At 38.4% G+C, this 72089-nt stretch overlaps 3 protein-coding genes across 3 annotated transcripts; all 3 read right to left on the bottom strand.

Annotated features, from left to right (window-relative positions):
• Positions 1–28122: 28122 nt before the first annotated feature.
• LOC107801441 (high affinity nitrate transporter 2.7) lies at positions 28123–31519 on the bottom strand. Its single transcript, XM_016624766.2, has 2 exons — positions 30001–31519; positions 28123–28384 (listed from the first exon to the last, which is right to left on the bottom strand). The coding sequence occupies exons 1-2, from the start codon at positions 31158–31160 to the stop codon at positions 28144–28146; spliced, it is 1401 nt and encodes a 466-aa protein (XP_016480252.2). The 5' UTR covers positions 31161–31519; the 3' UTR covers positions 28123–28143.
• Positions 31520–34632: 3113 nt separating this feature from the next.
• On the bottom strand, positions 34633–36928 carry LOC142171910 (uncharacterized). Its single transcript, XM_075235630.1, has 5 exons — positions 36758–36928; positions 36407–36622; positions 36026–36239; positions 35077–35576; positions 34633–34977 (listed from the first exon to the last, which is right to left on the bottom strand). The coding sequence occupies exons 1-5, from the start codon at positions 36926–36928 to the stop codon at positions 34633–34635; spliced, it is 1446 nt and encodes a 481-aa protein (XP_075091731.1).
• A 3690-nt stretch (positions 36929–40618) lies between these two features.
• On the bottom strand, positions 40619–45240 carry LOC107781695 (cysteine-rich receptor-like protein kinase 46). Its single transcript, XM_016602432.2, has 9 exons — positions 44804–45240; positions 43810–44134; positions 43339–43467; positions 43129–43256; positions 42813–43023; positions 42483–42666; positions 42189–42239; positions 41951–42101; positions 40619–41701 (listed from the first exon to the last, which is right to left on the bottom strand). Exons 1-9 carry the CDS (start codon positions 45218–45220, stop codon positions 41312–41314), a joined length of 1986 nt encoding a protein of 661 aa, XP_016457918.1. The 5' UTR covers positions 45221–45240; the 3' UTR covers positions 40619–41311.
• Positions 45241–72089: the final 26849 nt, after the last annotated feature.

Here is a 72089-nt window from a genome sequence, read left to right as displayed (position 1 = left end):
TAAGCTCTATAGAGTACAACTAGAGTAACTACTACATCACTATCCGAAAGAAAATGCAACAGAAAGTAAAGTAGGGAAGGTGACTCCGAGGCCTGCGGACGTGGAGCAAGTATACCTTGAAATATCCCAAGAAGCAACTACAACAATCTCTAACGACCGGCATGAGCAGACGTACTTGGATCTGCATAAAAAAAGATGTGCAGAAGCGTAGTATGAGTACACCACAACAGTAACCAGTAAGTACCAAGCCTAACCCCAGTAGAGTAGTGACGAGGCCAGGTCAAGACACCTACTAGGATATAAAATAGATAGTATGAAATTGTAACACAAATATGTAATGGGAAGTGAAGAAACAACTAATAAGAAAGATAATAGCAAGAACTAGTACCTTAAATCAACAATAGAAATAACATAAAAGAAGCAACTAAAGTGCTACAATGCTCATGTACGGACAACAACTACAAGAATAAACAAGGAATGACACAATAAGATATATTTTCCACCAAAAACATGAAACGAATAGCAAGAATCACAATGAGGTACCGCTTCGTATAATGAAGAATCACAACCGAGGTACTGCCTCGTAATCACTTTATCTCAATTTCAATCACAATCTTTGTTTATACCGCCCCGTGAGCCTTACATTTTAAAATAAATTTTGAGAACAGTTTTTCCAAAATAGCTACACGCACTTTAGCCCAACTTATGACTCCGCGTGGCTTCACGTAGTTCCCCTACAAGCAACACGCACATAAGTCCCACCTTATACCGCTGCATGCACATCAACCCAGGCCTTATACCGCCGCATGCGCGTCAATATCATATCACAATAACAATTTACACCAGAAGTGCCCATATACCATAACTTGCCAACAACAACAATATCAATGTTTTCACAACAATAGCCCATGGCTCCACCACAACTTATACAAGAATATCAACAACATCAAGGGATGCAAAATGCTAAATAAAATGCATGTTTCAACAATAGCCAACATCGCCTTAACGTATTAATGACTTTCACAACTTCAACTCCAAATAACTTGAACAATGAGAGAAATAATGTATAACTACAATATTAGATAAGACTAACTCACAATAAGAGAGATAATATTCAACAATGAGCCTCAAATAATGGAAATCAACAAAGTAAAGGAATAACATGAACAATTACTTCAAGTAACGAAAACCAATAAGGAAAGAGATAACACGAACAATAAATTCAAACAATGATAATTAACAATGAAGATATAGCATGTAACAAATAAATGAGGCAACAAGTTCAACTAAAGCATGGGAGCAATTTAGCAAGTAGGATGTAGAACAAGTACTAACAAGTCAACTAAGGCATGTAAGGATAGTCTAACACAATTAAGGATAAATTGACTATGAGAATTTAGAACATGATATGACATTTCAATTAAATCATGGAAATAGGCACCCCTAGTACTTCTAAGAATAGAGTCATTGGTGAATGTTCCGCATTTGCTCATTTTGTTTGTATCATATGGATCATGCCAAAAGGAAAGAAGGGATAGCCTTAACATACCTTAACTCCGTTGAGTCCTTAATACCTTCCAAGCAATTCTTGAAACAACTCAACCCAATCTACCATAGCATAAGGAGATTGAAAATTAGTGCTGAGTAAAGGCTAAATCCGCAACTTAAACTAGTAGCTCATTTATGTAAATTTGGGCAGCATCTCCCATGTAACAAGGGCCTCCTCCAATACCATATACCAACAACAACAACTAGAGCAATACAATAAGAGCAACATTAATAATAGGGTACAAAATATTTCATTAACAAGTCATCAACATAACACGATGAGTGGGAAGCTCAGATTGAATCCCTTTAGCACCCTTCAACCCCATTATCATTCATTCTTGAACTTAGTAATCTATCCAATATAATAACCAATACCTTTTAAAGGATTTTCAACCTTGTACTCAATTTTCAAGTTACCCGAAATAGCCTAACACAAGAGAATATCAATGTGGACAACTTCCAAGTGCTTTATAGCCATATATTTTCTAGTTACCAATTTCCTCAACAAGATTGACATGTAAACCAACATAATCATACTAACAATATGATAGAAAAATTATTTTTCATAATTTCCAGCCACTTAAAGTCCATAAGAGCAACTTTCAAATCAATCCATCAAGAACAACTTTCAAGCTAATCCAAGTATTATCTTGCAGTTTATCATCCGAACAACTTAACCAACATATAAGAAATCTTAAGCACAATTAGTAGGCTATTATACTCACCTTAGTCAGTATCAAAAACTTGAAATTTCAGCCAAACACAGCCTACAATTATCCTCAATGACAACACAACCTCAGAGAGGTATTGTTCTTCACTAGAACTAACTTTTGAAGTTGAAATATGGTGTAATCACTTTGGAATCACTTCACACCCTTATGGTATTTGTTTAGGAGGGTTAGGAGGAGTGTAGGGATGAGATTGGGTCAAAAAATGAGAAATAAAGGCCGTCCCAATCATTTTTAAAGTGAAGTAGGTTTACCACCGCCTAAGTGGGTCCCATTGGGAGCTGTTTGTGCAGTCTCGCAAAAATATGAATATCTCTCTACTCAGATTCCATATCGATGAACGGTTTAATAAGTTAGAAACTAGACTCATATATATTCAATTTGGTAGGTGGATCATCCCGTAATTCCAAGTATATTGGGAGAAACGCTCATCTACATTTGACCTAATGTTCAGCACAATTTATGACTGTAACTGTGACGACCTTTGCCAACTTATGACTTCAAAACGTAATACACGACTATCATACGACTAAAATAACTCATAACATAACTTCCTTATTATTTTAAGCACCCTAGTATGACCCCATAAGTATATATTATAATATTTCCAACTTGTCGACATTTGGCGAAACCTATTTTCTTCCATTTATTTAGCTTCTAAGCCTTTCAACCCTCTTGGTACTTGTTATCCATGATCTTAAAAATTTGTAACCTCCAAGGTAACATGATTAACTTACTTTATGTACTTTCAAAAATGATCTCATTTATGAGCTTATATTGATTGTCTTACGACGTACTCTTACGTATGAAAACATGAGGTGTAACAAAGTAGCCTAAACCGGTCAATACTACATACAATCTGTGTACCCACTTGTCACCGTGCGTACATGGATTTCACTTAGCATAATTGAATCAAACAATACCAATCCCAAGGGGTAGTTCCCCCAAATAAAGTTAAGCAAGAAACTTACCTCAACTAGGCCAATACAACACTCGGAAATAGTTTTTCCCTTAAAATCCGCCTCTCACGGTCAAAACCCGGGTCCAACGGTAGATTCCGTCTACCCATGACCACACGAGTTCATATATGACTACTAGAAATTTGACCTATAGCAACGGTATTTTCCGCAACGGTTATATAATCATTACTATAGACTGTCTATAGCAACGGTTATAACCGTTCCAATAGGATATCAAATCAACGGTTATATCCTGATCGACCCTGCCTTCGATCGTGGCCCTCGACCCTAAGATCGATCGTGGCCCTCGACCCTGGGCTCGATCGTGGCTTCGATCCTGGGCTCGATTTTCTGGCAGAAGAAATTTCCAACAAAAGAAAATTGCAGCAGCTGTTGTAGTTCAATTTTTGATCTGTTCACCATCCGAAACTCACTCGAGGCCCTCGGGACATCAACCAAATATAATAACAAGTCCTAAAACATCATAGGAACTTAGTCGAATCGTCAAATCACCTCAAAAAATGCTAAAACCATGAATTACGCCCCAATTCAAGCCTATTGAACTTTGAAACTTTCCATTTCTACAAACAACGCCGAAACCTATCAAATCACGTCCGATTGACCTCAAATTTAGCACACAAGTCATAAATGACATAACAGACCTATTAAAATTTTCAGTATCAGATTTCGACCCCGATATCAAAAAGTCAACCCCCGGTCAAACTTCCCAAAAATTAAACTTTCGGCATTTCAAGCCTAATTCCTCTACGAACCTCTAAATAATATTCCGGACACGCTCCTAAGTCGAAAATCACCATACGGATCTATTGGAATAATAAAAATTCAGATCTGAGGTCGTTTACATATAGGTCCATATCCGGTCTACTTTTCTAACTTAAATTTTCAGTTATGGCACTAAGTGTCTCATTTCACTCAGACTCCCTGCCGGACCCGAACCAACTAACTTGGTAAGTCATAAAACAACTATAGAGAATAAATTGAGTGGTAAATGGGAGAACAGGGTTATAATACTCAAAATGACCGGCCGGGTCGTTACAGTTTGTGACTTTCTGAGTTCCACCCTTAAAAGTAGTGGTCAATGTCAAATTAATATGCTTTTGGTTTATTTGATTAGTTTTGTTAATTTACTTTTATCGTATAGGATGTCTATGAATAATGGTGATAAAAGTTGGATGAATCTCCTGAGATGGACAGATGAGTATATCCGTGGAGTGAATGATTTTCTTGATAAGGCATTTGAACGAGCCGCCCAAGGAAATGAAATATTATACCCTTACAAAAAGTGCATGAATCGCTATTGGTATTATAAAAATGTGATGGACGATAATTTGGTTGTTCATGAATTTGTTGATGGTTATACCAAATGGGTTTTTCACGTGGAAGGATTTTTCTCGAGAGTTAACTCTTACTCTGCTATGCAATGAGTAAGAGTTAACACTGTTTTAATTAATTCTCATCTTGTAAGGTTCTCTTATCAACAGTTCTGTTCTTGCTTTCTTTTGAAGCTTGAGAGCTAGATTTGGTGCAAATAAACTAAGCTAAACAACAATTACCAACTGTGTTTCTCCTCTTTTTTTTTGAGCTTATACTCTTTAAACAAAAGTTGTACACTTGTTTATACTCTTTGCAAAAGTTAACTGGAGTTAATTGTTGCTAATATTATGCACTGTTACCGTCAGTTCTGCCTTGTTTGAGCTACCATGTTTGTGCTGTATAAGCTGATTGTCTGCATTGTTTTGAACTTCAGAGTTGTGATCATTGTTTGAGCTGCAACTTAACAGCAGAATTGCAGCAACTAAAAGTTGAAATTTAGGTTGCTTCTGATCAGTTTTATGCAGCAATTTTGGCAGCAAATCTGCACAGGTGAGCTCTCAAGTTAGCTGTTGTTTGGTTTAAGTGTTCTGCACAACTGAGCCACAAAGTTTCTGTGCTGTTTGTTCCTCTGTTATCTGCTAAGAATCTACAGAATTTTGGACTGATGAGGGTAAGATTAAATTTAACTAATATAGAGAAGAGAACAAATGGATATGGACTTTTATTTCTTTTCAACTAAAGAATCCTCTTCTCTTTTAATTTCCATATGAGACATCTTGGGAATTTGAAAGGGAAAATGTCTTGACGATTAGTTCATTACCTATTTTTTTGTTGTTGCTTTTGCTAACCTATATTGTGTTTGCTTTTCAGAATCTGAAAAATATTTGAATAGTCATGAATCAAGAAGGGTGCTCAAGCAAAAATAAGAAAATATCCAACCGCATTCCAGTTGGATCACTTGCATCTTTGCGAAATCAAAGGGTTTCGTCGTTGACAACAAAAAGAACCTTCCAAGCTACAAGGTCAAATGAAAATGAAGAACGACAATCAGAAGGTGGATTACCTTCATCTTTGCGAAACCAAAAGGTTTCATCGTTGTCAACAAAAACAGTCTTGAAAGCTATAAGGTCAAATGCAAATGGAGAACGGCAATCTAAAGGTGGATCTCAATTGCAAGAACAAGTGCAACAAGTTCCACAAAATTCCACCTCTTTAGCAACACAAGGAGTACATGAACAAGTGCAACAAGAGAATATGGATTCCATCACTCCTGCATCACAGAGATTACATGAACGATCTGATGATTCTACCAATCATGAAGCAATTGAACAATTTGAGAAACAAGGCAAATATATATAAATTTTAATCATAAGATTAACTAAAAATAGAGATTGATGGTTATCCTTGCTTGTACTATTGCAGGCCCCTCCTCGCCAAAAAGAAAAAGAGGTTGTACTCAAATGCCAAATGTTCATAGTAGAAAGGAGCGTAAAATAATCATTCTTAATGAGTATAATCAACCCGTTGGTCCTACTAAAGAAGTAGTAAAAGAGTTGGGTAGCTTCCTCGGCAAATTGGCAATGAGTGGGACTTTTTGTCCTCTTAATGTATTTAATTGGAGGAAACTAGACACAAAAGATGATGTGTGAAAATATATCAAGGTATGAAGTTCCCAATGTCAAATAAATGTGGAAGATATTTCTTATTTCTTACATAACCCAATTGCACTAAATTTTTAGGAAACATATGACATTCCTGACGAGGTGAAATAATGTATTTTTGAATCAGTTTGTACTTCTTGGAGAAAGTATAATAATCAATTGAAGATAAACCACTTTAAAGCCTATGAGAATGATGCGTTTCGAATGGAGAATATGCCAATAGATGTTCCGGAATCTCACTTTAAGGATCTTCTTAAATATTGAAACTCTGCTCCTTACAAGGTAATTACATCCATTTTTTCTGTGACCTATTCTCTATTTGTTTCTTGTTTTACCTTATGTGAAGGAATGTAGGTTGTCACCCAACTTCTCCCTTAGCTAGGTAGTCTCTATATCAATTTAGAAGATCACTATATGAAGTTTACTCCATCTATAAGTCGCCTTTTCTTTCTCTGTGGCATTAAATTTATAAGTTGACTATTTGCAGAAAATGTCTGAAACCAATACAGATAATCAAAATAAGTTGAAGTGTCCGCACAGTGCTGGCAGAACAAGCTTTGCTCTAATTCGCGAGGTTTGATGTTTTCTCTTCTTCTGTTTTTTTTAAATTATTAACTTGCTAACTTTACATGAAAAGATTCTTATACCTGTTTTCATGTAACTAGGAAAAAAAGAAGGAAATCTCTGATACTTCAGATACTCTATCAAGTAAGGACATCTTTGTGGCTACAAGAAAAAGAAAACTTGGCTGAGTATACAAAAGCTCATATGACAATACAATTAGTAAAATTGTACGAAATTTCTAATTTAAAGTTTGTCGTGATTATTTATTTGTTCTTAATTATTGATTCAATTTTATTTACTTAAACTCTTTTCTCTCGCATTTGGGTTGTACACTGAAATGGAGAGAATATAATCAACTCAAGAATGTGAAGATGCCAGTCATTTAGTTGACGCTTTTGCATCAGTCATGGGACCTGAACATCCAGGTCGCGTGATATTGTATGGACGAGGGGTTACCAAGACTGTATTAAAAGGGTAAAAAGGGAATCTTGGATCTTCTTTAGATGCTACTGATGAGAGGATGCAGCAGAAAATGGAGAAAATGAAAGAGAGGATGCAACAAAGAATGCAGGAAAAGTTGAACGAATAAAAGGATACTATGGAACAAAATATTATAATGAACGTCGTCGCACGACTTCAGCATCTGAACCCAGATTTGTGACTTGATCCTAACATGCTAAGGTTCAGTGCACGTTCACCTATAGAAGCTTCCTCCGCACAACAAGCTGATGTTCAACTAAACAATCGACCATCTGCTGGTAGTAACAATCAAGGTCAGTACGTACCAAATGTTATAAATCTTCTTCTATTTTTTGCTTCTTCTCCTCCTTCCTTGTGCTGCTTATTCTACCACTTCTCTCTTTCTCTCTCTCGCAAAGTCTGAATAGTCTAGTAATTTTTTACTTTGCCTATGGCACTTAGTCGCTGCATAATTCTGTGGTTGCCTAACTAGTGTCATTACTATGATGCATATTTTTTTTATGTTACCTTGCTGGCTCTTTGTTGTTGTATAGTCGCTGTGTAATTCTGTGCTAATTGGTAAAGTTGTTGCATGAGGGAGAAGATATTCTGGGTAAAAAGTCTGATTTATATTCAGTTATTACTATAAAGTTAATTGATTTTAGAATATCCAATTTACTATGGTGGAAAGTTCGATTGGGGGAGTGGTATGCATCAACATAGTTGCTTCGGATTCCTTGAACATTTTAGCTAATTCTGGACTCGAGAATTGCAGTGTTGGTGTGGCTTCAGTAGCTACCACTGTCTTGGTAACTGGAACATGACTTTTGAAACATCTACTGGAACACCAGAATTGTTCACGATTTGCTAGGTATTTGCACTGCCTGGAAAGCTCTCTTGCCTATTTTTTGAACTTGCACTTACCTCCTTCTGCTGCAAAATCCCCACAACATCTTCCTGCTAATTGTTCAATGTTTAAAAAGAGCATCTGATTTATTCGAATCATCATATTGTGTAGCTGTTGAACTTGCTGCACCAATCTGATTTCTATTCCCTAGGGTCTTTGCTGTGCTAGGTGGTGTATGAGAATGATTAACCACTGTCCAATCTCGACCTTTGAGTTGTTGTACCTGTTGGGACATTGATGCTACTGTATCAGTGGCCCCTTATCAACCACATTTATAGTAGAAATTTTCAAAACCTTGTCGCCACTAGCAGAATTTAGTGTTGCATTAGTCTTTTTGCAAGCTAATGTGGTCCAGCCTTCCTCCATATTATTCTCCTTATTGTTGCCCAATTTATAGGCATTCAATCTAGGTACAGATGCATCAAGATTCCCAACAGAATTGCTACTAGAATTTGCAGCAATTTGAACACTTTCATGTCCAGCGTTTTTAAAAAATCAATTGCTTCAGCTGTAATTGCACCAGATTGCAAGAATTAGAAACATCAATTAGTTGAATGCTTGAAAGAATTAGGAAGTAAAGTAAAGGACTCAGCAAGAAAGACTGCATTTTTAAGTTCCTCATAAAAAAGACTACATTTTTAAGTTAACACCTCCCACCTCACTTATTATTTTAACATGAAGTTATTGTTTCATTGGTTTTGTCTTAATATACAATTTTTGTGGTGGTTGCCGATTGGTATAACAACTGCTTATGCAGAGTTTCTGGAATCATCTGTAATGAGATTATCTGCATTAGTGTAACTTTGTCATAAATTTGGATTTTATATTTCAATAGCGATCAATATCTGAATGTGATTTTGGGAACCATCCTATTACTTGGTGAGGCTTCACTGCTGGTAGTGGGTTGGTTTTAATCAAAGAGATTTTGGAACTCTCAGATGTTATTCACGCGTGTTTTTAACATTTGATTTCTCTTATGGGTTGGTCATGTGATAACAAATCATATAGGAGGTTGATTCTTATACTTCTCCAAGCATTCTGAATTTTTTATGTTACCTTTTCATGTTTTTTTCTTTTTTCATGGTAATTTGTGCTATGAGTATTCTTAGACCGGATTCTCTTGAAGGGTAATGACTTTATTTATCCTCTTTTGTAGGTGGAGTAGATCAAGAAATGGATGATGAAGGCAGTGAAGAACTAGACCTTACTTGAGATGAATTTTGAATTGTTATAGATGAATGTTCTAGGAATCTTTTGTTATTAATATTTTTGAAACTTACTATCTTGAAATGTACTAAACTTATGCACTTGGGGTAGAACATTTGCTTTATGGATATTATTTGCTTGATGGATAGTTTTATATTATTAATAGTTTTATTTTATGATGTATTTAAATTTTAGTGTTATTATAATTTATTATATATATAAATATTTATTTATAACAGGTGCTATATTTTGATTTTAACTGAACTGATACAATAGCCTACCAGAACCGTTGCAATAGGACACAAATGATGTTCCATTAGACAATGTAAACCGTTGCAATAGGTCCTATAAATTGTTCCAAAATGATCTATAAATCGTTCTAAATACAAATATAACCGTTACAATAGCTTAAAGAAACCGTTGTTATATCCATACATAAACGTAACAATAGCTTACATAAGTGTTGCATTAAATAATAACGATTAAGAACTGTTGTATAAACAATATAATAACGGTATTAAACCGTTCCAATTGGAAATAATAATGATTCCAACAGAGAAAGGGAAAACAGCTGCGATAGACGTATCTATAGTCACGACGATGCAAACCGTTGCAAGAATCGTTCCTATAGACCTATGGGCACGCGGGTTGATGGAACGAGATGTAAAGAGTTCCAATATCGCTATGGCAATGGTTTAACAGTCTGTGGGAACGGTTTTTCACACGTTACCGTAGACCAATTTTTCAGTAGTGTATGTGAATAGTTTCAAAATTCGAGTCCAAATCCACTTTCAAAACTCAATTTTTTATTTTGCAAAAACTTAGCAAAGTTTCACAAATTTGTACTTTGATTCACATGATTTTGATGTAAAAATATAAGATAAATTGATAGAATATGATTAGAAATATATTAGAATTACTTACCCAAGGTTGGTAGGTAAATATTTCCTCTCCAAATCGCCTCATATCAAGTCTAGCATTCAAAAATGTGAGAATGAGTTCAAAAATCCCGTCTCCCAACACTTTAACCAGCTGCATATGTCACATTTGCGACACAGGGTTCGCATTTGTGAACCAGGGCACGCATTTGCGAACCCTGACAGGCTCAACATACATCGCAATTGCAATAAAGCCTTCCCAGTTGCGAACTGGAGAAACATCGCAAAAGCGGACAATTGTTCGCAATTGCGAACTCTGTACAGTTCCTACTGGCTTCTCAAATGCGAAGGTGAGGTCGCATTTATGACAACTGCCCATCACCTGTCGCCTTCGCAAATGCGAGCCTAGTGTTCGCATTTGCTACACCAAAGCACCGGACATCAGATTTTTCCATTTTTCAATCCAATCCACTCTGGAACATGTCTGAAACTCATCCGAGCCCTCGGGGCTCTATCCAAACGTCTACACAAGTCTAAAACATCATATGAACTTACTCGTGCAATCAAAACATAAAAATAACATCTAAAACTACGAATCGAACACTAAAACACATGATTTTCAAAGAAATTTTTGAGAACTTCTAGAATTATAACTAAGCGTCTGAAACCTACCAAATAAACTCCAAACGACACTAAATTTTATAGACAAGTTCTAAATGCCATAACACACCTATTCCAAGTCCCAAACTGAAATTTCAAATTCGATAGCGAAAAGTCAACCTACAGTCAAACTTTTCAACTTTAAATTGTCAAATTTCAGCAAATCAACACAAATCAACCTACGGACTTCCAAAATCAATTCAGGGTATACGCCCAAGTCCAAAATTATGATACGAAGCTATCGGAGTCATAAAAATACCATTCTAGGGTCGTTTTCACAAAAGTCAAAATTTGAACAATATTTTCAAATAAAAATTTCTAAGTCAAGAATCAAGGGTCCAAATTAACCCGAAAGCTTCTCAGGATGAAACTAATCAACCCCACAAGTCATAAAAGCATAAACACATAAGTGTGAAGGAATAAAAGGGGTAATGGGCGCAATTACACAAAATGACCAATCGGATCGTTACATACAAGCACATGTTACTTGTTAGAAATATTGGCAGAATAATTCATCTCACACGTATTATATTTCTCATTATAATGATTAATCCACAATTCGGCACTATATGTGGAAACTGATATTTCATACACCTACAAATTGCGAGAACCAGACAAAGACACAATATTTACTCGTAAATTCAGTAGCTTTTTCTCAAGAGATTTATTGTATATCTATTAAGAGATTTGTTGTACAGTAAAATCTCTCTATAACAGCATTATTTGTTCTAATATTTTTGACTTTTATAGTGAATAGTTATTATACATGAATAACAACAATTGACACTTAAATGTATTTTGGCTATTATAAAAACATTATTCAAAAACAACTTTTTCTATTGTGATTATTTTGGCGAGTTCGGTAAGGAGGGACAAAAGAGAGATGATTTCTATCAGTCAAAAGCAGATATCTCCCCCCATGCTCCCATGGTCCGCATACCGAGGAATAGAAAGGAAGGACCCGAGGCCAGAGCAAGTTAGGTTAGGGTGTAGAGCCGTAAGCGTGGTGGGGGGTGACAGAGGATGTGCTCGTACGGTTCATAAAAGGATATGAAAAATTACTTATTTGTTGGGAATTTTCACTCTATATTCGAAATATGCCTCTCTAGGAGCATTACGATCTGCAACACAAATGGTCCCTTATGAACGAATCGACATCTCGATGTGATACAACCCTTTCGATTAGAACAGCCACTCTTGGTATTGGCTAACATGATGGAGCCCCTGATTAGAGACTTGGCGAGGTTGTAATTGGATAGAATCGCCTTTCCTTTTGCTATAAGCCTCGGTCTGTGGAAGCCTTAACGACTTGTTCGCTTGATGAGTTCAGTCTTTAGTGGATTAGCGTCAAGCTTTTCTTTGTTCCGTTTCTACATTCCTACATGACCTAAATTTCAGGTATGCCCATTGACCTCAAGGAACTCACGTCCTTCTCTCGTGACTTCAGGCGCTCAAGTTTGCGTCATTCATCCGGTGCTAACGGGTCACGTCGTCCACAACCTCTTGCCCTACCCATGCTTTCCACTTTCCTAGTATTACAGCCCTTCATGTAGGAAGGTGTAAGAGCGAAGCCACTCTTGCCCTTTCTTCCACTAGTCTTAGAGTTATTGAAAGGTCTGAATGATCAACTCTGCAATCAGTTGTTAGAATCAATGGGTCTTCAAATTGTTCATTTGAAAAAATTGAAACTCTTCTTATTAGACGATCATGATACTTCCCAAAAATTGAAATTCTTGATCAATGGAGGAACAATGTCATCATTTTTGTTTAATAAGATACCAAAGTAGATGATTGACTCATTCCATACTAGAAATAATCGCAAGAAATCCTTTGATAACTCGGATTCCTATTTCTCAATGATATTTCACGATCAAGACAATTGACTGAATCCCGTGAAACCAGTTCATAAAAGTTCATTGATATCTTCTTTTTATTAAGCAAATCGACTTCAATTCTTGAATAATCCACATCACTTCTGCTTCTATTGGAACACAAGATTCCCGTTTTCTGTGGAAAAGGCCCGTATCAATAATTCTGGTTTTACGTATGGATAATTCCTCAATATCTTGTTCATTCGTAAAAAAATATTTTCTTTGTGCGTCGGTAAAAAAAAACATGATTTTTGAGGGAGAGATACTATTTCACCAATCGAGTTACAGGTATCTAACATATTTATACCTAACGATTTTTCACAAAGTGGTGACGAAATGTATAATTTATACAAATCTTTCTATTCTCCAAGTTGATCCGATCCATTCGTTCGTAGAGCTATTTACTCGATCGCAGACATTTCTGGAACACCTTTAACAGAGAGGCAAATAGTCAATTTTGAAAGAACTTATTGTCAACCTCTTTCAGATATGAATCTATCTTATTTAGAAGGGAAGAACTTGCATCAGCATCTCAATTTCAATTCAAACATGGGTTTGATTAACACTCCATGTACTGAGAAAGATTTATCATCCGAAAAAAGGAAAAAACAGAGTCTTTGTCTAAAGAAATGCGTTGAGAAAGGGCAGATGTATAGAACATTTCAGCGAGATAGTGCTTTTTTAACTCTCTCAAAATGAAATCTATTCCAAACATATATTCCATGGTTCCTTACTTCGACAGGGTACAAATATCTAAATTTGATATTTTTAGATACTTTTTCAGACCTATTGCCAATACTAAGTAGTAGTCAAAAATTTGTATCAATTCTTCATGATATTATGCATGGATCAGGTATATCAAAGCGAATTCTTCAGATAAGTGAGATCTCGAGTAAGTGTTTACATAATCTTCTTATGTCCGAAGAAATGATTCATCGAAATAATGAGTCACCATTGATATCGACACATCTGAGATCGCCAAATGCTTGGGAGTTCCTCTATCCAATCCTTTTCCTTCTTCTTGTTGCTGGATATCTCGTTCGTACACATCTTCTCTTTGTTTCCCGGGCCTTTAGTGAGTTACAGACAGAGTTTGAAAAGGTCAAATCTTTGATGATTCCATCATCTATGATTGAGTTGCGAAAACTTCTGGATAGGTATCCTACATCTGAACCGAATTTTTTCTGGTTAAAGAATCTCTTTATAGTTGCTCTAGAACAATTAGGAGATTCTCTAGAAGAAATACGGGGTTCTGCTTCTGGCGGCAACATTCTTGGTCCCGCTTATGGGGTCAAATCAATACGTTCTAAGAAGAAAAATTAGAATATCAATCTCATCGAGATCATCGATCTCATACCAAATCCCATCAATCGAATCACTTTTTTGAGAAATACGAAACATTTAAGTCATACAATTAAAGAGATTTATTCATTGATAAGAAAAAGAAAAAACGTGAACGGGGATTGGATAGATGATAAAATAGAATTCCGGGTCGCGAACAGTGATTCGATTGATGATGAAGAAAGAGAATTCTTGGTTCAGTTCTCCACCTTAACGACATGTTTTTACTTTTTTAATTATTACATATTAAAGATAAAAAGTAATTCAAATTTGAGTATCAAAATATATGCATATTTTACTAATTAATTATTTAAAAAGCGAATATTTTTTAAAAAAAATCATAACTAAACGTGCAAAGATTTAAACTATAAGGCTTGAGGAGTTGTTAGCAAAGGGGTTTGCCAGGCCAAGTGTATCGCCTTGGGGTGCACCAGCGTTATTTGTGAAGAAGAAAGATGGGACTATGTGGACGTGTATTGATTACCGCCAGTTGAAAAAATTCACCATTAAGAACAAGTACCCACTGCCGCGTATTGATCATTTGTTTGACCAGTTCCAGGGTGCCAAAGTGTTCTCAAAAATCGACTTGAGATCGGGTTACCATCAATTGAAGATTCAGGATTCGGATGTTCCGAAGACTGCTTTTCAGACTAGATATGGCCATTATGAGTTTCTAGTGATGTCCATTGGTTTGACTAACACCCCACCAGCGACTATGGATTTGATGAACAGGGTGTCCAGGCCACATATTGATTCATTCGTCATTGTGTTCATTGATGACATTTTGATCTACTCGCGTAGCCTGGAGGAGCACGAGCATCATTTGAGAGTGGTACTTCGGACCTTGCGGGAACAAAAACTATATGCTAAGTTCTCAAAGTGCAAGTTTTGGCTAGAATCTGTGGCCTTCTTGGGACATATTGTATCGAGGGAGGGTATTAAAGTTAATCCCAAAAAGATCGAGGCAGTTCAGAATTGGTATCGTCCCACTACGTCGACTGAGATCAGGAGCTTCTTGGGGTAAGCAGGTTATTATCGCCGATTTGTGGAGGGTTCTCATCTATCGCGACACCATTGACTAGATTAACCCAGAAGGGTGCTCCATTCCATTGGTCCGAAGATTGTGCGGTGAGCTTTCAGAAGATGAAGACCGCATTGACTTCAGCACTGGTATTAGTGTTGCCTTCCGGTTAAGGGATGTATGTAGTGTATTGAGCGTTGGCCTAGGCTGTGCATTGATGCAGGATGGGAGAGTTATTGCATATGTTTCACGTCAGCTGAAGCTCCACGAGAAAATTACCCGATACATGATTTAGAATTGGCCGCGATAGTTCATGGTCTTAAGATCTGGAGGCATTATCTTTATGGGGTGTCCTGTGAGGTTTACACTGATCATCGCAGCTTGCAGCATTTGTTCAAGCAGAGAGATCTAAATTTGAGGCAGCGCAGACGGCTTGAGTTACTGAAAGATTATCATATTACCATCCTTTATCATCCGGGCATAGCGAATGTAGTTGCAGATGCCTTGAGCAGAAAGGCGGAGAGTATGGGTAGTTTGGCCTTCTTCTCAGCAGAGGAGAGGCCTTTGGACATTCAGCCCTTGGCTAACAGACTTGTGAGGCTAGATATTTCAGAGTCCAACCAAGTTCTTGCATGTGTCGTTGCCCAGTCTTCACTATTTGAGCAGATCATGGCTCGCCAGTTTGATGATCCACACTTGTTGGTTCTCCGAGAGACGGTACTGCGGGGTAGTGCCAAGGAGGTTACTATCGGCGAAGATGGTGTTCTACGACTCCAGGGTCGTCTATGTGTTCCTAATGTGGATGTGCTGAGGGAAACGATCCTAGATGTGGCACACAATTCTCGATATTCTATTCATCCAGGTGCTACGAAGATTTATCGCGACTTAAGGCAGGATTATTGGTGGCGGCGGATGAAGAAGGACATAGTTGAGTATGTATCTAGGTGCCTAAATTGCCAGCATGTTAAGTATGAACACCAGAGGACAGGTGGCCTACTTCAGCAGATGACTATACCAGAGTGGAAATGGGAGCGCATTACTATGGACTTTGTAGTTGGGTTGCCACAGACCTTGCGAATGTTTGATGCAGTTTGGGTCATTGTCGACAGGTTGACCAAATCGACACACTTCATTCCGGTTGTGACCATGTATACTTCAGAGAGGTTAACCCAGATTTATATCCAAGAGATAGTTCGGTTGCACGGTGTGCCCGTTTCCATCATATCAGATAGAGGCAATCAGTTTACTTCACATTTCTGGAGAGCAATACAGAGTGAATTGGCGACCCGTGTAGAGCTCAGCACAACCTTTCATCCGCAGACCGACGGGTAGTCGGAGCGGACATTTCAAATCTTGGAGGATATTCTCAGAGCATGTGTGATTGACTTTAGAGGGCAGTGGGGTTGTTTCTTGCATTTGGCCGAGTTTGTTTATAACAACAGTTACCAACCCAACATCGAGATGGCTCCATTTGAGGCTTTATATGGTCGGCGATGTCGTTCTCCCATCGGATGGTTTGAGCCCGGCGAGGCTGAGTTATATGGTACTGATTTGGTGAAGGATGCCTTGAATAAGGTATAGCACAGTCTAGACAGAAGAGTTACGCAGATCAGAAAGAACATGATTTATCATTTATGGTGGGTGAGAAAGTTCTCTTAAAGGTTTTGCCAATGAAGGAAATCATGAGGTTCGGGAAGAAGGGAAAGTCGAGCCCAAGGTTTATAGGCCCATTTGAGGTGTTGGGAGGAGTTGGGGAGGTTGCTTACGAACTTGCTTTGCCTCCCAGTCTATCGGGAGTTCATCCGACTTTCCATGTATCTATACTCCGGAGGTATAATGCCGACCTGTCGCATGTGTTAGACTTTAGCACGATTCAGCTGGATGAGAGCTTGGGTTATGAAGAAGAGCCAGTTGCCATTGTAGATAGGCAGGTTCGCCAATTGAGGTCCAAGAAGATTTCCGCGGTAAAAGTTCAGTGACGGTGCCAACCAGTCGAGGAGGCGACTTGGGAGGCTGAGGAGGACATGCAGAGCAGATATCAACACTTATTTGACACTCTAGGTATGATTCTAAACTCGTTCGAGGATGAACGTTTGTTTAATAGGTGGATAATGTAACGAACCAACATGTCATTTTTCCTTTTAGAACCCTGTTCCCCTAAATAAGACTCCCCGTATGTGCTTTTACTATTTTGTGACCTGCAGGGATGGTTAGTTCGGGATTTGGAAGAGTTCGAGTTGAAATCGGAACACTTGGCCGCTAAGTTTGACTTAGGTCAAAATTCTGAGTAAACGACCTCGGAATCAAAATTTGACGGTTCCAATGGGTTCGTATGATGATTTTGGACTTGGGCGTATGTTCGGATTGGGTTTTGGATGACCCGGGAGCGTTTCAGCGCCTAATAGTGAAAGTTGGTTGTTTGAAGGTTTTAAAGTTCTTTAAATTTGGTTTGAAGTAGGATTTGTTGTTATCGAGGTCCAATTGGGATTTCGAGCTTAGGAGTAATTCCGCATGGTTATTTAAGACTTGCCCGCAAACTTTTGTGTCATTCCGAGTAGTCTAAGTATGCTTCAGCGCGTTTGGAGCAATTTGGAAACTTGAAGTTCATATTTTGATTCGATTCAGTTTTGGGGTGCGATTCTTAGTTTTGTTGTTGATTTATGCGTTTCGAGAGTCTGAGAAGGTCCATATTATGTTTATATACTTGTTGGTGCGTTTGGACGGGGTCCCGAGTAGCTCGGGTGAGTTTCGGACCGCTCGTAGCAATGTTGGAAAAACCAGAAATTCTAGTTCTAGTTTCCTTCTTCGTTAACGCGGAAGGACTCTTGCGTTCGCGATGTAGGAATTGGGGCTAGGGGATTTTGTGCTATACGTTCGCGATAGCCAGCCCGCGTTTGCGAGGGTCTGAGACTTGTGACCTTCACGTTCGCGTGAGGTGACTCGCGTACGCGTAGAGGAGCCTGGGCTAGGCTTTGGGCCGCTATTATTCTTCACGTTCGTGAAGGGTAGGCCAAGCTAGCCACCGCATTCGCGAGGCCCCTGTCGCGTTCGCGATGAGTCATTTCTAGGGGGGCCTGGGCCGTTTGCCTTCGCGAAAGCGAGGCCTCTTCCGCGTTCGTGAAGAAGGGGTCAGAAGTGCTGGGCAGAACGTTTTAAAAACGGGGCTCAACCATTTCTTAGCCCATTTTCTTCATTCTTGGGCGATTTTGGAGCTTCTTGAGAAGGGTATTCACCTAGTAACTTGTAGGTAAGTTAATTCTGCCTATTGCGAGTTAAATACATAGATTGTGGGTAGATTTTAACATGTAAATTAGTGAAAATTGTGGGTTTAGATGAAAAACCTAGGTTTTGATAAAAATGATATTTTAACCACGAAAATGGTTATGGAATGAGATAAAAATTATATACTTGAGTTCTTAGGTTATGGGTGACCATTTCCTCCAAACATTTCCAGAATCCGGGCACGTGGGCCCGACGTGAATTTTAGGAATTTTACTAATTTGGGGTGGGTAATTAATCTAATAATTTAATTTCGAATTTTTGAGCATGTATTGACTAAATTACATAACATTTGGCTAGTTTCGGATTTTTCGGTACCAAATTGAGGCTTTAATACGAAATTGTGATCGGAAAGTGAACTTTGAGACGAGGTAACTCTCTTGTCTAACCTTGTAAGAGGAAAATTGCCCCATAAGTGTTTTAAATAAATATTTGCTTCTAATTGTTGGGGCTACGTATGTACGAGGTGACGAGAGTCCGTGCGTAGCTACTAATTATGCTTATGTCCGAGTAGTTTAGGACCCATAGTATGAACTACTTGAAATATTTATACCCTACTTGTTAATTAAAGTGCCAGAAATTATGCATAACGTGCTAAAGGAAATTGTATTACTTTGTATATAAATCATTAAAAACGTTTAAGGCAAATACCTATAAAGTATCATTCTCTTCTTGTGGAGCGGGTCGAATGCCTCGGCAGTAGATAGATGCAGCTATGGTTCATGCCGCTCGACCCTCGCTAGTGTACACATTATTCTGGATCGGGCCGTACGATCTCGGCATAAATCGTGCTTAATAATAATAATTACTCGGTGCTTTGATATTTTTTTTATTGCAGCTTATGAAGGAAAATGACTTATTGGAAATTATTAAATTGTGAAATAATTATTTGTTCCTGCTTGTTAAGGTAACTTGTCATTATTCATATAACCCGTGTTTATTTAAATATTTCTATCTTAATATCATTGGCCCATAGTAAGTGTCGAAGTCGACCCCTCGTCACTACTTCTTCGAGATTGGACTTGATACTTACTGGGTACACATTGTTTACGTACTCATGCTACGCTTGCTGCACTTTTTGTGCAGGATCTGAGACAGGTGCATCAGGCGGTCCTACCGGTGCGCATCCCCGTTACCCCGAGGCCTAGTGGTAAGCTGCATTTCCTGAGACGTTCTGCAGCACCTCTAGAGTACTCTTTTTTATTTGTATTTTGTCTATTTTTATGTTCATACGGTAGTTAAAATTTTGTATAATCTACTAGATACTCATACACTTGTGACACCAGGTCTTGGCACACACACTAGTAGAATTATGGTTTTGAACTATTACTTTGGTTTTACTTATTTAAACCTTTTATTTTCTTAAATCTTGCAAATAAGGAAAGTTTAATTACTCGGAAACTTATTAAAAGAGGAATAATATGTCTAATTCACTAGTTGGCTTGCCTAGTGGTAATGTTGGGCGCCATCACGACCTATAGGTGAAATTGGGTCGTGACAGTTGGAAGTTTGACTCCCATGATAAAATCCGACTAAACTAGGAGTGTTCCGACTCACAAGGCAAGAAGGGGCACAGAACTTAAGAAGTGCGGTCCGCAGAAGGATTTCTGTGGCCGTAGAAGAAAGTGTGGACCGCAGAATTCCGTCTGCGGCCGCAGATCAAGTAAAAGAGCCCAGCAGAGTTTTAGCCAATGTATGGACCATATATGAATTATGCGGCCACAGAACAATGTATGCACTGACAAATAATTCAAAGTTCAAAGAGTGCGCAAAAGACCAAGACCTGAAGCCTTGCTGAAGTGCGGACCGCACATTTGCAGCCGTAGTCCAGAATTGTGCTTTGCAGAATCCAAGATCTTGCCAGCTGAAGCAATCTGCGGACCGTACATGAAATTGTGAGGCCACAGAACCTCCCTATGGGTATTTTTGTTAGTGAATTTTGGGCCACTATAAATAGACGAGTTTCACATTTTCAGGTCAATTTTCGAAGTTTGAGCTGCTGTAACCGTTATATTTTGCCATTTTAGGAAGTTTGTGATTATTTTAGGTCTTAAAATTTATATTTTATCATTTTGATCTTAGATTATGAGTTTAATAAAAATTTCTTCTTTTTTTTTTCTTCATTTCTCACTATGAGTAGCTAGATTTTTACTAGGGTTGTGACCCAACCCCAGTGTGTAAACCTTATGGGTATTTAATTTAATGCTTGTTTATGATTGGATGTTGATTATTTAGCTTAGTTTATGCTTTAATTTTAGAATTAATGGTAGCAAACATTAATTCATGCCTTTTTGGCTTGGTCTCTACTTGAGAAAGGGACCTAGTCTAGGATAACTTGGCTAACAAGAAATTAGGTTAATTGAGGGTTTGATATGCCTAATTAAAGGGTTCAAACTAGAGATAGTGAAAACCTGACTTGAGCTCATATCAACTATTTAGTTTGATACCCATTTGGGCTTGAGAAAGCCAAATTGGAAAAATCACTCTTTGACCGAGAGGTATTGAGTGGGTAATGTAGAGTTGAGAGCTATAATATATCCAATTGACAAAACAAGTATTAACGCATTTAACCCATTAGGCGAACACCTAGGTTACGGTCACATCCCTAGAGTTTTTAACTATTTGAAAAAAATACCAAAAACAATCATTCGCTTCTAGTTTCTTTTCTTAGCTTATAATTGCTAGAGTAAAATTAGAATTAGAAATCAAAACTTTTTGTGGAAGTGCAATTTAGTTATTCCATTCGCTTTCGTCAAGTGTATACTCCTAACACCCCTAGTAACTCCCTGCGGAAATCGACCCTGACTCTTGTTAGGTACTATTCTTCCAATGATCGTTTTCACTCACTATTGAGTGTGGATTGGACATGGATCAATTTTTGGCGTCGTTGCCAAGGAGTTAAAACGGTATTAGCTATATATTTGGGTTTGTTTTTTGGAATATCTTCTTTTCCTTTTGTGTTACTAACTAGTGTGAGAAATCTTAGGTACAACCATGGCGAAATCTGGTAACAACAATGAGATGATCCCTTTAAAACCTAACTCATGCGGTTTATGAGGGAAATAAACACCCGAATGGATCAAATTCCGGGTGCACCGCCAGTATTGAAAGGACCAGATTCAAAGAAATACACCCAGATGCCGTTCAAACCAAGCACGGCACCAGATTTAATCCCGAAGCAGCTCAAGATGCTAGATGCGCCAAAATATGATAGGACTTCAGATCCTCAAGAGTATATCACCACTTATACAACAGCGGTGAAGGGGAATGAGTTAGATCCGCACGAGATTGAGTCAGTCTTATTGAAGAAATTCGGGGAGACCCTTACGAAAGGGGTATTCACTTTTACTCGAGTACTCAATAGATTCCTTTAAGATGCACGCAGATTCGTTTATCAAGGCCCATACCGGGGCCAATCATATATTGGCCCGAAAGGCCAACATATTCAGGATTGCACAAGGAGAACCCGAATTGCTGCAGAAGTTCATGACCAGATTCTAGAAAGAAAGGATGTTGCTACCGGTAGTACCAGACGAATGGGGAGCTGAAGCATTTACTAAATGGTTGAATCCGAGAAGTTCCGACGCTTCCCAGAAATTGAAAGAAAGTCTTCTCAAGTTTCAGGCAATAACATGGGCGGATGTTCACAACCAATAAGAGTCAAAAGATAAGAATTGAGGATGACCAACTCGGTTTTCCGACATTAACCAAGGGTCGGCACCGGGAGAAGAATAAGGAGAAATCGAAGGATGATTTTGACACAGATCGACAGTCTTCAAGAGGTCGGTTTTCGCCCTATGAAAGGGCCGAAGGACACGGCAGAGGTTTTCGGTCGACAGATAGATTCTCTACCGATAGGAGAGCTGATCACGGCCGGAAAAACAAATCAATTCAGGACAAGGAGATATCGGGTTCCCGAGACTCTTCCTACCACAGGCTATCCAAATACAACTTCAATGTCAGCATAATGAAACTAGTTTCGATTATAAGGAACATTAAGGAAGCACGGTTCCCGAAGCCAATGAGATTCGATCCTAGTCAGATAGATCCTTATGGTGCGAGTACCATAGGATCAATGGTCACCGGACTGGGGATTGTCGGTATTTGCGCGAGGAGGTGGTGACATTGTTATAAAACGGCCATCTCAGAGAATTCTTAAGCGACCAGGCTAAGAACAACTACGGTCATAACCGGGATAACGCAAAACCCTCGAAAGCAGGAGAGGATCCTCCTCGTCTGACGATCAACATGATTTTCGGGCAGAACGAGATTAATGGTGTGATTTTTTTAGCAGCAAAAAAGGCGAAGGTATCAGTAACCCACAGTAAGAGACTCTGAGAAGTCGCTGAGAACGACATTACTTTCAGAGAGGAAGACGCAGATGAACTACTGCTACCGCACAACGATGCCCTGGTAATTTCCCTTAATGTTTTGGATTTTAAAATTAAACGTATTTTGGTGGACCCAAGGAGTTCAACCAATATTATCCAATGGAGAGTGCTAGAACAAGCCAAGCTAACCGGAAGCATTATTCCGGCCACAAAGCTCCTCATCGGGTTCAATTTGTAAGAGTAACAACACAAGGGCAAATACTGCTGCCCACGAATGCCGAGTGGGTAAGAAGATGACACTTTTTGAAGTAGTAGATGGCGATATGGGTTACAATATCATTCTTGGAAGACCATGGCTGCACGAGATAAAGGTTGTGCCGTCAACATTTCAGCAACTTATGAAATTCCCAACTCCGAAAGGAATTAAGCAGATAAAGGGAGATCTACCGGCAACAAGAGAGATGAACGCGAACTTAGTTTCCAGTAGCAAAGGGAAGGAGCATGCATCTTAGCAATTACAGGGACCGACACCTGCTCCCGAGCCGAACGAAGTCAACCAAGGGGAGGGGTCGTCGGAATCCTATCAGGTACCAAGATATTTCCATGTTCTAGAAGAAACGGACGGAACAAAGTCCACAATACAAGAACTTGAGCAAGTCGCGCCGTTTGAAATGTTCTTGGAGAGAAAGTTCCACTTGGGGACAGGACTAAACCCTGATCTCAGGTCAAGATTCATAGAATTTCTTAAATTTAACGTTGATGTTTTTGCATGGTCGCATGCGGATATGACATGTATCCCACCAGAAGTTGTCGTACACAAGTTAAGTCTAGATCCTAACATCCATCTAGTGAGGCAGAAAAAATGCCCTATTGCCGAGGTTAAAAACAAATTCGTCGAAGAAGAGGTAACTCATTTGCTTGATATCGGTTCAATCTGGGAGGTAAAGTATCCTGACTGGTTAGCTAGCGTAGTAGTATTTCTCAAGAAGAATAATAAATTTCGCATGTGCGTAGACTATAAGGTTCTAAATAAGGCATGCCCCAAAGACTCGTTCCCACTGCCAAGCATTGATCAAATGATTGATGCGACGGTCGTGCACGAGTTAATGAGTTTCATCGATGCTTAATCCGGGTACAATCAAACTAAGATGAACCCAGAGGATCGGGAAAAAACTTCGTTCATAACGAACTTCAGCACATATTGCTATAATGTGATGCCTTTCGGGCTAAAGAACGCCGGAGCCACTTATCAGAGACTTGTAAACAAAATGTTTGAGAAACAAATAGGAAAGACCATTGAAGTTTACATAGATGATATGCTGGTTAAGTCTTTGAACACATGTTATCATCTTAAACACCTATAAGAAACCCTTGACATCCTAAGGAAGCACAACATGAAGCCTAACCCCGAAAAGTGTGCATTCGAAGTCAGCTCCGGTAAGTTCTTGGGGTTTCTTGTGTCGTTAAGGGAGATTGAAGTCAACCCCGATAAGATTAAAGCCGTCGAAGACATCCCTGACCAGCTATCAAACGTAAAAGAGGTTCAAAGGTTGACAGGAAGACCGACCGCTTTAAGAAGATTCATTTCCCGATCTTCAAAAAAATGTCATCACTTCTTTTCACTTCTCAAAAAGAAGAACAACTTCGAATGGACTCCGGAATGCCAACAGGCTCTGAAGGATTTAAAAAGGTATTTGTCGAGCCCTCTATTATCATCGAAACCGGAGGAAGGCGAACAATTACTCATTTACTTAGCAGTCTCGGAGGTAGCGATAAGTGCCATTTTAGTCCGTGAAGATGAAGGTACACAATCTCCTATTTATTATGTTTGTAAAATTTTAACAGGAGCGTAAACTCGCTACCCACATCTGAAAAAATTAGCCTTAGCTCTCGTGGTTGTAGCTCGGATGTTTAGGCCTTATTTTCAATGTCATCCGATAGTCGTAGTGACAACCTTTCCCCTGCAGAATATCCTTCATAAACCTGAACTTTCAGGTCGGCTATCCAAGTGGTTTATTGAAATGAGTGAATTTGATATAGAGTATAAACCTAGAAATGCGATTAAGTCACATGTTTTGGCCGATTTTGTGGCCGATTTCAGTCCAGGACTGCTGCCTTTGGCTACCAAAGAAGCAGTGATGGTGACAGAATCGACAAAGGGAGTTTGGACCTTGTTCACGGACGGAGCTTCTAATGTGAAAGGGTCTGGGCTCGGTGTAGTATTAATCACGACTTCGGGAGAAACCCTAATGCAGGCCATAAGAACTGTTCCTCTGACTAACAATGAAGCCAAGTATGAGGCTTTGATTGCAGGACTCGAGTTGGCCCGGGGACTGGACTCCGAGGTCATAAAAATCAAATGTGATTCCCAATTGATAGTAAATCGGGTCTACGGGATCTTCGAAGCCAAAGAGGAACGCATGCAACAATATGTAATGAAAGTCCATGCTCTGCTCGCACGGTTCAGGGAATGGTCAATTACCCACATCTCGAGGAAAGCAGAAGCAAACACATTAGCCAATCTGGGATCGTCCACGGAAATGAAGGGATCGGACTCTAGTACAGTCGTGCAGCTAATGAATTCGGTATTGGACATAGACGACTATTATGAAATAAACGCGACCAATTTGGTCAGGGACTGGAGAAATGAGATCATTGACTATCTCGAGCACGGAAAGCTACCTGAAGATCCCAAGGCATCTCGGGCGCTGTACACGAAAGCAGCTCGATACTGCTTTAGGGAGTTCAATTGTTTAGAAAAGCTTATCAAGGCCCGTTGGCTCGAGGCTTAGGAGCCTCCAAAGCTAATTACGTCATGAGAGAAGTTCACGAAGGGATTCGTGGAAATCACTTGGGTGCAGACTCATTGGTAATAAAGCTGGTTAGAGCAGGATACTACTGGCCCCGGATGGAACAAGACGCTAAAGAATATGTTCAGAAATGCGATACGTGTCAAAGCCATGCACCATTGTTACACCAACCGGCAAAGTTATTGCAATCGGTTCTATCACCTTGGCTATTTATGAAGTGAGGAATGGACATAGTCGGCCCGCTGCTGCCGAACCCCAAAAAGGTAAGATTTCTCTTGATTTTAACTGACTACTTTTCTAAGTGTGTTGAATCAGGTCCTTACCAGAAAATTGGCGAGCGTGAAGTGGTAGACGTCCTGTGGGAGAACATAATTTGCAGGTTCGGGATACCAAAAGAGATAGTCTGCGACAACGTGCCACAATTTATAGGCGCAAAGGTCACAAAATTCCTTGAAGACCTGGAAATCAGAAGAATCAAATCATCACCGTACCACCCGAGCACAAACGGTCAAGCAAAATCAACAAACAAGGTGATTATCCAAAATTTCAAAAAGAGATTGGAAGCAGCCAAAGGCAAATGACTCGAAGAGCTGCCGAGTGTACTATAGGCGTATCGAACAACGGCCAAAGTCAAGCACGGGGGAGACTCCTTTCTCTCTTGTGTACAGAGCAGAAACCTTGATCCCAGTGGAAGTAGGAGAACCTACCCTGAGATATTTCCGGGCGGATGAAGAAACAGACAATGAAGAAATGATGGTCAAATTAGAGCTGCTCGGCCAACGCTGGGACTTGGCACATATAAGGATAGCAGCCCAAAACAGAGAATTGAAAAAATATTATAATCGAAGAGCCATCCTCCGTTATTTCAAATTAGGAGACTTGATTTTAAGGAAAGTATCTCAAAACACTCAGGAGCTCAACGTGGGAAAGCTAGGTATGACGTGGGAAGGCCCCTACCGAGTTTCAACTGTCACCGGGAAATGATCATACAAATTGGAAAGTCAATACTGAGTAAAGTTGCTAAGCAACTGGAATGTGACACCTGAAAAGATTGTATTGCTGATGAGCAACGCCTATACTGAAAGTATGTGCTGCACTCTTTTTCCCTTCGTCCAGATTTTGTCCCAATTGATTTTTACTGGCAAGGTTTTTAACGAGGCAACAACGGAAAGCATACTACGAAGGAAACATCGTCAGCAGAAGTAAGAACTTTAAACAACAATGCATGGAAGCGGAGAATTGCTACGGGATGATTAGATAATCTATTGATCGGTAGCAAAGTTCCTACCGGGAAGTAAAGTTTGCTATCAGGTCAAAGGTTACCCGACCGTTCACGAGCGCAAGCCACTGGGGGTGGTTAGATAGTATTTGGCTCTATAGCAAAGTTCCTAATGGAAGTGAAGTTTGCTATCGAACCAAAGATTATCCAACCATTCACTGGTGGAATCTTCAAAGGAGCGAGACTTCCGGCGTTCAAATTGATGTCACAATTTAGTGTCAATATAACATGGTCTAATTCAAAATGTGGAAACTTGACATATTTGGCTCATGTATTACCTAAAATATTTCTCATTAGCCGAAAACTATTCAACCAAAAGTTCAAGGTTTAATTCCGTGATCTTCGTGCTATAGCGTATTTGAAGTGCACATCATAAACAGGATCCTTCTGTAAGAAAACACACTGTTTCTGACTGATTAAGATACACTGATACTCTGTAGTTTTTTCTGTTTAATGTTAACCGCATATAAAGTTGCGGAATATCCGTGGCAAAGGCATCATCTTTGCTCAAGTGCAAGAATTCGAAGAATTTAAGCTGCTGTTAGTTGCTAATCATATTCGTTTGAGCTAGTTTTAGAAATGGGAAAATTTCAATTTTGGTCCCTTAATTATTGCTCGTTCTGTCCCATTTATGTGATGCGCAGCTATCTTATGACTTGTTTTAGATTACAAACTTAATTTTTTTTTCCGCTTAAATTTCATGTCCAATTAAACCGCATCAATTAAATGGGAGGAAAAAGTAATAAATATTAGTTTGAGTATAGGTATATCCTACTAAACATATTTAATCTTCATGCTGGTAGTCCCTTTGCGCGCTGTCAAAGATTTTGTTAACAGAAAGACCAAAATCGTCTAATTGTATTAATTAAAGGTAAATAGTTTTTAGTCGGATATTACAAGGACTAAAATCGAAATTTGCTAAGGATAAGTAGCACTATTATCCCTTCTTTTTGTGTGTGTGTTGAGTAATATGGCAATATATTTGCTGTGTAAATCTCATAATAAAGGCAAACAAGTATTTGACCATATAAATCCATCAGAATTGATGACCTCTTCATGGTTTTTGCTCTTGAAAGCCACTTTAATTGTATTACTATAAACACTCCAATACACCAGTATCATACCAAAACTACACATAATAATAATAATAATAATAATAATAATAATAATAAGAAGAAGAAGAAGAAGAAGATTGCTATTTAAACTCCTAGCTAACTTAATTTCCATATATATATATATATATAGCACTCAATTTACTTTTTGGATCCTACGTGAGTCCTGAACATTCAAAAGCAGTCGCAAAATCTTAATCTATTTGGTGAAAGTTTTCATCGTCTTCATATATTGAAAATCCACAAAACATCCCGCCCCACCTGGGGAAATAGATAAGGGTAATCGGCAGAGTAAAGACAAGCATCATTAGTCCCATAATAGATATGCTCGTTTGGGTTGAGAATTTGGAGGAACCTGAAAATAGTAGTAATTGTGTTATCACTGCTCCTAAAGTCCCACCACTTCCCGTCATCCCTGATATCACTCCTAATGACCTACAATCACAAGAAAATATATCAAATTGGACCCGTAAACACATATCAAATCAATAAACGCAATCGTAAGTCAATCTTCTCAAAATTTGGGCTTAAAGAACTGAATCAACACAGGTCAAAATAATACGTCATAACTCAATTCCTCTAACATGACCCAAGCATCCTCCCTTGTTAGTTTGCTTTAAGAAAATGTGAAAGTGGATATAGTTCTTCAGTTCACATCATTCTCTCTCCAAATATAAGTTTATATGTTTGAATTAGAGTAGCATTTTGACTTGTTATATTACACTATTTTTGTCCGTTTTAATATAATAGTTTAATGAAACATTTCTGGTCAACCTGTTATGTCAAGTCAATAAACAACTCAAACTTGGATGGACTAGACAAATTACTAAAATTATGTTGATTTTACCACCTCTAAAATTAATCTCGAAAATAAATGTGAGTATTATGAGCATAGTTTCTTACTCCACGTTTAGTCTACGTGTCCTATTGTGACTCCTATAGTATGACTATGCTTTTAAGTATCCGAAACCTAAATAATGGTATTTTGGACTCAAAATACCTTTATACAGTCTTTTGGCAGCAGTCCTAGGAATTGTTGAACTGTTCTAAAGAGGAAAAATGACAAAGACTCTTGGCCTTACGGTGCACTCAACAGTCCTAGTAAGTCAGGGATCGAGGAGATGCACCTTTCTTAGCTTGTGCGAAAAATATTTATTTATATTTTAAAATGGTTGGATTTGCCTATTCCCAATAAATTCAGGTGAACATTCAAGGGAGTTACTGTATCCTTTATCATTGAGGTAGGTTCCCTCTCATGTCCTAATGGAATAATTAATAGGAGTTTGGACATAAATTTTCTTTTAAAAAAAAATATTTAGAGTTAAGTTAAAAAAATATATATTTAGAATTTAAAATTATATTTGAACATTTATTTCACTTGAAAATATTGCACTTCTGTGAGAGAAAAAAATATTTTTTGGAAAATTTTTAAAAATTGGTCAAAAGCACTTTTTGATTTTGTAAAAATCATTTTCGCAAATTTTTCAAAAACTTACAAAATTTCATTGACAAACACTTTTTTTTTTTGAATTTTATAGGCAAACGAGGTCTTAGTTTGTTGCAGTTGAAAGAGGAACAACAACAAACCCAATAGAGTTACACAAGTGAGGTATGTGGAGGATATATACATACATTATCCCTATCCTTAGGAGATAGAAAGAATATTTTCGGTAAACCCTCGGCTCAATAAGATAAAAAAAATTAATGAACAATATCAACGTCTACAAAAGCAAGAAAGATAATAACAACAATCTAAGAACCCAAAAAATAAACAAAGGAAGCAATAACAACAAGCATCCGAAAAATTCCCCCACGTATATCAGTTAACGCTAACTAATAAAGAGTTTACTTCCGTATTTCCAAAAAGAAAAAAAATAGCTGACACCATCAATTGATAGAGTTTAACTATGATACTAGTTTAACTTGTACATTATGATATCTGGAGTGATGTAATTATTTGTAAATAATGACTTGAGCATTCACAAATATTGAACCGTCAGTATATAAAATACTAATAAAAGAAATTAAGATCAGGAAATTTGTGGATTTACCTTTTGGAAACAAAAGGCACAATACCAAATGTGAGGCCTGAAGCAGCTTGAACAAACAGAGAAAAACAAGCCATTACCAAAACAGACACCCCAACTGTATTCACTCGCCCAAGCAGTACACACAACAATCCAGCCACCGTTTGCACCACCCACAAACTCCATAACCTCCCTCTCATCCCAAATCTCTTCCCCATTTTATCTGAAATAATCCCACCTACTGGCCTCGACACACAATTCGCCAGCCCAAAACTCGCCGCAATCGCCCCTGCTACATCAATTTTTACATGAAACCTATTGTAATAATACTCCGCTATTATATTATCTGTAGTTAATTCAACTCCAAAGCAAAATCCATATGTTAAACCCAATATCCATCCCCTGTAATTCTTTAGCCCATTTAAAAGTATGCTCAAAATATTTTCACTAGGCTTGTGGTATTTAGTTCCTGTTATTTTCTTGCGCTTGTAGTTACCATCAGGCAAGTCTTGGCCGTACACTAGGACCATAATTGCTGTCACGGCTTGAAATATTGCAGGGAAAATAAATGCAATACGCCACGAAATAAATGAAGGTATGTTTAAGCAGCTTGTAAAGAGTGAATATACGAGTGGCATGGCTAATTGGGTCAGACCAGACCCAACATTGGCCCAACCCGCAGCGAAACCATTAGCAAGCCCAACAACACATCCAGAGAACATTGAACTCATCCAAAATTGGCTAGCCACGAAATTTCCCAAGCAAAATCCGATTAAAAACCGAACCAAGATGAAGCCTTGTGGGGAGGAGATGAGACAAGTGGAGAGAACTATTGGGGCAGTGAGGAGAGACAGCGTGGCAGAGGCAACACGTGGACCGAACACGTCACATGCGGGGCCCATAGCGAGGCGAGAGAAAATGGAACCAACGAAAGAAGCAATTCCAGCTCTTCCTATGTCAATTTCAGTGAGATTAAGGTCTTTACGAATGACTTCAAGAAGTGGGGGGATAGCAAAAGTGGAGAAGAAACAAGAAAATAGAGAGAGCCATGCAAGGTGAAAAGCTCGCATGTGAGGTGAAGATAATGAAAATGGACAAAATTCTGTGGCTTTCTGATCATAATCTACTGCTATAGAAAAATTAAGGGACTGATCAATTTTGGAGTTTGATTGTGTTTGTTCCATGGCAAATTGTGAATAAGGAATTAATATCCTGAGAAGTTGGAGCTAGCACTTGAGCTAGGGGGTTACTAATAGTGAAGGGAAACGTGGGTGGATTGGAAAATTAATGCTTCAGTCATACTACATAGGAGTATATATTTGTTGGGAAAACAGAGGTTCGAAGCAATTACTAGCAAGTGTATTGTGAATTTTGATTTCTTGCGCTATTTGACAAAAAATATTTATTATATTAAGGTTACATGGAGGAGTTAAACTTGTCGTCTTTTTCTTTTGACTCCATCAACTTTTGTACTATTAATTAGTCTAAGACTTCTAATAGTCGCATATTTGAATTTGTTTGAACTTTTAACTTTATATGGGGACTATAGATTCTTAGTTTGGGACGGAGCAAGAAAATGAAGTAACAAATTTAGTAGCTTTTGCTTAGATCGTATTAGAAAATTTAATTAAATATATATATAAATATTTAATTAAATTTAATAATTAAGACGAACTATGAGTTCGATAAAAAATTCAGAATTCATAAACTTTAAATTTTAACTCGCCTTTATTCTGAGTGTGTTAAATTATGTGAATAGTTATAAGAACTTAAACTAATGAAAGAAATTATACTTTTTTTTAATTTATTTTAAGTACGTAACACGTGCTCTTATAACATGCAGCTTCACTTTTTTCTTTTCCATTTGTCCGAGCACGTAAGTTTTAGTGGTTAGTAATGGGATTTGAATCAAAACATTATTATGTTGAATTATGTGAATTGTCTAACTTAAAAAGTTAAGATGACACAACGAGAATGCGTTTATCTATTTATTTTAAACCACACCAAAGGAAAAAAATTAAATGGACCTTGTTGACCGACTGTTATATATTCTTGTAATTTGTTCTCTGTTCCTCTCTTCAATTCTTACAATCCTTATGGTTTGGGCGGGGACGGGGGCGGGGCGGGAGGAGAGAGATTAATTATTCACACTCGATATTTATAATAAATAATTAATTTAACTTAAAGAGTCACAAATTGAAATATTGAAGTGGGAGAAGATTTATTACCTAGTTATAGTTAAAGTTATAAAAATTTATATGTAATTAAGACATATTTTTGTGTTTATTGGTATGATGTAATAAATTGATATGCATATGTTCCCTAATTTCTGGACGTCGTGTTATAGCCAATTGGTGAACAATCATCAATTATCTTATAAATATAGAGATGCATCATATTACAATCATTAGTGAAAATATATAGTGGTAATCAGATTAAGGATAATGGCATGCTTATGGGAAGAAATAATACTTTAACTCATAATGTTGCGTGGAGCCGCGGATTAATCCGGACGAAGATTTATGGCGCAAGTAAATCTTCCCATATATTCCCATTAAGAGACAAATTATTAGAGAATAATATTATTTCATACACTATTTTGTACTAGTGACAAGTTTAATTTCTATGCACTACATGTATAACATTTTTTGCACTACCGAATTAGTGTGACCTGCAATTGCATATTAATGTGTATTGCACGCCTATTTTAATAATTCGGAAAATAAAATAAAGGGTACCACTTCCTCTATTTCATTATTTTATACTTTTTTTTTAATATTTAGAAACAATTTATATTTTAAACTTCTCATTTAACCTTAATCTAATGATATAATTTTATAACATAAAAATATTATATAAATTATTTAAGATCATAAATTTTAAAATTGTACATCTATGCTTATTGGTATCCACCAATGTTAAATGCAGTTAAGTCAAGTTAACTCATACACCACGATTATAAAAAAAATATTAAATGCAATTATGCATCCATAACTCTAAAATCACGGGGACCGCCACAAGGCAAGCGGAACCACCAAGCATGTCTGTTAAATATCATGTTGTGACCATTCAAACTTTGTACTTAGATACAAGTACATATTTGAGTTACCATGAAATCCTCTAGACCTTGCCTGCTGGCTATGCGCATGCCACTTTTATAAGAAGGACTTTAAGCAAAATTTAATTTCAGGGCGATTAGTGTGTAAAAGGTTGTATGTGAAAATAAGGTGTATCAAAAGAATTTGCGTATAATGAAGGGATTGTTACACAAATAGGTCGTAAGATTCAATTTTTACTTTTTTCTAATCGGTATACATAAATTATACATTAATTATACATAATTATGCATATATTATACGTGAATTGTGTGTGTGTATATATATATATACATACGCCGACTATTTATAGTTTGAGAGATCAGGTGAGCGGCTATTTGAGTTAATTTGTCTATAATGAAGCTGGAGGAAAAGTATGTATTAAGCCTGATAATTTTCTCAGAACGGAGAATCTACAAACTGCCGAAGATGACGACATTCTCTCACCAAATGGCAAAGCGGTTACTCCTTATTTTATGCACCCTATAATAAGAATGACTTTATGCAAAATTTCAGGGACTAAGATATGGCCAAAACCCCACAAAGAAAAGGAAGATAGTACCATGATGTGATATGCATATATCCACAAATTCCTGAACGTCATTTTGATGGCCAAAGCCGGAAAAAAACCAATGTCTCTCTTGTTCCTATTTCTCGATGTTGAGAGCTGTCATAAAAATTGAGTAAACACTCCCCCGGAAGAGAATGTTAGATTATGGGCAAGGAGGAAGATTGAGAAATGTAGAAGAGGAGAAATCGAAATTGTATTCTTCTAATAACAATGCCATTGTCCAATACAAGGTTATATGGTGCTCACTAACTAAATGACAGCTCATACACAGATATCCACTAACCACTTTAACTAACCCTTTTAACTAACTCTAAAACACCCTATACTTTTATGATGTACACTTTGGTACCCCCTATATCCCAAGACTCCCCCTCAAGTTGGAGGAAGGAAAGCATTGAACACTCCTAGATTGGAAAGAAGAAAAGAGTGTTGAGCAACACCGAGTCCTTTTGTCATAAGATCAGCAGACAGTGAGTCGAAGATAGATCAACATGTTGATGTATTTCAATAGTCAACTCCTGCAATAATCCAACTAGCCAAGTAACCTCAGCTGCTACTACTGCAAGGCTTCTATATTCAGTTTCAGCTGAGCTTCGACTCATTGTCTGCTGCTTCTTAGACTTCCAGAACAATAAGGAATCCCCCAGTTTTACAACATATCCAGTTATCGGCCTTCATGTGTTTGGACGTGCTGCCCAATCAGAATCACAGAAGGTAGAAAGATGAGTAATAGGGCCCCTTTTGAGAAAGACACCAAGACCAGGTGAACCTTTAATATACCTGACCACTCTAAGTGCAGCAATTAAGTGTGACTGCTTAGGATGTTGCATGAACTAACCCAAACCTTGTACTGCAAAATAAATGTCAGGTCGTGTGATGGTCAGATAGAGTAACTAACCTACCAACCTCTGATAACTTCCCACATCCTGTAGTTTTTCATCACCATTGTGCCCTACATGTTTGTCATACTCTGTAGTAGTGAGTTTTTGATTATTCAATAGGAGTGGATGCAAGTTTGACAGCAGCTAGTCCTATGCTGGAGATTAACTCCGGTGCATATTTTCTCTGGTTTAATAACATCCTCTTATCTGATCTCATTACTTCAATGCCTAAGAAATATCTGAGTTCACCCAAATCTTTGACTTTAAAACTGTTGTGTAATGTACTTTTGGACTCTTCCACAAGGAAAATATTTCTACCAGTGATCAAGATATCATCAACATACACCAAGATAATTACAATATCATGTGTTGTCTGCTTAGTGAACGGAGAGTGATCATATGCACTCTGCTGATATCCTGCTCCCACTAAGGCATCTGTTAGCTTAATATTCCACTATCTTGAAGCATGTTTCAGGCCATAGAGTGATATCAATAGTCTGCAAGCTTTATTTTTCCCCTGTCATTGAAAACCCTGTGGCTAGACCATGTATACTTCTTCATAAAGATCCCCTTGTAGGAATGCATTATTGACATCTATTTGGTAGAGGATCTTTTGGTCCATAGCTTCTATCCATCTTGGATCATGTGCAGCTTCCTTAAAGGATTGTGGTTCAGTTAGAACTGAAAAAATATTGAGATACGACTGATATGCAGGAGATAGATGATCATAAGAGAGGGCATTTGAGATTGAATGGGCAGTGTTAGTGTGTGTCTTAGCAGTAGTGATGTAATCTTTAAGCCAAACAGAGGGTCTTCCTTGTCGACTAGATTTCCTAGTCTCTACTTTTGTAGATGCTGGTTGTGAATGCATTTCTACTGTTCCTGCTTCTTCTATTGTATCCAAGAAAGGTTCCTGGACATCTGTTATCTCAGTTACTGGTTCAAGGACAACATGAATATGATTCTCATTTATTGGAGCAGCAGTTGCAGTCTCATGTTCTTCATCAGAACCTGCATGATCTATGTCTGTTTCCACACTAGCATTCTCTACTTCTGTAACCAACAACTGGTTAGGTTGTGGTTGGTATGTTCTGGGTTGTGGTTGGAATCACAGGTGCATGTGGTTGATGCATATTTGCTTCTACAACTGAATGTTAAAGAGTGAATAGATCCTCTGTACAATCTAAGTCTATAGTTCTTTCAAAAGGAAAAACTTGCTCTTTAAATACTACATCTATGCTAACAAATATAGTTGTATTCTCTAGATCATACAGCCTATAACCCTTTTTTTGTTTCTGAGTATTTAATAAGAACAACCCTTTTAGCTCTAACTGTGAACTTGTCACCTTTAGGCAGGTTACTCGCATAACATAAGCAACCAAATACCCTTAAGTGATCTATTTTGGATGGCTTGCGATACAATAACTCATAAAGTGATCTTCCTTGCAAAATACTAGTGGGCAGTTTGTTTATCAAGTATACTGCAGTTCTTACACAATTACCCCAGAACCTCCTAGGAATCGAGCTTTGGAATTTTAAGGCTCTTGCAACCTCCAGTATATGCCTATGTTTCCATTCAATCACCCCATTTTGTTGTGGGGTGTATGGACAACTACTTTGGTGTATGATTCCCAGAGAAGCAAACAAACCATTGCATTGAGAGTTGAAGAACTCAGTACCATTATCTAATCTAACAACTTTCACAGTAGCTTCAAACTGAGTGTTTATCATTGCAAAAAAGTTCTTTATTACAACAACTACTTCTCATATGTAGGTACCTTATGAGGTCCCCAAATATCCATGTGTATGAGCTGAAAACAACTACTTGACCTGGTCCTACTAAGTGGAAACTATAGTTGACATTGCCTTGCCAAGTGGCACACCTCACAATTGTCCTGCTCTCTAGCTTGTATCTTATTCTTTAGTTCTGAAATATGCTGCATAGATTTTGTTGATGCATGACCTAGCCTCAAATGCCATAGTGCTGTTTCTCCATTTTCCTTCAAAAAACTAATTGCTGCTGTTGGTAAATTTTCTTTTATCAAGTATAATCCGCTGTTTTCTCTACCAATCCCCATCACCTTGCCATTGTAGAGCCCCTGAAATATACAGAAATCAGGGTAAAAACCAAATGGGAAACATAACTGTCTAGTGAGTTTTGACACTGACAATAAGTTAAATTTAAAATCTGACACATACAGAACTCCTTCAATAGTTTTATTCCCTAAAACTACTGCATCTCCTGTATGTGTAATTTCTGCTTTACTGCTTGTAGGTGACTGTACTCCATCTATTCTATGATCTGCTTTTCTAAGATTACCTAAAGCATTCTTGCAATGTGTCACATGGTGAGTACCACCTAAGTCCCCTATCCAAACATGATCATTAGCAGTTGCATTTGCCATTAAAGTGATAAAACCTGGACTATTGTTGGAACAGTCATTTGTGGTAGTCTTCTGCAACAAATTCACCAGCTGTTTTGTATTGATCCTTAGTGAAGAAATTTTCTTGTGTTGGCAGCATAAGTGCCTGTTTCTCCTCACTTGTTGCATTGTTCACATAAGTCATGCCTCATGTGTTTTGCCCTTTCTTCTTACTCCTGAAATCTGGTAGATATGCCATTATTTTGTAATAATTTTCTTTGAGGTGTCCCTTATAACCACAATAGTCGCAGATTAATCCTGGCCTCTTAGGTCTAAACTCATGACCTTTTTCTGCCAGCATTGTAAGAGGATCCTTCAATTTGTCTGTGACTACTAGAGTTCTTTGACTTTCTTCTTGTGTAACTATTGCATAAGCTTCATTCACTGTGATCACATGTCTTTTGGCCAAGACATTATTTCAAATATTACCATAACTTTCGTTCAATCCCATGAGGAACTGCAATAGGCGAATGTTCTTTAAGAGCTCTACTGAAGGCCTGGACTCCTCACAGTCACATGAGGCTAGAGGTGCTATGACATCTAGTTCATCCCATAGGTCCTTTCATTTTTGAATAATAGCTAGTGACCGAGTCAGTTCTTTGTCTCAAAGTCGCAATAGCAGTCCAAAGATGATAGATCCTTATCAGATTTGACCTATCAAATCTCTCCTAGAAATCAGCCCATACCTTTTTTGCATTCGATGCATTTACAATGCTAGACATTAGTTCATTTGAAACAGTACTACAAATTCATGAGAGAATAATTGCGTTACATTTCTCCCATTGCTATGCTCATTCACCTCTATACATACATTTTACACAAGATTCATCTACAAATCCAAGCTTGCCCTTTCCCCGGAGAGCCAATTTCATCGTTCTGCTCTACAGTGCGTAGTTTTTTGGACCTGTGAGCTTGAGCGAAATTAAAACGAATCCTGGAGCGTCTGAAGCTTGTAAAAACAACAGATGATTATGATCGAGTGAACTGACTTCGTTATCTGCCATGGCTGCTTGAAATTGAGCTCGGAATTGAAGAATTTCTTAGCTCTGTATTTCGCCTCTGTGTTTTGCCGGAAAAACTTGAATCTCGCTGGAAATAGATCGGAATTACAGTCCTACCGATTCCCGCTTTGATACCATGTTAGATTATGGGTGAGGAAGAAGATTGAGAAATGAAGAAGTGGAGAAATCGAAATTGTATTTTTTCTGAGAGCAATGTCATCGTTCAATACAAGGCTATATAGTGCTCACTAACTAAATGACAGCTCATACACAACTGTCCACTAACCACTTTAACTAACCCTTTTAACTAACTCTAAAACACCCTATACTTTTATGATGTACACTTTGGTACCCCTATATCCCAAAAGAGAAGCTACTAACTTGACATATTTGGTAAAGATAGTGCCTTTGAAATCACTCTTCGAATATTGGCTTACGCTTGTGGAGAGTGCAAAAGAAAAAACCAAATACGTACTCACAAACAGAATTGGTAACATAATGAGTAGCAAAACCAACGACTTGGAAAGAAGATCAATTTCCAATCTGCATATAGTCAGGCATTCCCATTATCCCATATATTTATGCCATCCCTCGTAATGTATTTAGCTTATATATCAATAATTCAACCTTTTCTTTCTAATCCGTGCACTTACGAATAAAGAAATTTCGATTCAGAGTGTATACTAACAAAATCACTTCTTCTTTGAACAGTAAAGAAAAACGAAGCGTACACGATTTTTCTAAAAGCCAACAGAAATAATCCACGTCTTATTAATGGGAGTCCAAACAAAATAATTTCTAAGCATAGTTGTCCATTTCATTTTGTAGTATAACAGTGCCACCAAATTAGCTATCCCCATCAATCGAGCTGTTGAAAGTGACTGCTCTTATGGTTCAACTTTTTGCACCCCGAAAATTTTAAAACGATGTATCTTAATAACTTTATTAAAAGTAATTGTTATTACAATAAGTGATCTAAGATTCAATATCTTTATATTTTCTGAGAGAGTATTACAAGATTGATGCCATAGTGTAAGTTTTTCTGTAAAGCAATGAGGATAATTTGTATTTTTGGTCTCTAGGAAGATAATAAAACACTCGATCATATTGACCAACCTAAGCAACTAACAAGAAAGAGAAAATATACAGTATGTTTTTACTACTCCTATTAGTGTTACTTTGAGTCTTACATGTTAAGATTAGTATTGAGTAACTAAAAAATATCTGTTTTATTATTTAAGTTTAATATGTCAGACTAATATAATTAAGTTTTTGTAATAATAATGGAAAATTTACCTAGCTAGCTATACTATAATAGAAACTTATCTACCACTTTTATTTAGGTTCTTACTTAATCACAATGTATAACTATAGTTACCATTTATGCACAAAATCATAAAAAAGAAGAAAATAGAAGATTCCTTAAATTTAGCATTTCATTCTCTCTCCTTCACTACCCCCTACTAAAAATTCGAATTTCATCTATTTTTCAAAATAGTTCACATCCCATTTTCTTTCCCTCGTAATTATCATCCAAAATGGGTACTCTCACAATGTAAACCAAAATGGTAAAAATTTGTCTCTAAAATTACAGTAGTAAAGGGTTCTCCATCGACATCCATTAAAAAGTTTCGAAACTTTGAATTCAATATTCGAAATTTTCGAATTTATGATTTGTTTATTGGGTGTTCTTGCAAATGATGGAGAATATACCTTGTAGTTTGTATCTCATTTTTGAGAAAAATTCGTTAAGTTTAGAGTTGATTTTATGTAAAATTTCAGATTGAAACTCGATTAAAACGAAGATGCTGGAATTGTATGATAAATGTATCACAATTATTTTAGAATTGCATCACAATTGTATTAAAGTTGTAAGTTACTTGTATCTGATACATTAATACCTAAAATAATATCCGATAAAATTAACTCTATACTCAACCAATCTCCCTCAAAATAGAGATATAAATTCCAATCTCCCTCAATCACTTGCAAGAACATCCAATCCAAACAAATCACAAAATCTGAAATTGTATGTATGTATGTTCGAGAGTCATATGTATTTTTGGTTTTCGAATGGACCAATTTGTGGATGGGTGTGTTAGGCAAACAAACTAAAGAAATAGGGAAAGGAAAAAAAAAAGGAGAGAGGAGAGGAGAGGAAAAAAGGGAAATGATTGAATTGAATCCCTCAATTAAAGGTACTAATAATAGGGTGAGAGCCTTTTAAGGGGCAATATGTATAATTTGTAAGAAAATCTAAATACTTATTGAAAACTACAAAAACCGAAAGAAAATAGGTAAATAAGTTTTGGTGTGATACATTTTGGGTATTAATGAGTTAATGAAAAAGCCATTGAATGGAAGGAGTTGGGTCCAGGCCCAAATTTCCTTCAAGCAGATTGTGTGAATTACAAGCCCATGACCTCAATTCGAATCCACCTTCGAATGCTTCAACCCAAAGTTCAATTTCTGCGAGAATCCCTCGCGCTAACTTCGCTTCTCCTTCTCTTTCTTCTACTAGCTCCTCCAAGTTCTCCAACCAATCACTACCAATTAACTGGTAAGGAAAAATTAATGCTAGTTCGTCTGTTTAACTTCTATAGACTGATAATGTAAAATATTAGGTCAACATAACTAAAAATAATTACTACCTTTGTTTCAATTTATGTGAACTTGTTTGAATGAACACAAAGTTAAAAAAAAAATGAAGACTTTTGAAATTTGTGGTCCTAAACAATTTAAAAAAGAGCCCAGAGTATTTGTGTGGTTATAAAAGCTTCTCATTAAGGGTAAAATTGTAAATTTAAGCAAAATTATTTTCAAATTTAGAAAAGGGTAATTCTTTTTGAAACGGACCAAAAAGAAAATAGGTTCACATAAACTGAAACGGAGGAGAAGGTAATACTTATAATCAGTAAACTTGGTAACCTGAAAACCATGACAAATATCCTCCTTCATCATAACATGACGTAGGTGTTGCACCGACCGCGTAAAAATGTTTACACATTAAGGTCATTTGTAAGCATTAAGTGGTAATCCGTAACCTAGTAAAAACGGTAACTAAAATGATATTACCTGTTAAATTTACATTGCTTGTGGTAAACGACTTTATACTGTTAATGTACATAAACTTAATTAGTTATCTACGGATCTGGTCTTTTCAGCATCCTTTGCAGCATTCAGGCATCATCATCCGTTCTTGATCAGAGCACTGCAACTAGTGAACTGGGAAAAGGGATAAGCTCCTCATAAGCTCCAAAATCATCTCATTTGAGCTGTGAAGAACTCTTCATTCTCCTAGTGAAATTGAATTGGCTAGCTCTGTCTTTGTAGAGGGCCATGAATTTCATACAACAAAGCATCATTATCCTCCCAAAACACTTTCTGTGTCATAATAAGAATCAATCGATGCAGAGGGATGATGCCGATGAACAGAGCCATGATCTTGTTGGGTGTCATAATATCTGCAAGAATGAAATGACGATGCAGAGGGATGACGCCGATGAAAAGAGCCACCTTGTTCAGAATCATGAAATGACTCCTCAATGAAAGGTGGCTTTGATGGAACAGGCACTTCTAATTCCTTTTGTGTGAGTAGTTTAATAACAGTTGTCATATCTGGACGCATAATAGGTGACTCTTGAGTACATAACAGCGCGATTTGAATCACCCTTAGTACTTCATCCACATCTTCTATCTCCATGCTCGGATCTATTAGTCGAGATACCCTTTTCTCCTTAAAATGTCTCCAAGCCTGCACGTTAAATTAACAAGATTATCTCAAATGCAGTCTGTTGAACTTGGCAATATAACAAAAGCAAGGATTTAAGTGTGCAAAATCTTTTTATACAACGACTGTAGCGCTTAACCTGTTATAGCAAGTTAGGTATCATAGAGACTTTACCTAACTTACCTGATTGTGGAAGTATTTTTATACCTTCAGTGGTTATAACTTAAAGCTAGAAGTAAATGGGAAAAACAAAGTGTTCTGAAGAGAAATTACAATGGTTACAAGGGTGTCTAGTGTGTCATCGGCTGGAAATTTGTTAATCTCCCGGCCGCTTACTATTTCTAGGATGAGAACTCCAAAGCTATAAACATCCACTTTGTCAGTCAATTGTCCATGAGCAAGGTACTCAGGAGCCATGTATCCGCTGCAGGTAAAGGATTAGCACAGGTAAGGACAAAATGAAGAATGACAATATGTTAATCCAAATTCAAGTGCTTCATTACATACTTACAATGTGCCTGCAATAACAAGAGGCGCACTTCCTTGTTCCCTGATATTAAACCTGGCAAGCCCAACAAAAAACAAACAACAAAAACGACGTTTGAATTTCTAAGCAAGTTAGAGTCCAATATATGACTCACTGTCCATGTTGCTCCATTCAAGCTCATCTCAATCCAATATTATACAAGGCAAAAATAAAAATAAATATAGACACCAGAAGTACTCCATATTTTCTCGTGACATGAATCTGGAAGAGGACTAAAGGACTCTTAGAAAGCAATGGACCTAAAGTTAATGCACTAACCTGGCAAGACCAAAATCTGCAATTTTGGGACGGTACTTTGAGTCTAGTAAGATGTTACTAGGTTTGATGTCTCTGTGGATGATTCGAACTTGGCAATCGTTGTGAAGGTATTCTAAACCTTCAGCTGTTCCTTCGATTATCCTGAGCCTTCTCTTCCAATCTAATTCTTTCTTTTTCTTTGGATCTTTCTTTCATGCATATAGTCAAGAAAATCAAGTTACTGGGATAATATATAGTAGTAACTTCTAATTACATATGACACAGCATTTGTTTCTATCCTTTCCGAGAAAGGAGTAAAAGGATTAAAGATCTAAAGAACAAATTACGTACCGAATAAGATAAGATCAAGGCTTTTATTTTCCAGATACTCATAAACAAGAAAGCTGTCATCATCAGTGAAACAACAACCAAGGAAACGAACCAAATTCTGGTGTTGAGCTTGTCCGATAATGTCTATCTCATTGGATATCTCTTCATTCCGAATCTTGGTAGTTAAGAACATTCGTTTGATAGCAATTTCTCTACCATCTGGCAAAGTCCCCTACTTCAGAAACATTTTAAACTTATTTAGCAGAACTACCACTGTCAAAGCAGAGAAGCAAAATAGGGGAAAAAAGAATAAAAAGGCAGTAGTATGTATTTATACTTTAAAGACTTCACCAAATCCACCTTGGCCAATCTTGCATTCTTCACTGAAGTTGTCTGTAGCTTTCTCCAGTGTTGAATATTTGAAATGCAGGCTCCTCTTCATAACAGATGACTCAAGATCTGATTCTTCAAGAGAGTAAGTAAAACAGAAGGATTAATGAAGATTAGACCAAAATGATCTCTGCAAAAAACACTAACACTGTTTTACCATTAGGTTTCTTCTGGTGTTTCAATCGTTTTTCTTGAAGAGTTGTACCCACAATATATCCAACCAGAACAGCGACTACGCATACACCAACAGCAACAAGAACAAATACAACGTACATGAAAATGGCTCCTGCAAAATGACTTCCTTCTTAAATGAGTTTAACTTTTGTGCACTAAAAGTGTATATTATTATACACTATCTAGTTAACTTACAATAAGTAACTAGTTATAGCAAGATATATTGTTCGAACTCTCTGAAAATAGCGTCAGTTGTATGTCGGATCCTCCAAAAGTAATGCATTTTTGGAGGATCCAACACGGGTGCGAATAACATTTTGGAGAGCGCAGCGTAATAGTAGGTGTAGTAGAGTAACCTGGAAAAAGAATACATAGCTGCTGATTGTGTAAAGCATCTTATACTATCAATGTATATAAGTTAAATCCTTCATTTTCTAAAATGCATGCAGCTGACCTTTAGTATTAAGAAAGAAACTCGAACCATCGGTAAATTCGTATTCCGAGTAACGAAAATAGCAGCCAACGCTAAGGGCGCGCGCCTCAATGGATGGCAAACAATCAAGGAGAGATGTGCTTGCGTTTGTCAGACAATCGTTACATGATTTTTCGTCCAAAGTATTCCAGCAGTTAGCCATGCCATAAACTGATAAACCATGGGCTTTCCTTCGTCCCTCTGCATAGCCACCGTGAATTGGGGCCATGTTTACCAAATCCTTGACGACTTTGGTTGCCACATCCCTAAATTGCTCATTCTTCAAGTTCACTGCATCGCTGCATCTCTTTTTATCAAATTTAACCAAAAAGGAGAACCATGAGAACCAAGAACAAGCAAGCCAAAGTTATGTCTATTAAGATATTATTAGTTATATAAAAGTATACTCTCCCTAATAGTTTAAATTTTTAGATAAAACAGACATTCACTTATATATGATATGATCTTGGGTTCAAGTCTCATTGCCACTCATTATCTAAAAGAATTTTCCTCTCATGAAAAAGAATTAGGCCCTCATGCAATGAAGCATGTTGAAGATATACTTAAGTTAATAAGATGTACTCTCTGATGGCTTAAACTTTTAGATGAGATGGTCATACAACTAGTTAAATGAAGCAAATTGGGTGCCGAGGGGGTTCAATCGCTGGAAAATTGTGTAAATAGGGCAAAGGGTTCACTTAAACAAGGGAAACTTCTATTATAGCAACAAAGGTGGCACAAAAATTAATTTTATTTGCAAGTATGAATATAGGTATGACATTGTTGCATTTTCTTTTTTATCTCTTTGATAGATTTTCCGGCTCCGCCATTGATGCTAATACCATGCTATGTTGAGTTATGTCTTCAAGATGGGATTTTTACTTTCTTATCTCTTATGCATGTAAACTAACACATAAAACCCAGAGAAAAATATAAGAAAGCAATCAATAAAAAGAAAAAGGGAAAGAGAAATTACTTTGACGTCGTGGGGAGAAGAAGACTCGTAAAAAAAGCTATAGTTCTCGAATCTCATGAAGCAGCCATCAAAGAAAACACGACCGCTGCTGTGGGGAAAGCAACCAGGCAATTGCGTTTTAATGGTAGAAAAACAAATTTCGCAATCATCATTAGTCAGATCGTCCATGCATTGAGCCAAGACGTAAATTCGATTTGGAGGGTACCCTTCTCCATATATGGAAAATTTGTTTTTTCGCATTTCGGGTTCCATTGATACTATTGCATTGACGTAGTTTTGGTTGAATTCTGAAACATTCTCTGCTCGTTCTTCGCCGCAGAATTTATAGACCAGCTCCGTCCGAGGATTCGCAATTGCCGGAAAAATAAAAAAGCTAGAGAGGAGAACGCGTAAGCACAAAACGACGACATTGGCCATTATTAGGAGAGATGTGTTCATCTTGGCTTTTCATTTTTTTCTTCGAATTTCCTTTTGTTTTCAGGAGTAACGTAAGTTTCCTATTGTTAAAAATATTTTTGGTAAATTTACACTTTTAGTCCTAAAACATTGACAAATTCTGATTTTGGCCCTAGTACATTAACTTTCATTTAATTGAACTGTGCAATCCCTCTTCTTGTGAGTTTTCACAGATTTAATGAATTGAACTTTAAATATTAATCATTATATTATTTAATTATTCATGTGTGTTGGCCCAAGTGAAGTTTGTTTTGATGATTGACAAAGGAACTCAAGCATGAACCAGGTCCATACATAGTATACACAGACACAGGCAGATTCGAGCATAAGGGATGCACGTGAAGGAGTAAGCTTAAGTTGTTATATCTGATATCTCTTGATCGAAAAGGTTGCATAAATGATAAGGAGAAAGACTCCTTACTCGAAGAGAACTTTATCCAAGATAAGGAAGGAGTTAGAAGTTGAAGATAACTAGAACTCTTCCACCAAGAAAGAGTATAGCATTGCAACTCTAGTTATTTCCTATTCTACTAACTCTATAAATTGCATGATGTTCTCATTTTACAGGCACGCACAAACGCTGAAGTTAAATTTGAGTTGACAGCAAAATAGCAAGGCATTTTGCAAGCAATTCTTCTGTGATTCAAGTGTGCGAACCTGAAACTACATGAACCTAATAGAAAAACGAGTTCCAAGTGTCTCTATTTTATTCTAGTTTCATTGTAGTAAGTGTTTTCAAATTGTACCTTTCAGCTTTATCTAGAGACAATTGTAGTAGGTACTCTGAGTATTCAAGTTATAGTTAACTTGAAGTTGTCACAACAGTTAGAGGTTGGTTGCCACAATGGGATTAGAGGCAATCCTTAGGTTTACGAAGAGTTTTGTAAATGCTGTTTTGGCTCAGTGATTTAGTGAAGTGTTGGGGAAAATCCTACTGAGTAGTAGGTCGTGCTTTTTTCACCTTTTGAGCCGGGTGTTTTTCACGTAAAATACTTGTGTTCTTTACTTTCCGCATTCACTATTTCCTTACCAGTAGTATAAGGAACACATAGAAGAACCAGATCCTTCTATAATCAGTGCACGCGAAAATTAGACACCACACAATTCACCCCACTCTTGTGTGGTATTGAAGTATAAAATAATAATTGGTATCAGAGCAGGTTCTTCTTGAAGAGGCTTACACCTTAGGAGAAGATCAACATGAGTGCACCACCTGAAAACTGGGAAGGGCAATCAACTGCTAGGCCACCACTTTTAAATGGCAAGTACTACTCTTGTTGAAAAAACAGGATGAGAGATCACATTATAGGAGAGGACTATGAGCTATGGGACATTGTCACCAATGGTCCACTGGCTACCTTGAAGAAAAATGCTGAAGGAGTAGATATGCCAAAGACAAGAGCGAATTGTTTGTGGACTTGGTCCAGATGAGTACATCAGAATCCAAAGTTATACCACTGCTAAGCAAATTTGGGAAACATTGCAAGTGGCTCATGAAGGAACACCTCAGATGAAGAGATCCAGAGGAACTCTACTGTATTCTCAATATGAGAACTTTGCTATGAAGGAAGGAGAAACCATTCAAGAGATGTACACAAGGTTCACTACACTGACAAATGAGCTAAAGTCTCTTGGAAGGACTATTCCTGAAGAAGATAGAGTCGAGAAGATATTGATAGGGTTCTTCCTATCACTTGGGAGAGCAAAATCACCGTCATTCAGGAATCAAAGAATATTGTCACTCTCCCACTAGATGGATTAATTGGAAATCTCACTGCCTATGAACTTAGGAGACAAATCATGAAAATGGATATACCTAAGAAAGAAAAGAGCTTGGCACTTAGAATCACTAAAGGTTCTAATCTAGAAGATGATGAAATGGATATGATCACCAAGGATTTCAAGAAGTACCTGAGGAGAGGAAAATGTTCTTTAAGAAGTGGAAGCTATAGCAAGTCAAAAGCTCCTGAGAAGCAAACCAATGATGGCTACAGGTGTGGAAAGACTGATCACTATATCAAGAACTGTCCTTTATGGGTAATTGAATGGAAGAAGGAAAGAGATGAACGAAGGAACAGGAAGAAGGAACAGGTTCAACCGAAGAAAAGAAATAACAAAAGATCAACTAAGGCTATAGTCGTTGCTTGGGGAGAAAGCTCAGATGATGATGATGAGGACGAACAAACACTTATGGCCATTGGAGAATCTGATGAAGAAACTGAAGTAGGTGTAATTCATCTCAAAGACAAGATTAAATTGTTGTCTAAAGAAAGGTTATCTGAGCTACTACTAGAACTAATTGATAAATCTAAGGATGTAAACAACGAAAAGGAACATTTATCTAAAGAATGTGTGATTTTGAAGGCTAAGTAAAAAAACCTAAAACTTAGGGTTAGTGAAACTGTAAGTGAAAATATTATGTTGAAGAACCAGATTCATGCACTTGACTCAACTGTCCTAGAGCTTAGATTTGTAAATCTAAAACTGAAATTAGGAACAGGTAAAAAGACAGATGATCACACATAACTCACTTCAGAAGAAAATGTAGGAAAAATGAAAGATGAGTTGTACAAAAGGGATGAGAAGGTAAGAATCCTAAAGGAGGATCTAAGCAAGGTCAAGCATGAGCTAGACATAACTTATAAATGGAACAGGTCCTCTGATGCACTTTAATGTCTATAAGAACACCATAGTAGCAACAGAAGAGGACTTGAATTTGGGAACCTGACACATAAGTGGGATCCCAAAAGTAAGTACCTCACACTTCATGAGAAAAAGATTTGCACATACTGTGGTAAAACAGGTCAGTATAAAAGTGAATGCACTGCAAAAGAAAAGGTAAGTCAAAAGAACAAAGAATTTGTTAAAGGGAAGAATAGGCTACCAAGTTGGGGTAAAACGAATTTGATTTATCCTTTTGCCTATAGAAAAGGACCCAAACTAGTTTGGGTTCCTAAGACTAATCCCTGATTTCCTTTTGCAGGTCCAAGTGAAGGGGAGTAGCCAAATATGGTACATGGATAGTGGCTGCTCAAATCACATGATAGGAAGCAAGAACCAGTTCCTTTCACTTGAGGACCTTAAAGGAGGTAATGTCTCCTTTGGAAATGGGAAGAAAGGTGAGATCATTGGGTTTGGAAAAGTAGGTAAGAGTGATTCTCACTACATTAAGAACGTCTACTTGATAGATGGACTGAAGTACAGTCTAATAAGTGTATCATAATTATGTGATAGGGGTAACATGGTAGCATTCACCTATACAAAATGCTTTGTAATTAATCTTATCACTAACAAGATAGTTTTGCAAGGAAAAAGAGTAAATAACATATATATTGTGGATCTATCCACACTTTCAGATAATGAACTCACTTGCTTGAGTGTGTTAGATAATGATCCCCCCTGGCACAAGAGACTTGGACATGCCAGTCTAAGTCAACTCAACAAACTAGTCTCCAAGGAATTGGTGATAGGACTGCCTAACATTAAGTTCAAGGAAGATAAAGTTTGTGAGGCTTTTGCAAAGGGGAAGCAGGTAAGATCCTCTTTCAAAAGCAAGAAAATGGTAAGCACCACCAAGACGATGGAACTGGTCCATATAGATCTTTGTGGACCAATGAGAACATTAAGTAGATGTGGTAAGAGATATGTTATGGTGATTATTGATGATTACTCTAGGTTTACTTGGACACTGTTTCTAACATCTAAATATGAAGCATTTGATATGTTCACTTCTTTTGTTAGAAAAACTCCGAAACAACTAAGTAATCAATTTGCATCAATTAGGTCTGATCATGGTACTGAATTTGAAAATGCTTAATTTGCTGAATTTTGTGATGAGCATGGCATAGATTATAATTTTTCTTCTCCTAGAACTCCACAACAAAATGGAGTGGTTGAAATAAAGAATAATACATTGGAGGAAATGGCTAGGACTATGCTTCTTTCTAGTAAACTTCTGCATAGTTTCTGGGCAGAAGCTCTGAACACTGCATGCTATATCATAAACATGTGCATGACTAGACCTTTTGTTGAGAAGACTCCCTATGAGTTACTTAGAGGGAGAAAGCCAAATATATCCCATCTTAGGGCATTTGGATACAAGTGCTTTGTGCACAATAATGGTAATGACTCCCTAGGTAAGTTTGATCCCAGAAGTGATGAGGGAGTATTCTTGGGATATTCTTTACATAGTAAAGCTTATAAGATTTATAACAAAAGAACTATGTGGGTAGAAGAAAGTGTACATGTAATTTTTGATGAAACTAACATTCTTTCTGAGAGGCAGGAACATGATGATGAAGCAATTGGGCTGGTAAGAAACTCAAATGAAACCACAACCCAAACGGAAGCTTCACTAGAAGAAGGAACAAGTGATGGAACGGGTCCTTCCACCTAGGGCAACTTGACATGGGGAACTGAACAAAGAGGAACTGATCCTCAAACCTAAAGGGAACCTGTCCATGAACCTGTTCCGCAACAACAAAACGTTGAAGGAACATTTAAGGAAAACTAGCTGGTTGTGAAACCGTACAAGTAACAAAGTTCTCATCCCATTGAGAACATAATTACTGATCCAACCTCTGAAATCAAAATCAGATCTTCTTTTGTAGAATCTTTTATGCTTTTGATGCCTTTTTATCTCTTATTAAATCTAAAAATGTTGCTGAGGCTTTGCAGGATGCAGACTGGGTGAATGCAATGCAAGATGAACTCAACCAATTTAAGAGAAGTCAAGTTTAGCATCTGGTACCAAGACCCAAGGACAAATCAGTAATTGGCACAAAATGGGTCTTCAAAAACAAACTTGTCAAAGATGGAATAGTTACAAGGAACAAGGCAAGATTGGTGGTTCAAGGATATAGTCAAGAGGAGGGGATAGACTATGATGAGACCTTTGCTCCAGTTGCAATATTGGAGGCAATTAGACTTCTTATAGACTTTGATGCTTATATGGAATTCACTCTCCATCAGGTGAATGTTAAGAGTGCCTTCCTTAATGGCTATCTAAGGAAGAAGTGTTTTTCAAGCAACCTCCGGGCTTTGAAAGCAAGGAATGTCCTGGTCATGTGTACAAGCTTGACAAGGCACTTTATGGGCTCAAGTAAGTTCCAAGAGCATGGTATGAAAGATTATCAAAAATCTTGCTTGAGCATGGCTACAGGAGAGGTAAAATTGGCAATACTTTATTCTTGAAAGAAAAAGTTAAAGATCTCTTGGTAGTTCAGATATATGTAGATGATATAATCTTTGGAGCAACTACTGATAAGTTAAGTAAAGAATTTGCTAAACTAATGGGGAGTGAATTTGAAATGAGTATGATGTGTGAGCTTAATTTCTTTTTAGGATTACAAATTAAATAAAATTCAAATGGAACTATGATCCATCAGCAGAAGTATGTGAAAGAGTTGCTCAAAAGGTTTAAAATGGAAGATTCCAAAGAAATTGACACTCCTATAGCAACAATCACAAAATTGGATGTAGATGAACTTGGTTTATTTGTTGATCAGAAGTTGTATAGGGGAATGATTGGCTCTTTGTTATATCTCACTGCTAGCAGACCTGGCATTATTTTCAGTGTATGCCTTTATGCTAGATTTCAGGCAAATCCAGAGGAGTCTCACTTGACTGCTGTCAAAAGGATCTTGAGATACCTAAAAGGCACTACTGACCTCTGTCTATGGTATCCAAAAGGTAGTAATTTCAACTTAGTGGGATATGCTGATGTTGATTATGTAGGTTTTCTTGTGGATAGAAAGAGCACCTTAGGTATGGCACACTTTCTTGGCTCATGTCTTGTGTCTTGGGCCACCAAAAAGTAAAATTTTGTGGCTTTATCTACTACTGAAGCTGAGTATGTTATTGCTGCCTCATGTTATGCTCAATTGATGTAGATCAAACAACAATTAATGGACTTTGTGATTGATGTAAGTTGTATCTCCATCTTTTGTGATAACACTAGTGCAATTAGTATGACCAAGAACCCGGTTCATCACAAAAGAACTAAGCACATAGATGCTAGGCATCACTTTTTGAGGGAAAACTATGAAAAGGGTTTGATCACTGTGGAATTCTGTGCTACTGATAAGCAAATAGATGCCATATTCACAAAAGCTCTAAGTAGAGATCACTTTGAAATGAACATGTTAGAATTAGGAATGATTAAGATCGCCTAAAAGGAACCAGTTCTAACTCATAAATTTTGGTTAGGAAATTTGTGAATTTTTGTACATAATTAGATTAGAATTTGCTCAGTCTCATACTTTCATCAGTATACTCCTGTGCCATGTGCTAAAATGTCTCGTTAATCTCTAATGATATTATCTTTATTTTCTTGGAAAATTCAGACTTACATAAGAGATTTCTCAGTGAAGAACCTGGTTCATCAAGATTACATGGTACGTACTCTCCACCCTGCATATTTTGAAATAATTATATTTGGATTATGATCAAAATGAGAGTCCTATTTAATCCTAACCTCCTTGAGCTTATCCGTTACGAAATGAACCAGTTTCATCCAAATAGAGTCCCAAAAAATGCAATAAGTGCCTAGATTCTAGAGAGAGTCCTCAACACAGACTCCCAAAATTCTGAAAAAGTTGTCGTTACCCAATCAAAGTATTTCTCTTTGAATTAATTTATCCTAAGTCATTTCTTTACTTCTAATTCACAAATGCCAAACAATTTTCTCTAATCTTGTCTCATCTTCAAAACACACATAATCATCTTCTCTCATCCTCTAACAATCAATGGCTAACACTTCTAAAAATCCCTCATCACCACCCAAAGAATCCACACCCACTCCTTTAACCACACCCTCAACCACACCTATCTCTAAGAAAGCAAGATTCAAGATGCTTGCTCACAAAGTAGTTACTGGAAAAGAACAAATCAAGAAAATCAATGAGCAACTGAAGGCAAGTCACGCAAATGAACCCCAAAAATCTGAAGACTCTTTCAAGTCTACAACTGAGGTGGAAGAAACTGTTTCATCTAAAATAGAGCAGGTAACATATGGTCATAAAATTACATATGAAGTAATCTCTGAGGTTGCTGCAAATCTGGAAAATAGATTTGTTCTAATAGAAACTGTGACTGGGGTAAAGACCACTGAGTCTGGAAAAATTGGTGGTAAAAATAAAAAGAGAAAAGAAAAGGAGAGTGAGGGTACTCAAGGCGATGTGAGGGGAATGAGACAAGGAGTGGCTGGATCTTCACCTACTCCTGTTGGTTTGACTGAAGAAACAAGAGCTGTGGAAGTATGCAGTGAGAAATATGCTGGAGAAGAAGAAAGTGTGAGAGAAAAAAGGGGAAGTGGGTATGGAGAAGTTGATTAGGGGTTGGTTAGATTGGGGAAGAATGTTCAAGAACCTATTCCATCTGTGCAGGAACCCCCCGAGGACCTACTGAGAAAACTGTCTGACAGTTATAATCCTAAAAAGAAAAAAAGGGTTCAGGAGTTAAAGTCCCTGGTACTGCTATGGAAAACAAGAAGAGAAAGGATGCCTCTTCTATCCCTGTAGAGACTCCTCCTACAAGAGGAAGAGCTACAAAAAGTCAGAAGAAGCACAGTGAGGCTGAATTGAAAAAAGCCATAGAAGAAAGTAAGAGAAAGACTATTGCAAAGGGAAAAAAGAAGGTGGTTGAGCCCGTTGAGCTTGTTGAAATTAAGGATATGGACCTGGTTCTTCGTGATGAAGAGGAGGCAGAAGAAATGGAGGTTGTGACTCCAAAGGCAAAGAAAATCAAGACTTTCGCAAAGAAGTCTGTCTCAAAGACAAAGTCTGCAGAGCCCTCTACCTTGACTAAAAGAACGAGGTTTGCCTTGAAGTCTAGAAAAGTGAAAATGTAGAAGAAGAAGAGAGTGAAGGAGAAGAAGAATCTGATGCAGTGAAGGACATGATGGTTAAGTTTGGGACAAGAACCATCTTGAAAGGTAGACTCCTCAGGGACTTGGAGGAGGAAGGCATGATGTTGCTGCTGGAAAAGTTACAACTGCAGGGTTGGAAGGACATGGTCCTTCAGATGGATGGAAAGCTTGCCAAAACTGAGATTGTGGAGTTCATGGAAAATTGTGATATAAAAAATGGCAGAGTCACCAGTGTGGTGAAGGGGGTGACAGTGAGTTTTGATGACAAGGATCTAGGAGAGATCTTAGGTGTACCTGCTGAAGGGTGCAATGATTACAAAAAACTCAAATGGCCAAGTCTAGAGAATCTCCCTACCTCCCTTGCCATTACAAGGAAGTTTGGTGGCAATAAAGAAGAGCTTCAGCCCAAGGCTATATACAAAAGTGAGATAAAGCCACCCCACAAAGTGATGTTCGAATTTGTTAACAAAGTTGTGTTGCCTAGGCAGGAAAGAATCCACATTGCCACATTCATGGACCTGGTCCTTATGGAATGTTTGGACAGTGGAAGGCAAATAAATTGGCCTGGGTTTATCATCCAGCTTCTTGATAGGGTTCTGACTGGCACCAAAACGCATGCCATACCTTATGGTTTCATTCTCACGGCTGTACTCGCACACTTCAAGGTACCCATCAAAAAATGAGAAGTTGGTACAAGAAAGGATCACTTTGGGGAAAACACTTTGACTGTTTCTGACTATGAAGTCCACACCACTCCCAAAGAACCCGGTTCATCCAAGAAGGTACCTGTGAACAGCAAAGTGCGAGCCTTGGTGCAAGAAAGTAGGGCTAAGGATGCTAAAATTGAGAGGCAGAAGAAGAGGGTGGTTGAAGTAGAAACTGAGAGGGATGCTCTCAAGGCTGAGCTTGCAAAGGAGAAGGAGAAGAATGATGGCATTCTTCATGATATGCTAAAGCTACTTCAGGCCAGAAACCAAAAACCTAGTCCTTCCCAGCCTTGAAACCTTTCTAGCCTAGTTAGACAAACCAGTGACCCGAATGGGATTTTTTTTCTTTTTGCTCATGATCCAGTATTTTTATTTCTCTTTATGCTTTGTGGATGACTAAAATCAATGATAATCAACTATTTTTGTGCTCTAACTGTTTGTTGATGCTTCTTAGATGGCTAATATCATTAGATTGGTAAATGATGCTTGACTTTATGATTGCATTTGAAGTAGCCCCAGTGGCCATGAGTAATTTCTATTAAAATCTGGCTATCTAACATAATTATGAAACTTTTTGATGATTCCAAAAGGGGGAAGATAGGTTGTGCTTCTTACTTTGGACTGTGATGTTTATTACCTAATGAACCTGGTCCTTAAAATGGAAAGTGTTCTAACATTGTGTTAATATTGAGCTGAGTTGATACAGGGCCTAAGTTTATGAAAAGAACAGAGTTTTTCATCATAAAAAAGGGGAATTTCTTAGCCCAAGTGAATTTTGTTTTGATGATTGACAAAGGAACTCAAGCATGAATCAGGTCCATACACAGTGTACATAAACACAGGTAGATTCGAGCATAAGGGATGCACGTGAACGAGATAAGCTTAAGTTGTTATATCTGATATCTCCTGATCGAAAATGTTGCATAAATGATAAGGAGAAAGACTCTTTACTCGAAGAGAACTTTATCCAAGATAAGGGAGAAGTTAGAACTCTAGTTATTTCCTATTCTACTAACTCTATAAATTGCATGATGTTCTAATTTTACAGGCACGCACAAACGCTGAAGTTAAACTTGAGTTGAGAGAAAAATAGCAAGGCATTTTGCAAGCAGTACTTGTGTGATTCAAGTGTGCGAACCTGAAGCTACATGAACCCGATAGAAGTATCTGTCTTTTATTCTAGTTTCATTGTAGTAAGTATTTTTAAATTGTAACTTTCAGCTTTATCTAGAGGCAATTGTATTAGGTACTCTGAGTATTCAAGATAGAGTTAACTTGAAGTTATCGCAACAGTTAGAGATTGGTTGCCACAACGGGATTAGAGGCAATTCTTAGGTTTACAAAGAGTTTTGTAAATGCTGTTTTGGCTCAATGATTTTGTGAAGTGTTGGAAAAAATCCTACTGAGTAGTAGGTCGTGATTTTTTTACCTTTTGAGCCGGGTGTTTTCCATGTAAAATATTTATGTTCTTTACTTTTCGCATTTACTATTTCCGCAACAGTAGTATAAGGATCACATAGAATAACCAGGTCCTTCTATAATCAATGCACGCAAAAATTGGACACCACACAAATCACCTCCTCTTGTGTGGCATTGAAGTATAAAACAACAATGTGATACGTTTACTCTATATCTGAGGGTAATATATTTCTAAAAATAGTCAAAATGCATACGTATTTCTTACATAAGGATTTAAAATCACACATATTAGTTAGCTGAATACTAAATGTGCTTAGATATATAAATATATCACAAGGATCAAAATATAATTAACTATAATTGAGGGATCAAAAGTATTATCTCAACATTCCCGTGCCAAAATCTTGACAACAAACAACATATGGTGGCGGATAGTTTAGCAAAATATGTGTGCAATCTACATTATAGTAGTACGAAAGTACTTGGTACATTTTGTAGTTCCTCCGACTCCGAAGTTATGTTTCAAATCTAGTCAAAATAGACAAACCAAGAATTAATCATATAAAAATGTATCTTTATGTGGTAGTGGTGTTTTATATAACAATGTACCACCTCATCCAAGTACTTTTTTCCGGTAACTAAGGGGGTAAATAGGTCGGGTTGGTTCGGATTTTTCAATTATCAAACCAAAATAGTGTCGGATTTTTAAATTTATAAACCAAACCAAACCAACAAACTCAAGTTTTTCAATCTCGATTTTTTTCGGTTTTTTCGGTTTTTTCGGTTTTTTTTGGGTTTTCTGGTTTTTTCCGGTAAAGTCTTCATAGCATAAAATATGTAACTTGTGCTCCCAATATTTCTTAAGTCTTAGTAAAATACAACTATATAATGTATTTTTCAAAAAACTAACACAATAATATGAGACAAGTCATAGCATTATACTAAAATATTCAATAACAAAGATAAAATAATAAAATTACATAAAACAAATATTGCTAATTAATAAGCCATAATGAAAATTAACATAATCTAAAAATACAATACAAGTCATGCTAAAATAAGTATAGCTAATAAGTACTAATATTAATTACATAACTAAGCACTAAAGAAAAAGATAAACTAAGTTATTCATTTTCATTATAAACTAATGTAAAACTAAAATAATTATCCAACACTATCGTCATTACTAGTATTGAATTGAATTTTTTTTGTTAGCATTGGTATTGATTGGAACTTTATTTGAGTTATTACATTTATGGGCTATAAAATTTATTTACCATTCAAGAATGTTAAGTCTAAACTTGAAATAATACGTTAAAAGATAAAACTGTGAAAAAGTTTAAGAAATATTTATAAATTACATTACAATAAATATTTATATGTATAAAATATTTTTTAAAAATATATAAATGTACTATCGGAGTGGTTTGGTTTCGGTTTGACTTTTTTTAGTTAAAATCAAACCAAACCAATTATGTTCGGGTTTTATTTTTCAATACCAAACCAAATCAAACCAAACTACATCGGGGATTTTTTTCCGGTTTGACTTGGATTATCGGTTTGGTGCGGTTTATCGGTTTCCTTTGTACACCCCTACCTGTAACGATGCAACAATATATACTCAATATATGTTTTTTTTAGACCAAAAAGATAAAGAGTATATTCAATTTATATGTGTTATTTGTGGTGATAATTCAAAATGAGTAATTAGCCACAAATTACCTTTCCCAATCTATCATAACTTTTCCATTTAACTAGTTTAGGAGACTTGCGGGTTTCTTCTTAGTGGAAATGAATTTGTAATGACCACAAATTGTGTCACTGATCCTCACGTACGTAGCGGATGAATCCCCAACCTAAAATATTCTCTTAGATGCAGAGAATAAAACTCTAGCCGTCATTAGTCTAGTGAAAATAGTATCTTTTCAACATCCACAATGATGTTTATATAGGCTAGTTCTAGGGTTCTAGGTATACGATTAACTAATGGGCTTGTGAGCTATCTAGTACCATGACCCGATCCAATAATATTTTTTAACATTAAATAATACTTAACACTCTTTAGTCTGTCATCAGTCTTTACAAATTGTGATTTACTTCCCTTTGTCACCCTGCATCTGTGGTTGTAGTTGTCTACCTCTCAAGTTAATTTGTGCATCTAAGTTTACTCGATTCACTATTGAAAATGATACTACTGTAATATTTAGACAAGTATGCAGTGTAAGGAATTTTTATATTATCAAATCATTTAAAAATATATGAATGTAACTTTCAATGGCAAGCGTAGATAAGTAACGTTTAAAGAGATGGTAAGGACCTGTTACAACCAACAAAAAGATACATTGGTTTTCCAACCTACTGTATTCTCGGTATTCTCTCAGTTCCTCAATAAATATCCCTCACTTGAAGTATTGAGATCTTTGGAGATGAAACAACTTATCTAAGCTTTACCGAGCTGTATCTGGAATATTGTGATTTGTCCTGGGTGTGTGCATGCTATGTAGAAAAATAGAATTCTTGCTGATGTCCCTCTTTAAAGGATTGTTTCTGAACCTTTAAATTATAGAGACCACGAGCAGAATACTATACTCAGTCAAGTAGAAAGACCAACTTGAGAGCAAGGCAAGCTGTAACGGATTAAGACTTCGATTCATAGACCAAATCATAAAGTACTAGGCGTCTCAGATTGTTTTTCTTTTGAAGAAATTCTTTGACTTTATCCGCCTCGAAATTAAAGTGTGAAAGTTCTACCTTACAGATTCCATGAAATCCCCGACCTTTGTTAATAGGAAAGTTGTTTAGATACAAAGTATCTGTTCTGAAGAATTGTTATGGTCGCTTCTAAGAGACAAGTCTCTTTAGATATATATCTACATTTGGGGGAAATATTGTCACGGCAAATTAGCAACTCCTATTACGTATATTTTCTATACAATTTAAGTCATTACACGATTGCAATCTTCATGTGGAAGCTCTAATGATCTTAACTTATAAATCTATGAAATGAACTTTCTTTTGTATGAGTTCATGATAAATCACGTACAATCTCTAGATTGCGAGACTTGTACCATCCTTTTTTTTTGTTGTGAAGAATGCAAAACTTGAGCTCTGGTATGTGCTCTTCACAGAGGGCGTTCTCTTGTTGTCTTTTCTTTTGTGGCAGCAGTTAGCTGCGGTTTTATAATTAACTAACATTGTCGATCGAGATATTTTTGTGTATTACAAGCTGACTGTTTGATCCGAGAGTTGAGCATTGTATAAGTTCCATAAAATATATTGTTGTTTAAACTTTTAAATTTGCTTCTCTAACTGTGAAGTCATTTGAAAAGAAAATACATGTTAACAGATAAACGAATAACAGTTCTCTTAAAACTAGAAGTAGTTTTCTGTGTATCTTAGCAATGACATATGAGAAAAATTGTTGACTCAGAACTAACTCATTTTAGTTTAATGCAAACAATTCGGTACATAAGCTGTGTACCAACCCATTTGTTTACCCACAAAATCGGATAACAATTGAATTTGTACGTGGTTTTAAGGATATGTGATCTAACTTGATACAAAACGAGAATCAGATTAATATTGAAATAAGCAATGAAAAAATAAATGCAAATTACATAAGTTGAACAATCTTAGCCTTGAAGATTAGTCATGCTCGAGTCAAAAATGCTTTTATCGATGCCGGAACAGAATGACAAGATAATGAGAATTAGAAATAATAATATATTACTTTGTGATGCGTGCTACAGTATTATTAATGAATTATCAGACCCCCTTTATATAATAGAGGAGTCATATTCTAGGTACATTTCTATAAAAAGTAAAAATCTCTTGATTTGATGATTACCGGTTCCTTGGTGATACGTGCCGAGATTCTCACCGTATCCATCCGGTCGCGGATATTTCGGTCTTCTGTTAGTTATCCTCGAGCTTGTTCGAGACTAAGGTCGACATCAGACTCAATTATCCTCGAAGGCAGGTTTTCCGACCTCGGGTTCTAGCTCGGTGAGACTCGAGGTCGATCTTCAGTCCGTGGTCGCCACGTTCCAAACCTAATCTACCAAGTTAAAGTCGAGCTCGACTTCGACCGTATACAGATAGTCCCGTCGTTTTCGGAGCATAATCGACGAGAAACGATATGAGCCTCCGATATCTCTCCTCGGTGTTCCTCGTCAGAAATGACAAATTGAACGAAACGTCTCGTTAGTCACATTTTCATGGCATTAAATGCTCGTCAGCCGCTGGTCGGCCACTTACAGCTTTGAACCGTTATTTGAAAACTATAAATATCCCCTTCTTCATTCATTCAAACTTTTTACATCCAAATCTTCTCTACTCTTGTTTCTTAGAAATTTCAACGCTTTTCTAGTATTAAATCTTTGGCCATTCTGAAATCTTTTCACAAGAACTTCAGATTTGTTTTTAGCATCAAACTTAATCTTTAAATTTCCTCTCTTTCCTTCACCTATGAAAGAAATGGCAAATACTTTAAAGTCCGTTCCCCAAAAAGAAACTCCCTCTGCCTCGCGACCGACTGTAGAGGAAAATGTTTCATCTGCTGCTATTGAGGAACCGACACCGGAACCTCCTCTGAAGATGTTTGTTCCTACGGGATGCCCAACTGGTGCCGATTTCAAGGTCGAGAAAACTTCCTCGGTACCGGGTCGGTGTGAACCGGTATCGAGATATATATGCTCGGTCACCGACATCTTCCTCTCCAAGGTCAAGGAAGACTGCAACTGGGATGATAAGCGCACGGTGGTTCCTTCGCCCGAGAAAGCGATTATTACCCACGTGGAGGGTTTTTTAAGTGTTTACACTTATTCCTTCACGTTGGGCCCCTTGGATCCGGTCATCATCGCCTTCTGTAAGAGGTACGAGGTGACCCTCAGTAAAATTCATCCCTCTTTCTAGAGGATAGTAATTCTCCTCCGCTTCTTCGTAAACAAAATCAAAAGGTGTCCTTTTACCATCGATCATCTCATGCGCCTGTATAGTCCCCGACTCTATCGAGGATGATTAATCAAGCTTGCACGTCGGGCCAGTAAGGCCCCATTCTCGAGCATCGACGAGGATCAAGACTGAGGCTACATCAAGAACGCTATTTTCAGGGTCGGTAGGCAAGTTTACGTTGAAAGCCACATGTGAATTGACATCGATCGGATCTACGATCGGAATTCCACCAGGATCAGCAGGTGGTACCTCGTTATCGGGCGCTATGTTTTTGTTTTCACCTTGATGACCGGACTCGTTGTCAACATGTAGGGGTGCTAATTGAGATTTTGACATTTTGTGTTTTAGCCTGGAATCAAAGACACTTCAAAGAGCAAGTGAAAAGTAGTGTGTGTTATGAAGATTCGTATCAAATAACCACTATTATCCTTAGCCCCACGGTGGGCGCCAAACTGTTTACCCTCAAAATCGGATAATAATTGAATTTGTACGTGGTTTTAAGGATACGTGATCTAACTTGATACAAAATGAGAAATCAGATTAATATTGAAATAAGCAATGAAAAAATAAATACAAACCACACAAGTTGAACTATCTTAGCCTTGAAGATTAGTCACGCTCGATTCAGAAATGCTTTTATCGATGCTGGAACAGAATGACAAGATAATGAGAACTAGAAAAAATAATATATTGCTTTGTGATGCGTGTTATAGTATTTTTAATGAATTATCAGCCCCCCTTTATATAGTAGAGGAGTCCTATGCTAGGTACATTTCTATAAAAGGTAAAAATCTCTTGATTTGATGATTACCGGTTCCTTGGTGATACGTGCCGAGATTTTCACCGTATCCATCCGGTCGTGGATATTTCGGTCTTCAGTTAGTTATCCTCGAGCTCGTTCGAGGCTAAGGTCGACACCTGACTCAATTATCCTCGAAGGCAGGTTTTCCGACCTCGGGTTCTAGTTCGGTGAGACTCGAGGTCGATCTTCAGTCCGTGGTCGCCACTTTCCAAACCTAATCTATCAAGTTGAAGTCGAGCTCGACTTCGACCGTATACAGATAGTCCCCTCATTTTCGGAGCATAATCGACGAGAAACGATATGAGCCTCCGATATCTCTCCTCGGTGTTCCTCGTCAGAAATGATAAATTAAACGAAACATCTCGTTAGTCACATTTTCATGGCATTAAATGCTTGTCAGCCGCTGGTCGGCCACTTACAGCTTTGAACCGTTATTTGAAAACTATAAGTATCCCCTTCTTCATTCATTCAAACTTTTTACATCCAAATTTTCTCTACTCTTGTTTCTTAGAAATTTCAACGCTTTTCCAATATTAAATCTTTGGCCATTCTGAAATCTTTTCACAAGAACTTTAGATTTGTTTTTACCATCAAACTTAATCTTTAAATTTCCTCTCTTTCCTTCACCTATGAAAGAAATGGCAAAGACTTTAATGTCCATTCCCCAAAAAGAAACTCCCTCTTCCTCACGACCGGCTGTAGAGGAAAATATTTCATCTACTGCTATTGAGGAACCGACACCGGAACCTCCTCTGAAGATGTTTGTTCCTACGGGATGCCCAACTGGTGCCGATTTCAAGGTCGAGAAAACTTCCTCGGTACCGGGTCGGTGTGAGCCGGTATCGAGATATATATGCTCGGTCACCGACATCTTTCTCTCCAAGGTCAAGGAAGACTGCAACTGGGATGATAAGCGCACGGTGGTTCCTTCGCCCGAGAAAGCGATTATTACCCACGTGGAGGGTTTTTTTAAGTGCTTACACTTATTCCTTCACGTTGGGCCCCTTGGATCCGGTCATCATCGCCTTCTGTAAGAGGTACGAGGTGACCCTCAGTCAAATTCATCCCTCTTTCTGGAGGATAGTAATTCTCACCTACTTCTTCGTAAACAAAATCAAAAGGTGTCCTTTCACCATCGATCATCTCATGCGCCTGTATAGTCCCCGACTCTATCGAGGGTGATTAATCAAGCTTGCACGTTGGGCCAGTAAGGCCCCATTCTCGAGCATCGACGATGATCGAGACCGAGGATGGTTGGGCCGATTCGTTCGAGTGAAGACCTCTGATTTAATCCCGGCCGAGGATATGCCATTTCCTGAGAAATGGAACTTGAAACATAAGTATAACCTTTCCTTTAAGATTTCTTTTATTGCGTTTCCTTTTTCTCCCTTCTCATCGATATTTTGTGATGGTGCAGCAATTGCTTGGATGTCGGATGCAGTTCCTCGACTCAAGGTGTAGGTCGAGGGTATCGCAACACAAAGATCTTACTCTGAGCGCTCATGGCGTGAGCTTTCGAAGGGCCGATGGGAGGCCCGTTCTCATGGTGAGATATTTTCTTTAAGCTACATTTGACCTTACTTTCACGCCGTCGATTTCTAACTTGTTTTACTTTCCTTTTGCAGGTTTACCAAAAGATGTTTAAATGAGGCCTCAGTCCAGTGATAATGACATTTTCACCGAGCCCCCTGCTCCAAAGTAGGATAAAGAGAAGAAAAGAACAAAAACACCGAGCTCCAAAAAGTAGAAACCAAAGATGCGGCTGGCGCGTACATCCAAAGAAAGTACCAGCGCCCTATAACTCCTATCGAACTCACTCCACTAGTTGAGGGATGAGTCCGAAGAATAAGAAGAAAACTCTAAATTGGTGACCTGCGTGAGAAGCGGTACCGAACTGCCTCAAACCAGGGAGGCTGATGAAGAGGCAGTGGCCTCCGAACAAGGAAGGGTTGAGGCCGTTTTTCCCCGACCTAGGGAGGTCGACAAAGGGACCATGTCCGGTACTTCTCGGGTAGAGGATAATGTACCAAAGGACACACTTGGGGTGATATATCTCTCTAGGTCGTCTTCATTTACTGATTCTATGATAAACGAGGCTCAGACGCTGAAAGGTCACCTCAGCGAGGGGCCCCAAGGAGCAGCAGATTCTTTTAACAACTTCTTTGATGACTTGGATTCTACCGCCTTAGAGGAAGTCACCGGGTTGGGTGACTTACTGGTGCCAAAGAAGATACCGTCTCTGAGAGCTGTCGGGTCTTCTTAAAGTATGAAATTAGTAAACCGATTCCTAGATCTGAGTGTAGATCCTACCCGAAAGTGGTCAATCATTATGTACATTCTGGAGGATGCCCGAGTTCTCTCTGCCCCTGTAGGGATATCCAGTTATCTTCGGTGCCTGGTGACCGAAGAGGATCAAGCCAAGATGAACGAGGTGGAAGCACCCTATCTGTTCAATAAATCTCTACGGTCGTTAAATCGGGTAACTTCGAAAGCACCTCTATTATGTATTTAGATTAAGTTGTAAACAATTGTAACCTTTTCCTTTTTGCTTGCAGGCCTCGATGCTTTATCACAAGACCTTTCTCCGATACCGGGAAGAGTTAAAACATCACAAGGTTGAGGCTAGGGAGCTTACTGAGAAGAGGGATGCTTACAAGCTTCTTAGTGAGAAACTCCAAGTTGAGCTAGAATCGGTTCGGAAGGAGCATGTCGACCTGGTCGAGTAGGTAAGAAGAGTTTTGAAGTTAGTGACGATGAGTCAGATACAATGGCTAACGATCCGAACCTGCAGGTTCAAAAATAACTTGACCAGATCGAGCAGCTCCAGGTGGAGGTGGATACAGTCAAAGCGGAGGCCGAAGAATGGAAGAAAAATATGGATCGCCTGGCATTGGAGAAGGAGACTAGCCGGGCACAGTTGGCTTCGGCTGAGGTCCAGCTTCGGGCAGCAAAGGAAAAAACCTCGGTAGAGGCCAAAAAGATCGAGGAGCTCCAGTCTCAGCTGAACTCGACTGTCTCCGGTCAAGAAAATCTGGCCAAGAAGCTTGAGGTGGCCAAGTCAGAGGTTGCCATGGTCAGGGCCGATGATAAGGTGACCCAGCACAAGGCCGACGCCGAGGCAACTCATGACCAAGCCATAAATATGTTGAAGCACGCGAAGTGGCAATCCCGAAGGGAGGCCCTCGAGGGAGTCCATGCTCGGGATTTTGACTTATTGGCTGAAATTGAGAATCCCAAGATATACAAAGCCAAGGCGAGGAAGATGGCTTATCCCGAGGAGGAAGATTCCGAGGGGTCTGAGGATTCGGGTGAGTCCAATGGTGGCGAAGACCACGTAGGCGATAATGTTGCCCCCGATGAAGACTAGGCCATTTAGGATCTTTTTAGGTGTTTATTCCTTTTGTTTTTTGTATCATTTTTTGTTGAGGCCGTTCAGCTCTTGTAAAATGATTTTTTGATATATATATATATATAAAGATTTTTCCCTTTCACAGCTTTTGAATTTTTCCTTTCCTTTTTTATTTGTATTCGCAAAGATCGAAATGCCTTAGCATGAAATAGTTAGGTTATGTTCGAAGGTTCGAACATACCTTGCCTTAAATATTATTTTGTTTCAAGCCATCGTAGGGATTCAGTGTTAGCCGAGGGTAGCCTTTAGAACCGGTTATGAATTTTTTTTAGAAGGCCTTGTTTTTGTTACGGGTCTCGGACATCTTCGAGCCGTGTTAATATGGCCGTAGCCTTTTTAGTTTGGGTGTCGCCCAGTGGGCTTGCTATACCGAGTTATCCGGGCATGCCTAAGATAATAGTCCCCGAGTAGGGGTGGCCGTGGCCTTTGAAATTCGTAGGTCCCTTGCCCCCGAGGTCTGATAGCTCGGATCGCCCGAGTTCATTTTCGGACGGCAATCCTCGAATGAGAGCGATTGTTCGAAATCAGATTAAGATGGCCCTTGGGCTCGATACCTTTAGGGGATCGGGTGTAGGAAATTCTTTGAGAAATGCAAGAAAATTTTTAAAGGACAAGATGTTTATGTGCAAGGAAGAGACTTCTTTTCATTTTTGTGCATAATAGTTACACCTGTATACAAGCTTTGTGCCAGGGTCCGAGCAGTCTATGTGGGCACAGTTTATTTGACCGTTTGTCCCTTACAATGAATTCTATCGATCGAGACCCTTCAATCTTGAAGTCTCTTTCCATGCTAAAGTCGATATCCGAAGGTAATGCCCCCCAGTATTCGGGGTTGATCGAAGAGAGGCCTTGAATGCTGTTGTGATCATCATCACCGGCTCGTAGCCTGTCTTCAACTCTAAGTTATCACAATTTACTGGTGGCCTCATTAAAAACCTTGCTGGAAAACCTATTTGGGACAAAACCGGTTCAAGAAAAAAAGAGTACAACACGTACTTTCAGACCTAAAATCTCGTATCATCCCTTGTTGGTTACCTGCAAGCGTTAGTTTAAAATGTAAATAAAAGAAAGAATGAGGTTGTACCTTAGCAGTAATATCGCTTCAAGTGAGTTATATTCTAGTTGTTTGGTAGTTGCTCGCCATTCATTGTTCCGAGTTTGTAGGATCCTTTTCCAGTGATCTCGATAATTTGGTACGGTCCTTCCCAGTTTGGCCCTAATTTTCCTTCATTAGGGTTTCGGGTGCTCAGTGTGACCTTCCTTAGTACCAAGACGCCGGTATTGAAGTGTCGAACCCTTTGATTGTAATACCATTCGATCCGCTATTTTTGGTCGGCCAATCGGACAAGGGCGGGTTCGCGCCTTTCATCCAATAGCTCCAGGTTTGTACTCATAGCCTCGTCATTTGATTCTTTCATTGCATATCGAAATCAGACACTTGGTTCTCTGACTTCGACATGAATCAGAGCTTCAGTGCCATAAACTAAAGAAAATGGGGTAGCCCCGGTACTGGACTTCGAGGTCGTACGGTATGCCCATAGGACTTCGGGTAGTATTTCCTTCCATCTTCCTTTGGCATTAGTTAACCTCTTTTTAAGGTTTTGGAGTATGGTTTTGTTGGTAGATTCGGCTTGTCCATTCCCCCTAGGTGGTAAGGTGTTGATTAGATCCATTTGATCTTGTGGTCTTCAAGGAATTTGGTTACTTTATTGCCGCGAATTGTTTCCCATTATCGCATACAACCTCGGCCGGCATTCTGAATCAGAATATGATGTGGTTCCAAATGAAATCATTGACTTCCTTCTCCCTGACCTTCTCGTACGCCTGGGCTTCCACCAATTTAGAAAAATAGTCAGTCATAAACAATATAAATTGAGCCTTACCGGGAGTCCATAGGAGGGGGCCAACGATGTCCATTTTCCACTTCATGAACGGCCATGGCGACAAAACCGAATGCAGCAACTCCCCGTGTTGATAAATCATCGGAGCGTGTCTTTGGCATTTATCACTTTTTCGAACGAACTCCTTTGTATCTTTTTCCATGTCGATCCAGTAGTAACCGACTCTGACTATTTTTCGGACCAGTGATTCGGCGCCCGAGTGATTTTCATAGGTACATTCGTGGATTTCCCTCAAAATGTACTCAGTATCCCCCGACCCTTGACATATTGCAAGTAGGCCATTGAATGTTCTTTTCAACAGAGTTTCATCTTCGGACAGGCTAAATTGGGCTGCCTTTGTATGCCCCTTGGTGTTTTTAGATCTGAGGGTAATTTACTGGTCCTGAGATATTCCACGTACTTATTCCTTTAGTCCCAAGTTAGGATCGTTGAGTTAATCTCGATGTGGCCTTCTTCCACCATCGATCTCATAAGCTGTACGACTTCTCCCGAGTTGAACTCGTCGTCTTCGACCGACGACCCCAAGTTAGCTCGGGCATCGGCCTCACTATTTTGATCCTGAGGTACGTGTTGCAGAGTCTATTCTTTGAACCGATGTAATGTCACCTGTAACTTGTCTAAGTATCTTTCCATTCGTTCTTCTCTGGCCTCGAATGTTCCATTTACTTGGTTTACCATGAGGAGGGAGTCACACTTGGATTCAATCACCTCTGTCCCCAAGATTTTGGCTAGTTCACGGCCTGCAATCATGGCCTCATATTCGGCCTCGTTATTAGTCAATTTCACAATCTTAATAGATTGTCTAATTATATTACCTGTTGGTGGCTTTAGTACGATGCGAAGTCCGGACCCTTTTGCGTTTGAGGTGCCATCCGTAAAGAGGGTCCAGATTCCCGAGGAAGTTCCTGAGTTAACCAATAGCTCTCTTTCGACCTCGGGTATTAGGGCCGGCGTAAAGTCGGCCATAAAGTCTGCTAAAATTTAAGACTTGATCGCGGTCTGAGGTCGGTACTCAATATCGTACCCACTTATTTCTATGGCCCACTTGGCCAACCGGCCCGAGAGTTCAGGCTTATGCATAACATTTTTCTACGGGTAAATAGTTACGACACATATGGTGTGCCACTGGAAGTACAGTTTTAACTTCCTAGAGGCGCTTAGCAAAGCGAGCGTCAGTTTTTCTAGGTGAGGGTACCTAGTTTCAGCCTCACCTAAGGTTCTGCTAACATAGTAAATTGGAAATTGCGTACCTTGCTCTTCTCGAACTAGGATTCCATTTACCGCTATCTCTGAGACCGCCAAGTACAAGTACAATTGTTCATCTATCTTTGGTGTGTGAAGAAGTGGTGGGCTCGATAAGTACCTCTTGAGTTCCTCCAAAGATCATTGGCATTCCGGGGTCCACGAGAAGTTATTCTTTTTCTTCTTCAACAATGCAAAAAATCGGTGACTCTTGTCGGATGATCTCGAATTAAATCACCCCAGGGCAGCTATGCGCCCGGTTAACCTTTGTACAACCTTCATGTTGTCCACGACCGTGATATCTTTGATGGCTTTGATCTTATCAAGATTGATCTTGATTCCCAGATTGGATACCATGAATCCGAGGAACTTACCCGACCCAACTCCAAACGCACAATTTTTCGGGTTCAGCTTCATATTGTATCACTTTAGTATGCTGAAGGTTTTCTGCAAATGTTTTAAATGGTCCTCTGCTCGTAGGGACTTAACTAACATGTCGTCAATGTAAACTTCCATTGATTTTCCTATTTGTTCCTTGAACATCCGATTTACTAGGCGTTGGTATGTGGCACCTGTATTTTTTAATCCAAACGGCATTACGTTATAACAATATGTGCCGTATTTAGTGATGAAAGAAGTTTTTTCCTGATCACCTGGGTCCATCCGTATTTGGTTGTACCCGGAATAGGCGTCGAGAAAACTGAAGATCTCATGTCCGGCCGTGGCATCGATCATACGGTCGATGCTGGGCAAAGGAAAGGAGTCTTTAGGACATGCCTTATTCAAATCTTTGTAGTCTACACACATTCTTAGTTTATTCCCTTTTTAGGTACTACCACTACGTTTGCTAACCAATCCGGGTATTTAACCTCTCGAATAGATCCTATTTTAAGAAGTTTAGATACATTGTACTTGATGAAAGCATGCTTGATCTCGAACTGGGGTCTCCTCTTCTGTTTGACTGGGTGAAACTTCGGGTCCAGGCTTAGATTGTGAGTGGTTATCTCCGGCGGGATCCCTGTCATGTCAAGGTGGGACCAAGCAAAACAATCTTTGTTAGTTATAAGAAATTGAATGAGTTTTCCCTTGAGCTTGGAGCATAACCTTGTGCCTAGGTATACCTTTCGATCGGGCAAGCGTTCTCGCAATATGACTCGTTCCATCTCTTCGACCGTCGATTTAGTGGTGTCGGAATCATCGGGGGATATAAAAGATCTGGGAAGCCCATACTCATCATCCTCGAATTCCCTTTATTTGTCTGAATCTGCCGAGGATGGCATCGGTGAATGCTATTTGGCCCCGTTTTTGACCGTCTGGTTCGGATCCTTCAGTATTGAGATTGCAGATGCCGGTATCACCTCCTCGACCGCAAACATTTCCTTTGCAGCCGGTTATTCACCATAGACTGTTTTGACTCCGAATAACTTGGTGTTGGGAATTTCAGTGCCTGGTGTAGTGTCGAGGGCACCGCCCTCATGTTGTGGATCCATGGCCTCCCAAATAAAGCGTTGTACCTCATGTCCCCTCAGATCACATAAAATTTGGTCTTCTGGATGGTCCCGACAGTATTTACCAGTAATGTTATTTCGCCCTTGTTGGTCTCACATGCCATGTTGAATCCTTTTAGAACTCGAACTGCAAGCATGATTTGGTCTTGTAGACCGAGTTGCTCCACGACCCTTGATCGAATGATGTTGGCTTAGCTACCTAGATTAATTAACACACGTTTAACCCAAATTTTATTTATGAGTACATATATTACCAGTGCATCATTGTGGGGTTGCACGATCCCTTCCGCATCCTCATCGTTGAAAGATAAAGTTCCTTCCGGTATGTAGTCTCGAGTTCGTTTCTCCCTAGTGATAGATACTTTGGTGCGTTTCAACGTCGGACCCTGTGGGGTATCAACCCCACCGATGATCATGTTAATGACGTGTTGAGGTTCTTCTTATTCTATCTGTTTGTTAGAAACCCTATTTCTGAAATGATTCCTGGCTCGGTCGCTCAAGAATTCTCGAAGGTGCCCATTGTTGAATAGACAGGCTACTTCCATTCTCAACTCCGACAATCTTCGGTTCTATGACCGTGAGTGCCATGATATTTGCACATCTGGTTAGGATCCCTTTGTGTTGAATCGAACTGTAGAGGCCGAGGCCACTTGGTATCTTTGATGCGCCCGATAGCTGATACATTAGAGGCAGCATCGACATTAAAATTGTATTCTGATAGCCTCGGTGCTTCTTTAGGCTTGACGGACCTATTGAAGCCATTTTTGGTCATGAGACCCCGGTTGCCTTGACCTCGGTCATTTCTCTTTTTGTTCCTCATGGAGTCCGCCCGGACCCACTACTTCTCCGATATCCATTATATGGCTGGTACCGATCCCTGTTTGGCCTCGGTTCACGGTCGATGTCTCTCTTGAATCTATCGAGGGTTCTGACGGGATAGGCAAACTCCAAAGGGACCCCGAGTTGATCATCTTCGACTCTGATTTTTGATTGATACCGGTTATGCACGTCGGCCCATGTAATGGCCGTGTATTCTATCAGGTTCTGCTTCAGCTACTGTGAAGCCACCGAGCTTCGAATATTGAGTCCCTGAGTGAAAGCCTGAACATCCCAATCATCAGCGACCGACGACAGGTCCATTCATTCCATTTGAAACCGGGATACGAATTCTCTAAGCATCTCGTTATCCCTCTGTTTGACTTTGAAAAGGTCCGATTTCCTAGTCTCGACCTTGATGGCACCAGCATGTGCTTTTACGAAAGAGTCTGCAAGCATGGCAAATGAGTCAATAGAATTAGGAGGTAAATTATGATACCATATCATAGCTCCCTTTGTAAGAGTCACTCCAAATGTTTTTCAGCAGAACAGACTCAATTTCATCGTTCTCCAAATCGTTCCCTTTGATGGCATATGTATAAGAGGTCACATGCTCATTTGGATCGGTCGTTCCATTATACTTAGATATCTCGGGCATACAGAATTTCTTGGGGATCGGCTTCGGAGCCGCGCTCGGAGGAAAAGGTTTTTGCACGAACTTTCTGGAATCCAGGCCTTTCAATATTGGAGGCGCTCCTGGGATTTGGTCTACCCTGTAGTTGTAGGTCTCCACCATTTTGTCATTAGCTTCGATTTTCTTTTCCCCTGATTCTACCCATTTCGTCAGCTCCTCGAGCATCTTTATGTTCTTGGGGTTAGCCCCCGATCCGAGTTCATTTGTCCTTTCTATGACCGGTTCATCCCTGCGGGTGATTTCCCAGGGCGGATCGGGCTCAGCCCCGCTCGGTGCACGGCCCTAGTTCTGTAACTGAGCTATCACCACCTGTTGAGCCTGCAGCATTTCAAAGATCAATCATAGACTGATCCCGTCTCCTTCAATGTTTTGTGTGTTTCGAGTTGCCGATCCGACTCTATCACGAACGCTATTTTCAGGGTCGGTAGGCAAGTTTGTGTCGATATCCACATGTGAATTGACGTTGATCGGATCTACGATCGGAATTCCAACGGGATCAGCAGGTGGTACCTCGTTATCGGGCGCTATGTTGTTGTTTTCACCTTGATCACCGGACTCATTGTCAACATGTAGGGGTGCTGATTGAGAGTTTGACGTTTTGTGTTTTAGCTTGGAATCAAAGACACTTCAAAGAGCAAGTGTAAAGTAGTGTGCATTATGAAGATTCGTATCAAATAACCACTATTATCCTTAGCCCCACGGTGGACGCCAAACTGTTTACCCTCAAAATCGGATAACAATTAAATTTGTATGTGGTTTTAAGGATACGTGATCTAACTTGATACAAAATGAGAAATCAGATTAATATTGAAATAAGCAATGAAAAAAATAAATGCAAACCACACAAGTTGAACAATCTTAACCTTGAAAATTAGTCACGCTCGAGTCAGAAATGCTTTTATCGATACCGGAACAGGATAACAAGATAATGAGAACTAGAAATAATAATATATTGCTTTGTGATGTGTGTTACATTATTTTTAATGAATTAACAGACCTCATTTATATAGTAGAGGAGTCCTATTCTAGGTGTATTTCTATAAAAGGTAAAAATCTCTTGATTTGCTGGTTACCGGTTCCTTGCTGATACGTGCCGAGATTCTCGCCTTAATATCCGTCCGGTCATGGATATTTCGGTCTTCTGTTAGTTATCCTCGAGCTCGTTCGAGGCTAAGGTTGACACTAGACTCAATTATCCTAGAAGGCAGGTTTTCCGTCCTCGGGTTCTAGCTCGGTGAGACTCGAGGTCGATCTTCAGTCCGTGGTCGCCACGTTCCAAACCTAATCTACCAAGTTGAAGTCGAGCTCGACTTCGACCGTATACACAATTACTTTGTAACCAAAAATAGAAAATTACCAACACTTATCTCTCTAATGTCACTGTTGTGTTCTGTAATGACAATGAAATTTTTGTACTACATATGAAGTTGAAATCGACATATTAAAATCGACCAGCAAAATAATTTTGGATTAATAAAAGAATCATTCTAGTTTAGTGGTTTATAGCCCCAT

This window comes from Nicotiana tabacum, chromosome 17 (genome assembly GCF_000715075.1).
Source record: "Nicotiana tabacum cultivar K326 chromosome 17, ASM71507v2, whole genome shotgun sequence".
Taxonomy (NCBI): domain Eukaryota; kingdom Viridiplantae; phylum Streptophyta; class Magnoliopsida; order Solanales; family Solanaceae; genus Nicotiana; species Nicotiana tabacum.
Note: the sequence above shows the minus strand (reverse complement) of the source record. Positions and strands in the feature narration are given on the sequence as shown.

Coding starts and splice junctions, on each gene's coding strand:
- LOC107801441 (XM_016624766.2), bottom strand. CDS start 31,160: ATGGAACAAACACAATCAAACTCCAAAATTGATCAGTCCCTTAATTTT. Junction 28,385..30,000: donor GTGCCTTTTGTTTCCAAAAG/GTAAATCCACAA, acceptor TTGTGATTGTAG/GTCATTAGGAGTGATATCAG.
- LOC142171910 (XM_075235630.1), bottom strand. CDS start 36,928: ATGGCAAATGCAACTGCTAATGATCATGTTTGGATAGGGGACTTAGGT. Junction 36,240..36,406: donor GAGAGCAGGACAATTGTGAG/GTGTGCCACTTG, acceptor ATAAACACTCAG/TTTGAAGCTACTGTGAAAGT. Junction 34,978..35,076: donor AAGGGGATCTTTATGAAGAA/GTATACATGGTC, acceptor GCTTCAAGATAG/TGGAATATTAAGCTAACAGA.
- LOC107781695 (XM_016602432.2), bottom strand. CDS start 45,220: ATGGCCAATGTCGTCGTTTTGTGCTTACGCGTTCTCCTCTCTAGCTTT. Junction 42,667..42,812: donor CCTTGATCTTATCTTATTCG/GTACGTAATTTG, acceptor CATGAAAGAAAG/ATCCAAAGAAAAAGAAAGAA. Junction 42,102..42,188: donor CTTGTTATTGCAGGCACATT/GTAAGTATGTAA, acceptor CTTTACCTGCAG/CGGATACATGGCTCCTGAGT.